This window comes from Helianthus annuus, chromosome 15 (assembly GCF_002127325.2).
Source record: "Helianthus annuus cultivar XRQ/B chromosome 15, HanXRQr2.0-SUNRISE, whole genome shotgun sequence".
Taxonomy (NCBI): Eukaryota; Viridiplantae; Streptophyta; class Magnoliopsida; order Asterales; family Asteraceae; genus Helianthus; species Helianthus annuus.
The window spans coordinates 112,963,805-113,032,265 of record NC_035447.2 but is presented as its reverse complement, the minus strand read 5'-3'; the positions used below and the strand labels follow the sequence as shown (position 1 = coordinate 113,032,265).

At 38.9% G+C, this 68,461-nt stretch overlaps 4 protein-coding genes across 4 annotated transcripts; 1 reads left to right on the top strand and 3 right to left on the bottom strand.

Moving 5' to 3' along the window:
* The first annotated feature begins 7,974 nt into the window (after positions 1–7,974).
* Positions 7,975–10,464, top strand: LOC110912248 (bZIP transcription factor 27). The gene is made up of 3 exons (XM_022156924.2): positions 7,975–8,697; positions 9,991–10,068; positions 10,161–10,464. The coding sequence occupies exons 1-3, from the start codon at positions 8,143–8,145 to the stop codon at positions 10,230–10,232; spliced, it is 705 nt and encodes a 234-aa protein (XP_022012616.1). The 5' UTR covers positions 7,975–8,142; the 3' UTR covers positions 10,233–10,464.
* Positions 10,465–53,317: 42,853 nt separating this feature from the next.
* Positions 53,318–53,839, bottom strand: LOC110914065. The gene has a single exon (XM_022158883.1). The coding sequence runs from the start codon at positions 53,837–53,839 to the stop codon at positions 53,318–53,320; it is 522 nt and encodes a 173-aa protein (XP_022014575.1).
* LOC110910128 lies at positions 53,333–54,455 on the bottom strand. Its single transcript, XM_022154847.2, has 2 exons — positions 54,049–54,455; positions 53,333–53,954 (listed from the first exon to the last, which is right to left on the bottom strand). Exons 1-2 carry the CDS (start codon positions 54,372–54,374, stop codon positions 53,873–53,875), a joined length of 408 nt encoding a protein of 135 aa, XP_022010539.1. The 5' UTR covers positions 54,375–54,455; the 3' UTR covers positions 53,333–53,872.
* A 944-nt stretch (positions 54,456–55,399) lies between these two features.
* On the bottom strand, positions 55,400–58,250 carry LOC110914064 (protein FAR1-RELATED SEQUENCE 5-like). Its single transcript, XM_022158882.1, has 3 exons — positions 58,140–58,250; positions 56,159–56,353; positions 55,400–55,957 (listed from the first exon to the last, which is right to left on the bottom strand). Exons 1-3 carry the CDS (start codon positions 58,248–58,250, stop codon positions 55,400–55,402), a joined length of 864 nt encoding a protein of 287 aa, XP_022014574.1.
* Positions 58,251–68,461: the final 10,211 nt, after the last annotated feature.

Sequence of the window (68,461 nt, the reverse complement as noted above, 5' to 3'; positions counted from 1 at the left end):
ATTGTTCCATACTAAAGGTTTCCTTCATCGGTAAGAAATGAGCTGACTTGGTTAGCCTATCTACAATCACCCAGATTGTATCATTACCTTTTCTTGTTTTGGGTAATTTGGTAACGAAATCCATTGTTATCAATTCCCATTTCCAAACTGGCATTTCTAATTGTTGTAATAAACCTGAGGGTTTCTGATGTTCAGCTTTTACTTGTGAACAAGTTAAACATTTAGAAACATAAGTTGCTATATCCTTTTTCATTCCTATCCACCAAAAATTCTTCCTTAAATCCTGGTACATTTTATCATTTCCTGGATGCATCGTATATTTAGATTTATGAGCTTCTTCTAATATACGGTGACGTAAGTTTCCTAATTTAGGTATCCAAATTCTCTTTTTATGGAATCTCCAAATTCCATCTGTTCCTTGTTCTAACTCCTTAATCATTCCTTTTAATTTTTCAGTATCTTCCTTGATTACTGATTCTTGAATTTTCCTAATCTGATCGTTTAAATCTACTTGAAGATTTAATTTAAGAGAACGTACCCTCTTTGGCTTTTCGTGATACTTTCGACTTAAAGCATCAGCCACCACATTGGCTTTTCCTGCATGATACTGGATATCACAATCATAATCGCTAAGCAATTCCATCCAGCGTCTTTGTATCATATTCAACTCTTTTTGCCCAAAAACATACCTTAAGCTCTTATGATCTGTGAATATGGTAAACTTACTACCATAAAGATAATGTCTCCAAATCTTAAGGGCAAAAATTATGGCTCCTAATTCCAAATCATGGGTTGAATAATTCTCTTCATGACTCTTAAGCTGTCTAGAGGTGTAAGCTATAACCTTTTGTCGTTGCATCAATACACATCCATAACCTAATTTAGAAGCATCACAATAGACTACAAAGTCTTCAGTTCCTTCTGGTAATGCTAATATAGGTGCACGGGTTAATCTTTGCTTAAGGATTCTAAAAGCATCTTCTTGTTTTGGTCCCCATTCAAACTTAACAGATTTACAGGTTAACTTAGTTAAAGGAATGGCTATTATAGAAAAACCTCGAATAAATCTTCTATAATAACCGGCCAATCCTAAGAAACTTCTAACCTCGGTTGGTCACTCAGGGGTTTTCCATTTGATAATTGCCTCTATCTTTGTTGGATCTACATGAATTCCTTCATGATTCACTAAATGTCCAAGAAATTGTACCTGTTCTAACCAAAACTCGCATTTTGAAAATTTAGCATAAAGCTTTTCGTTTCTTAATAAACTTAAAAGTAGGTGCAAGTGCTTTGCATGCTCCTCTTTACTTTTAGAGTAAATTAGAATATCATCTATGAAGACAATTATGAATTTATCCAAATATGGCTTACATATTCGGTTCATCATGTCCATAAATGCGGCTGGGGCATTGGTTAAACCAAATGGCATGACAGTAAATTCATAATGACCATACCTTGTTCTGAATGCGGTTTTAGGAATGTCCTCTTCCTGTACCTTTAATTGATGATATCCTGATCTTAAATCGATTTTAGAGAAAAATCGAGCTCCCTGAAGTTGATCGATCAAATCATCGATCCACGGTAATGGATACCGATTCTTAATCGTGACTTTGTTCAATTCACGGTAATCAATGCACATACGCATTGATCCATCCTTCTTTTTAACAAATAAAATCGGCGCTCCCCATGGCGATGAGCTGGGCTGTATGAATCCCTTTTCTAGCAATTCATCTAATTGTTTCTTCAGTTCCTGCATTTCGGCGGGTGCCAAACGGTAAGGTGCTTTGGCAATCGGTGCTGTTCCTGGTAGCAGATGGATTCTGAATTCGACTTCCCTGTCTAGCGGCAGTCCTGGCAATTCCTCTGGAAAGACATCTGAAAATTGGGACACTACTGGAATGTCTTTTAATTCTTTTCCTTTAGTGTTAGTGATTATAGAAATCAAATACACTATAGATCCTTTTCTTATACAACTTGCAGTTTTCATCACAGAGATGAATTTAGTGGATCTAGATGGCTTATCTCCTTTAATTGTGATCTTTTAACCCCATGGTGAATTTACTTGAATTGACTTTTGATCACATAAAATACTGGCTTTATTGGCTATTAACCAATCCATTCCTAACACAACATCGAATCTAGCCAGATTCATTGGGTAAAGGTTTGCAATAAACTTTTGATTAAAAATTTCTATTCTTGCTCCCTGCAAGATTTCAGAAATCCTAACGGTTTCTCCATTTGCAGTCTCTACTAAACATTCTTGTGGTAGTTTGGTTAATGATTGATTTAGGAGTTTGCAAAATGAAGTATTAATAAAACTTTGGTTTGCACCAGAGTCAAAAAATACTTTAGCAAAAATATCATTAACTAAAAACGTACCAGCAATAACGTCCGGAATCATCCTGGCTTCATCTGCAGTTAGAACGAATGCTCTAGCATTTTTAGTGTTCTTGTTGTTTGCAGCTGGAGCTAACTTTGGACAGTTTGGCTTGATATGACCTTTTTCTCCACAGTTGAAGCACATTCCATTGGTTGGTTTTCTTCTGCAGGTCACTTCCTTATGTCCTGGTGCTTTGCAGAAATTGTAGTAAGTAGAGCATCTTCCAGAATGCTTCTTTCTACAGGCTTTGCAATATGGCGCAGAGGTAGAACCTACATTCCTACGGTTGGAATTCCCAGAACGGAATTCTTGGATAAGCCTTTGGGATAGGTTTCTTCTCTGGTCTTCTTCTCTAGTACGGATTAACTCATCTGTCAAGGTATTAGCTAGTTCTACAGCTTCTTCTATGGTTTAGGGTCTAGCTGCCTTGACTACATGTCTAATTTCTCCAATTAATCCCCAGATGTAACGAGAGATTAATACCGGTTCAGGTGATGCAAGGGTTGGTACTATCCTAGCATATTCGAAGAATGTGGTAGTGTAACCCTTACTGTCTACCCCGGTCATTCTAAGATTCAGAAACTTATTCGCTATCTGTTCCTTTTCATTGGGAGGGCAGAACTTTCTTTCTACCATGTTCTTAAATTCCTCCCATTCCATGTTGTAAATCCTATCACTTCCTCTTGACTGGAGGATAGTGTTCCACCATTCTAGGGCTGCATTCTTAAATAAATTAGAAGCAAACATTATCCTATCTTCTTCGGCACACTTGCTTATTTTCAGAACAACCTCAGTTTTCTCTATCCAGCGTAGAGCTGCAATGGGTCCTTCATTGCCCGAGAATTCTATTGGTTTGCAGGACCAGAATTCTTTGTAAGAACAACCATATGGCATGATTCTTCTTCTTTTGGGAATGGGCGCTTGAAGTACGAGTCCATTGTTCACGCTGTGTTCCGGTTCACTTGGTCGCTTACTGCTATGCTTACTTTGATTACCGTTTGAATAATAAATGGCATTGCATCTATAATTCCTTGTGCCACTATGTGTTGAACGACACTATTATCCATTTGGTTTCCATTGTTATTGTTGTTCGGATTCTCGTTAACCACGTTATTGTTACTCTGGTTATCATTATTCAGATTATCTTGATTTCCTTCGTCGGCCATCTGAATTTTAAACATTTACCAAATATTAATATCACAACTAATATTTGAATATAGCCAATCACATGACAAACACTTTTGGTCAAAAGTGTCGAGGATTGCGACTTTTACTCTATTCGTATAGTATGCATCATTACACACCAGTACTGAAATTAAAATTACAATACCGACTGAAATGCAAAGCTACAATACTAATAGTATGCATTCGTAGTTTTTTTTTCTAACACATACACACACATATTATTATATTATTATTATTACTACTACTACCGTTTCTACCATCACATTTACTGATATGGATTCATCCAAAAATCCATATTGCGCTCGTCGTATTTCCATATGAGACGCTCTCCCACCTGTCTCATTCTTTCACTGCTTTCTAAAATTTCCTCACCGAAAGTCCTAAGTTCTTGTACGTTTTCTGCACTCATTGGGGGTGCAGGTTCTAGGACTGGGTTTGGAATCTGGGGTGCGGGTTCCTGGTACGGAGGGATAGGGGCCTGGTATGGGTAGGGATTCTCTAAGATTTCCCTAATGTATGCATCACTAACGTTATAGGGATCTTGAGGATCTAACCCTGGGTAGGCTCTTAAGTTGGGTATTGGCACATTTTCCTGTATCGGGTTTTGTTGCACATAGTCCCTAACATCGTCCCACCAGGGGTCGTAGTCGTTTGGGTCTAGGGGATTTGGTGCAGGTACCCTAGGTATCTCCTCTGGGTTGTAATCAGGCATTTCTATTTGGGTTTCAGGGTTTTCTAGCTCCATGGGTTGATCAGGATTTGGTAATTGTGGTTGGGGTGCTAGCATTTGTTCCAGGTTTGGTTCAGCAGCAGTGGTAGCTAAAATATGGATATTAGCTATACCCCTACTGAGCATATCCTGGGCATAGGTTTTAGGTGCGGCTAACACTCGCTGTTCCTGCAACTTTTTCATACGTTTCCTACGCTCGTGTGCTCCCCTACTGAACCATCCCCTCTTTTTCTGAGGAAATGGCTCTTCAGAATGAGCCTTAAACACAAAGATTCCTTCTTCCGTATCAGCAGAGTACCCCGAGAGGGCAGGCTGAGAAGAGGAGGTGCCTTCGCTTCTAGGCGAACCAGACAATTGACGATACGCGTCAGATGGTCCTTGGTCGCTCATACTGTAAACTAACAAATAGTCAGATAACACATAACAAGAAAATACAATTATCCACGTATTTCCGTAATTTATTTCCTAACACTTTGATGTCAGCAGAACACTTCTGTGGCTGAATCAGTGGCATAGCTCTGATACCACCTTCTGTCACAACCCCCGATCCCATATCCCTGGTAACGGGCGGTCGCGAGCCAGTTTCGGTGGTATCACGTTTATTTATTCAATTTGGCAGCGGAAATTTTCATCAGGACCGTAGTTAGGAAATATGTTATCAGAGTAAACCACCACAATTTATAACATTAAACACATGGGTAAAACCCAAGTTTTCAGTACATATAAATTTCATAGGAATAAATCCTATTTTATTTAATAAAAACATCTATTTTATTCTTAGGTAACTTTATTGCCACTTTTCCAAGCCTTCAGTGCTGTCCAGCTGGCTTCTATTTGGCTTTCACATTTTGTTACCTGAAACGCGTTTTGAAAACATTTTGTTAGTGGGAAATACTGGTGAGTGAATCCCAGTTTAATCAAGTTTAAGTAAAAAGGTCACAGTGAACAGTATTGAGGGCGCATCCGCAATTACATTTGTTTCCAAGTTATATCAATTACCACCACACGGTAATGTCGTTCCGACTTATGGTCATGTTACTCCTTTACCAGGTGGTAACAAATTTTGTATACAAAACACCAAATTACCGACTGTAATTGTATTCTTACAAATACTCAATAACTGTTATTCGCATGGAAATTTAAGGTTTTGTAAAAACAATTAACAAAAAGATTTACAAAAAGTGGATCAACTCACATTGCTGTCTTAGGGTTTTCAGTAATGATTTCCTGGGAATAATCTATAATTTACACAAATGCACGTGTGTTAGTATAATAACCATTTTAACATTAGTAATACCCTCCCCGAGACGGCATTCCAACGACTACGTCGGACAGAACCACGACAGCCGTTACGGAACCCTAGATCAATCGGGCAGTGTATCTAATACGTCTCCAGGGGTTATAATACTTACATCGTAGCAGAACCTCGCTAATTAGGGGGTATAACGCACGGTTATAATAACGCTACTTCAGAAATTAAGAGAGAAAGAAAGAAAATGAACGAAACAGACTGAAGATCCGATGCGTTCTATTTATAGTTGTAGATTTTGTCTTTCTCGCGGCCCGCGTAACATGAGCACAGGGCCTACGCGGCCCGCGTTGACCTCCGGTCAATGCGTAGCTTAGCTGGGTCACTATGTAGGCTTGCCGGGTGTTGGGCCAGGTGGCGGCCCAGGGCTGCGCCACATTCTAGGTCTCTCGCGGACCGCATAAACTTAAATGGGATCATACGCGGCCCGCATGAACTAAAGAATTCAGCGGAGTCCGGTTACACCCTCACACGGCCCGCGTAAATGGTTGGGGTGGGTCTATGCGGCCCGCCTCAACTTAATATTTATTGTTTTTAAGTTATTTTATATATTATAATCTACTTTGGGCTCGGTTTTCACATACGGGGTGCATATAAAGACATATTGAGACTATATTAGGGGGTCAGAACTATTATGAGGGTGTCGGTTTTACCGAGGGTTATTACAAATTACTTGATTCAACCTTAATTTTATGGACGGAATTAGCATGTTTTCAAGAATATCAGGGATACAAATTTGAATTTTGCCTTGATCTGGCATAATTGAAATAAATCACAGGGACGAAAATGATAGCTAACTTAAAATTCTCTCTAAAATATATAGAGTTATTTTACAAAAGTTCTTTCTAAAACTCTTTTTCTTTCACACTACAACATCTTGACTTGTTAATCGTGGCTAGCACCATTTGCAGGAAGGTTTCAAACACCATATTGATGTTTTATGAAGCTTCTTGTTACTAATTACATATTGATCTTTAGTGGGTTTTGTTCAATAGTTCTAAAACTAAATACATGTTTCTAGCTTTTGTTGCAAATGATAACTGGAAAAAAAAAACATATCAAAATCCCAACAAAATTCAACTCTAGGTCAAAACTAGTCAAAGTACTCAACGATGAACAACAAATAATTATTCTGTTTCGCCTACAACTTCTAAACATCATATGTGATCTTTCTAAGTATTGGATGTTTTGAATATCATATATCCACTTAAAATCCTTTAAAACTGAGAGAAGTTTTAAACAAGCTTAACCCCTTATCCCTCGTTAAATTCACACCAAGAACACACTCTAATTAAAGCGTCAAGAAATCAGGCATTTGACGCTAAAATTAAATAGTTACAACTTTATCTTAAATTTGATATTTATTATCACATATGGTCTAAGTTTTATAATAACTGGATTCAACTCACACCAAGACAGGTTATATACACGTGCTATGAATTTATCCTTATTCTATAAAACGAAATATAATACTCCCAAAGTATAGGACGTTACATATGCATAGTCATGTCATAAACGTACACGAGGATGCCATGATTGTTGTTGTCCCTATATGACTGTATGAGTGTACCCTAAAGCGTGCAACAAACTGTACAAGGCACATCAGTGTTTCCAAATACACAAAAACCGAATGAATATTTATTGGGTTGTGTTGGATATGACAATCATTTCAAGTCATATTTTTTCATGTTCTTATATTAAACCATATGGGATGTTTTAGATTGAAGTGTACTAGATAGTTCAATGAATTTAGATAAGAGTAAGTTTTTCTAGTTTTCTTGTTTTGTTCCTCTTTTGCACTAGCTCAATACTATTACCTTGTCTTCTTACCAGTGGCTTCTTGTGTATAGAGTTTTCATGCACATTCAAAATTTTAAATTATGGAAAATAAGAATGATACAATCAAATGATATGTGTGTGTCATTTTAAATCCACTGTAAACACTTCATTGGTTAGTTGAAGATCGACGATGATGATAAAGGAGAGGCCGAGATATAAAAATCAGACAAACGCATACGAAATCTTTTTTCTCTTTGGCGTTTGTATATCCGTTTCTCTTTTCTAATATAACTAAGTGTGTAGTTTAAGTTAACTAACACAAGAAAAAAAATAGCTTTGATGGGAGTCATGGATTATGTTGTCACTCAGAACACACTCAAACAAAATGACAGACCACAATAAATAATAAACTTTAAATACAATCCTTTCATAGACTAAAAAGACAATGAAATTGGTAAGCATATAAAGAGAAAAAGAGACCATGTAGACTCAAGAAATAGAAACAAGCAAATCTTTGTCACATCCTACTATGATTGTGAGTCAAGGTGTTGTGAATTTAAGTATCTTTTTGTTGTCACCACATCATAGGTTTTAGAGGCACAACACGCCAATTATCCATGACCATTCAACACTCACTGCCACGAGTTCCTCCTTTTAGTACAAAGCTTGATCATAGACCCCTTATGTCATATGACAAATGTCAAATAAGGTTTCACATACCCAAAACACACTCAAGAAACACACACGCTACCCACAAATATGTTATCTCATGGTGATCATGATGCCAACACTCTAAACACAAACAACCATAATATTAATTTTAGGGTTTCATCAAGATCCACCACCCTCTCATCTTCTTCCTCCTCTAACACCTCTTCCAACCTCTCCATTTATTCAAACAACACTAGAACAATGGAGGAAGTTTGGAAAGACATCAACCTCTCCACCACAAACCACCCTACTGCCGCCGTGAAGGGCTACCGTGGGTTCATTCTACAAGATTTTCTTGCAAAACCCTTTTCTAGTAATGACACACCCACGAGTGTTTCTTCACCGCAACCACCGGTGCTGTTGACCCTGAACTCGGGTTTGGTTCAGTTGGATTGTCTCACGGAAGATCAGACTCCAAATATTTGCTCTCTTAATGTGCCGTTTGAACGAGTCTTGGGATCGGCTGACTCGTGTTCGGGGTTATTCGGGCACAACATTGGTGGGATGAGGATCTTACCCGAGGACGGGACTGGTGGCGACCGTCGACACAAGCGGATGATCAAGAACCGCGAGTCGGCCGCTCGGTCAAGGGCTAGAAAGCAGGTTGGTAGAACTTTTTTAGCCAGCACAAGTTAACTCGGTAATTTGATATTTTCTTAATTACCGAGTCAACTCGTGCTTGGTAATTTAAACATTAATATTACAAACAAGCATGAACATTTGATTAAAACGTAAATACAAGTTCAGTGTCATCATCATCTGATTAAAAAAGTAAGTTTAGTGATAACTTATAAGCATCAAGATAAATAAATAAAAACTACTTTTATTGGCATTTATAACTTGAAGTTTTACTTGTTAAAATGATATATAACTAATCATACAATACTTCTTTTATATTGATTTTATGCTATTTTCTTAAACAAATTTAATAATTGAAAAGTATAATTTATGTGGGCCTTGTCGAAGCAGGATTCTTTTTGATATTTTTGTGCGGTAGACATTTTTTGTTCCATATGTGTGTCTTTTACGATATCGTCTCAAATTATTAGTGACATACTTGTAATTAAATATATCTCCAAGTTATTGTTGTTATAATGAAGTTCTATGATAATTTTATACTAGATCTATAAATGAAAGTCGGCAATCTGTATATGTATGCATAATTCTTGTGAGTTGAACATATAAAATATACATGTGAGTGTGTTATATAATGACATTTTGAAATAAATAAAAATAAATTTAACAATTGTGTCATAAAGTCTACATAATGTGATAGATTTGTTTGTGATGTTACATATATGGCCTGTATGAAGGACAAGAGATACTCGAGACCCCACTTGCCATAATGGTTACCAATGACCAATGAATGTAATTTTGGCACTTTGCCATTAATAAGAAAATTATTTTGTCTAAAATATTGGTGTGATAATTATTAATTATTAAATGTATCTGATTATTACTAACCTCAAAATGATGTGGTTGGTTTTAGTATTATTTTTGAAGGCCAATTTTATTGAACTCTATTAAGTTTCTAAAGTTACACTAGATTTTTTTTGAACTTTAGGTCACCAATAAACAAATTGTTATGCCATTAAACAGCTTGTTCTAGACATCTCTTAATTTGCGGAAACGTGTAAGTCCTGACAACTCCAACTACTCTACGAGAAGTAAATCAAGTTTACTCGTTGACATGCGTAGAAAATGGTCTAACCAAACTGACCCATCAACACACTCGCTTGAGATTCAAGTGGTTGTAACATTAGAAAAAGTATCCAAATTTCATACCCCCTTTACACATTTGTGCATAGAGACATGCACTGTATGCAATTTTACTTTTATCTTATATGTTAATGATTCATATATGTGTGTTAATTACCTTTAGTTGGTGTTGCCCAGGCTTACACAAATGAGTTGGAAAATGAAGTCGAACGTTTGAAAGTAGAAAACGCGAAGCTTAAAAGGCAACAAAAACAGGTTAATCATGCAATTATAGTATATAGATATATATTACCAGGCTTTGAATATCATCTATCATTTACATATGTTTTTATTATGTGAATGGACAGTTAGAGTTGGCAACAAAAGCTCAAATGACGAAAAAGAGGGGCCTCCAAAGAACATCAACTGCTCCATTTTAAGAGAAAGAGGAAGGGTATATTATAGGAAAGAGTGAAGCTATGCATGAATGGGATTTTGAAGGGGTGTTTATGTACTTATATATAAGAGGAAGGGGGTGGCGGGTAGATTGTCATGTTGGGTCATTTTGGGCCACTTTTTTCCAACAGTGTTGGTTGTACTTTTGGCCAACGTGTGTAATTTAGTAATTTAACAATCCTAAGTAATGAAAATGACATGAAATTACTTTTTCTGTATGGGCTTCATGTCCATCTCGGCCTTTTTGTGTTTTTAATACTTATTTTTTCATTCAATTTTTACTAAAAATACATTAAAACGTATTAGACATGGTCCGACTAATGTTAGGAATATTGCTCCTGAGAAAAAAATTCAACGAAACTAGAATATTATCTCATGATATAGAGGAAATGTATACTAGTTATCGCAATGTGTGTCCTGTGCAAATCATGATCTTAAAACCAACTATTCTCCAGCACTCCCCCCCCCCCCCCCCTCCATCGCTCTATCTATGATGGTAGACATAGTGAGTCTTTGGTTTCTAGTTCCAGTAGGAAGGTATGCAAGGTTTGTTAAGGATGCCACAAAACTAATATTGGATTTAGAAGTCACTAAACTAATTTCGAAGCTCTTTCTGGATCAATTGTTGCACATATGTTTGGTTCATAATATTTTGTTTAACTACTCATGAGTGGTAATCGGTCTAGCTGTCTAGTCATCAACAGTTAGCAGTTGCGAGTAATTGATTAGTAGAAGTTCATTCTTCTATGGTCCATAATATAGTTTTGAGATATGTTGGATGCAACAGTGAGAGAGATTTCGAAGATGTCTTACATTATTTTAACGTTAAAAAATTGAGGATACCCGAAAAACTAATTAAAAATGGTAGACACATGAAACTGTAGACACTATACATGTTTGTCATACAGTACACAAGTTTGTGTCATACATAAAAATGTGACCTCGCTATCCTGTCACATATCTAAGTACATGCCGTGAGGTCGCTTATCTCATAGCCAAGACATTAAGTTTTATTTCACATAAAGCTAAACTTTCTATCAAAAGAAACTGTGTATTTTATTTTTAAATGTAACAATGACTTACTTGTATTGAACCAGGGAATAAGTCAAAGGCGACTTTAGTGTAGGACTAGTCTCCTGTTGACAGGTGTCATTTTTTGCCAATTGGCAGGCTGTCACTGATCCACTATTATATTATACAAACAACCTTTAGTGCAGGACTAGCACATGTGTGTTGAGGCTAGCTTTTACCATGCCATTTGGTTCATAGTACCCTGCATCCAAGGACAATCACTACAGCATAATAAGCACACAAATGACACAACCTTGTGGTCACAATCACCTGGAAGGAGACACATAATAAGACCAACTTTCGGCCCGAAGAGGACCATGGAAAACTAAAGCACGTACAATGACAAAAAACATGATACCCGAATATACTCTTTATAAACATACGTCCTCCATAAAAAAAATTATATCCAACAAACCAAAAGTATCGTCTAGAAAAGTCATTATTTTCTGTCCTTTTCATGTCTTTTTAATTTTCGGAGTTTTTTTTGGTGTATCTTGGTTTTTCCTTTCCTGTTTTCCTTTGTCGAGCATGCAATTCTCGAAACAACATTTTTCTATAATATCACATCTCGGTACGTTTATTTTTTTTCCTCAGTTATCAAAATCATTGTTCATTGATTCTTAGTTTGGCATCTTTTCTGTATGAAAAGTATTATGTACTTGTATTTCGAGTCTATGTTGCTTATTGACCACCGATGTCCTTATTGGACTATATTATTAGGGTTTATTAGTGTGAGCCCATAGGCCTACTTAGGTATCTAAGGTTAGGCACGTGGGCTCACATAAATCTTGCCCTTGAGCTCCGTGTTTAACCACCGAGATGCAAAGTTGAGAACCAGTCCTATTTTGCAACTAGGATTTCTAATATTAAACTTGATAAGAAATTACATCCAAATAGAAGGTAAAAGATGAACCTTATGTTTTGATCCTCCTGTTTCTTTGTCGAAATTGTTTTGCTTCATATTTGGACATGGCATTATCAAATATCTTAAATCAATTTTCCATAGCATATACTTAACATAAAGTATACTCTATAGATGAATTGCGAGTAACAAGCATGTAGATACATCGCTTGTACTTAACTCTTCAAGTGAGAGGAGCCATACGGAAAAAAACATCAATGAAGCTAAAATATATATCTCATGATTTAGAAGAAATGCATACTAGTTATCGCAATGTGTCTCGTTCCATTCATGTTCTTAGAGTATTCACAACAACTCTACCACACCTCTCCCGATTTTTAAATTTAGGGTAAACGTTTAAAAAATCATCATTTTTTCACTTTACGTCAGAACCACTATATATATACCCCATTTTCTATAATTTGAAAAATCGCTTCAGTAAATTTTTATATATGAAAATCTATCATTCATCCTCGATCAAATTATTATGAGTGGATAAAACGAGAAATATAATAAAATAAATGTTTATGAGCAACTTAAAGATAAAAATATTGGATGGGGTGTGAGTGGTTTTTTTAAAGATAAATTTGAAAAGTATGATTTTTAGTTAAATTATATAGTAGAAAATGATAGAGCTACTATGAATGCTCCTAAAACTAAGGGTCCGTCTGGTTCATTGATTTTTTAGGGATTGGAATTAAAATTTGAATTAATTCCGTCTAAGGGGTTGTTTGTTTACCTCTTAATGAGGCTCTTAATGGTTTAGATCTCTTACTGGTTCAACACTTAATGGTTCAGACTGTTTGTTTCACGAGCAGATGTCTGATTGGTTCAGACATTTGCCTCTGAATGGTTAAGATTTATACAGAGTCTGAATGGTTAAGACCTCCAATCTGAATTGGTCAGACATTTGACTCTGAACGGTTAAGCATTATATATGCTCTTAATGGTTCAAACCTCTTACTGGTTCAGCACTTAATGGTTCAGACCTCTTACTGGTTTAGCACTTTACCATTCAGGTGTTGACAAACAGCCCCTAAACCTTTGTTTGGTTGGTTACAAAAAGAATTGGAATTCTTTCCAATTAGGGCTGTAAACGAACCGAACGTTCAGCGAACTGTTCGGCGGGAAGTTCGTTTGTGTTCGTTCGGTTAGCTTAACGAACGAACACGAACAAAAAATTTCGTTCGGTTAGCTTAGCGAACGAACACGAACAAAGGTCTCCTTCGTTCGATTGCGTTCGTGAACGTTCGATAATATGTTCGGTTACGTTCGTTCATATTCGTTCGTTTACGTTTAGGGTTGTAAACGAACCGAACTTTCAACGAGCAGTTCATGAACAGTTCGGCGGGAAGTTCGTTTATGTTCGTTCGTTTAATTGATGAACGAACACGAACAAGATATTCCGTTCGATTAACTAAATGAACGAACAAGAACAAAGGTCTTGTTCGTTCGACTGTGTTCGTGAACGTTCGATAATATGTTCGTTTATGTTCGTTCGTGTTCGTTTATTTTTGTTAATTTGTTTAATGTTTTAATGTTTTTTTTACCATTTCACTTTCTCTTTAAGTTTTACTATCCCTTTTTTGTTTACTTTTCCTCTAAACATTAGTTAATAATTATAACTAGCAATAACACCCGCGCGCGTTGCGGCGTGGTACATCGCAAACATCAAATGGATTAGTCCAAACGTTATGTGATGCGTTAACCATACGAAAACACGCGTTTCGACGTTATCCGATTGAACTCAACGTAACCTATATAAGCATTGTAATTGGATCAAACATAAAGTAAATCAAATATACCGTACAATCATAACGTATTATATGTGACCTGATTCGTACATAGAAAATGTAGCGGGTATAACGGAAAAGATGACACGTATAACCCAAAGAGATGAATTAGAGCTTTAGTATAAATGGAAAAAGAGAAAACCACAATTTGACTCCACTCGGTTACAAACAAAATTTACAAAACATCACCTAACTCATTTCCCAAAAAAATTACGTCGAAACATACACCAACTCAAATTAAACCGAAACTTACATAAAAATATGCACATAAAAATGTTTTTTTTAAACGAAAACGTATTATATTTGACCTGACTCGTTTCCAAAAAAAAATTATGTCGACACGTAGAGTATATCGAATTTATACCGGCACGTACATAATAATATGCACGTGAAAAAATAGTTTAGTTAAGTAGAAAAGGTATAACGGTAAACTCAAAACAAATTATTAGTACAAAACTTAATAGGTCAATAACGTTTGTAAAATTGTGCCAAGCAGCACTAATGCCAAACCAATGCCAGCGAACACCAACATCAGAAGAGCTTGTAAAAATAAAATAAATAAAAGGGTAAAAAATAACACCGAACAAAAACATACGTAAAATTGTTGAACCACGCACGCCCGTTGCGGCGTGTTAATGCGATGAAATTAGACAGAAACGTAAAACGTATAAAAGAATAACTAAGCTGATCTAAGATTCGTGCGTTGCGACGAACTTGTCAAACGTATTAAAATAGATGCGTTGCGATTGGCCTGTCAAACGGGAAAAACAGACAAAAAACATTGAATCTCACACGCACATTGTTGTGTTGAATCGCAAAATTTAGAACGAAGTGTGAAATGAAAAACTTGTGAAAAATGAAAAGTATTGGGGACCAAAGTTGAAAATTAAAAAGTGTTGAGGTTAAATTAACTAGTTGAAAAGCTTAGGGTTAAAACTAAAAAAAGTCAAAGGGGTTAAAAGTGAAAAATGTAAAATTTTTTTGAAAAACTCCCTATCCATATGTTACAACCATATAAAATAACTAATTGTTGTTAATTTATAGTTTTTAAATTTGTTTAATGTTTTAATGTTTTATTTACCATTTCACTTTCTCTTTAAGTTTTATTATCCCTACTTTTTTTTCTTTCCTCTAAACATTAGTTAATAGTTATATTTAAAAAATAGGAAAATGTAAACCCTTATCTAAACATATAAAGAAGTTAGACGCGAAAGTCATTTTTTGGGATATGTTTAAGTAACTTCGGATAATTATGTCTTAAGTTAGCTAAACTTGATATATCATATTGTGTTTGTGGTAGACTTCATGTGTCTTGAATTCTTGATTCATCATTTAATAATTGTATTTGACTACTTGTGTCAGATGTTTAAGGCTAATGGTGCTTTTTTTTTTAATTTCAAGTTTAATGTGCGTTTGTGTTCATTTGTGTTCGTTTGCATTTGTTTGTGTTTGTGACCGGTGTTCACGAACTGTTCGTGAACAACTGAGTTTCCTTAACAAAGGAACACGAACATAAACTCATGTTCGACATGTGTTTGCGAACAGTTCATGAACATCCACATTTCCTTAATGAACGAACACGAACATGGCCTCGTTCGTGTTCATTCAGTTCATTTACAACCCTATTTGTGTTCGTTCGTTTTCGTTTGATTATATTAAAAAAAATAAACTTTTTATCTAAACATACTGAAAACTTAAAACCCTATTTTTTCTAAGTTAGCTAAAATTTAAACATTCTAAACATTTTTTGGGATAATTACGTGTATTTAGTTAAACTTGATCCATCGTTTGATGGTTGTAGTAGACTTCTTGTGTTTTGATTTATCATTTGATGGTTGTATTTAACTACTTATATCTAATGTTTAAGGTTAACAGTATTTTTATTTTTTATTTTCAAGTTAAATGTTCGTTTACGTTCATTTTTTATTCGTCTGCATTTGTTTATGTTCGAGACCAGTGTTCACGAACTGTTTGTGAACAACTGAATTTCCTTAACGAACGAACGCGAACATAAACTTATGTTCGATATGTGTTCATAAACAGTTCAGGAAAATGTGAATTCCCTTAATGAACTAACACGAACATAACCTTGTTCGTGTTCGTTCGGTTCAATATAGCCTAATTCCAATCAATTCCCTTAATCAATGGATTCTAACATTCCTTTGCTTTTGTGATGGAATGTTTAACTTTCCAAGGAATGTTTACTCAGTACCAAAATTCCCCATGTGCTCCCACTAAAATCAATTTATGGCTGCCAAATTTCAATCGATTGGAACCTGCAAATTAATTCGAACAGGAACAAAAGAAATATAAATGCGTAAATTACACTTTTCGTCCTTTTTGTTTGTACCGAATTGCAACAGATAGCCTTTAACTTCAATAATTACAGTCATAGTCCTTTATTTGCAAAACCCGTTACACTTTACGTCCTTTAGTACTAACCAGGTAAAAAATTTCAATTAAGTTTATTCACTTAAGGGTATTTTGGTCAATTCATGTTTTTATTTGAATGTTTAATAAATAAAACCAAAAAAATTTGCATACACACTTCATCTTCCCCAATTTACTAACCCTAAAACTCTAACCACCACATTTTGTCACCACCATCTCATCCTGCCGCCACCACCACATCCTGGCGCCACCACTCCGGCCACCGTTCACCAGTCGGGCCAACATCACTGTCACACCCCAACCGATGGCGGAATCATCGGGGCATGACACTGAGCGAAACAGATTGTCCAGAAGTTTCCATAACAATTATCATCACTATTCAGTTTAAATTAACACGTCCCATACCGTGTCCCAAATAACAAACAAATTATTACAGATAATAACTAGTCAAATATTCTGTTCCGACAACTTAGATTTAAATAAAATAAATAAACATTGTTCAAATGCTCCTAAAGACCTAGCCTGACAAGATCTACAAACAACTATGCTCTAGTTGCTTTTTCCTGACAGACAACTATTTGTTGGGGGCCTTTAGAGCTTTATTCTAGCCTCGCTTTCCTAGCATGCAAACATCTTAAACACCTGTCACATACGTTAAAATAAAGTCAATACATATAATGTAAAGGTGAACATACAAGTTTGATAATAGCATAATAGAGTTCGAATAGTTTACGCATAACCAACACGTACACAGAGGAAAACGAAGCATGTTAATTATCGACATGGACCTATCGATACCAATGACTGCGGGTTGACCGTCCGAGACGGTTCGCAATACATGATTACCACCGTAATCCATGCAAGTAATTGTCCTTAACAACCCCCGTGTGAACGGGTGCTGAGTCCAAACTATAGTACTACGTCGTTAAGGCAGGTAGACAGCATTCCACGTGTAAACACAATCAACAAGCATTCATTTAGTCACGTAATACATGCATATTGGTTAGCGTTCAAATAACTGAGTAGTGTGTTCGATAGTGATTTTGATAAGTAACGTATGTAACACCCAAAAGTGCTAAAAAGAAAAAGGGATCGAGTATACTGACAGCGATTGATTGATGGATTGAAGGGAGCGCTTGAGAGTAGGTTTAGCCTGAATAGTTCCATAGCATAACGATGAATAACATTCTACGTGTTACAGGTTAACAAGTGATGATGGGACGAACAGCCTGGTCGATCGAACAGTAAGTTCGATCGAATGGGTTGTTCGTTCGGCTAGACAGTCCGTTCAATCGGCCGGTAGGCTCGATCGGCTGGACTGTTCGAGTGGATTGTTTCTTCCTTTGAGTAAGATGTGTTTGTGTATGATGGTTTGAACTTTTGAAGTTTTCGTTGTAGTATTTGAGAACACTGAAGTGTTCTTGCCTTTAAGGTCCGTTCGATCGGTCGGCGTATCCGATCGGTTAGGAACTTCGGTAATAGTCCTCAGCAGGATGTCACTCAATCGAACAGCATATTCGATCGAACAACATGTTCGATCGGGTGGTATTCCTGTACGTCCAACGAATAGGAAATTGGCTCAGTGTTGAAGCATAGTATCTCATGATCCGATGAATAATGTTGACAAACAGCTGTTCGATCGAACATCATCTCGTTCAATACTATACCTCATGAAATTGTTAAAGTGTGGGGCCACATGCTAGCCGATCGGCTGGCCTGGTCGATCGGCTGGTATGTCCGATCGGTAGGGCTGTTCGTTCGAACAGCCTAATCGTTCGGCCAACATCCTGACCTGGTCGGCCTGTTTGTCTAACATTTGGCTGTTCTGCTTATTGACGTTATTTCGAGATTCCTTGACAACGAGTTTGAACAATGGAACCTTCGTCCTTACCCGTTTCTCCTGTTTGGACAGGAATCACCCAAGTCCGGCCGGTGAACGATTCGGAACGGCAGTTTTGATGTTTAACCCGAAATCGGTGATCCTCGTAGATAGAATCCGGATCTTGAACTATACAACTGTTGGAATGAGTAGTGCGTTGGTTCAAGCTCCGTTTCTACCGGTTTGAAGGCATTGAGTGTAAAAGAGTTGAAAGAAAGTTGGAAATCCTTCTTTCAATCCTTCACACCATGAAAATGTTTAGATCTATGATAGATCTTAGCTTGTTTATGTGGAAATCGGTTAGATCCGAGCTATTCATGGTGGATTGAGGCCAAAGCATGATGTTCTTGAAGAACACCATGATGACATCATCCTAGAATGCTTAGATCTTGATGACTTCACGGTTAGAAATCAAGATTTGAAAGATGGAAAGGTGTAGGAGCATGTTTTGATCAAGAAAGTACAAGATTTAGGATGAAAACTTACCAAAATCGGAAGAAATCTGAGGAAGGAAGGGGAGCACGAGCTGGTCGGTCAGAACTTTCCAAAAGTGGTAAAGAGTGACAATAACAGCCCTATTTATAGGCTCCAAAAGAGGAAAGGGCTGGCCGATCGGCCAGGCTTCCCCGATCGGACAGCCTGTTCGATCGGCTGGGCTGTTCGATCGGCTGATAGCCTGATCGATTAACAGCCTGGTTTGAGAGTTCGGTGCGACGATTTTCGATATTTCGATTTCGATTGAAGACGATACGAGTATAATAGAGTTTCCTATTCAAATTACTTTCAGTCCCAACTACTATATCTAACATACAATCATCTATATTTTAGCCTATCCTTACGTTACCATTCGTCGTAATTCGATTTCGATTGCATTCGATTTGAGTTTCGAGTTTCGATTCGAGTTTCGATTGATTCGATTGAATACCACACAAAACATAAAGTAAGCACGCACAGGTAACACATAAGGCACACACACACGTATAGCAACAACCAAGGTTCGTGTAATTCGAGATTTGAGTTCGATGATATTTAGATTGGTTTGATTACTGATTAGTTAACTTTATCGCATTGTTACTTCCTATTATTCACAGTCGTAAATCGGTTCGCGTCGATCAAACATTCGATTACTTCGATTCTTTCTTGATTAATACAAATAAAACATAAAGTCGACTATATACAGTCAAAGAAAGTCAAAGTTGACTTGTACTTTGACTTTGACTTTGACATTTGAAAACACGGGGTGTTACAGCCTCCCCTTGTTTAGGGAATTTCGTCCTGAAATTAGGCTCGAAGCTGCACAGCACCATGGATTACCAATTTGATGCTTCAGATCTTCATTTGAACAACTGCGGGTACTTGGCCTTCATGTCGCTTTCGAGTTCCCAAGTGAACTCCGCGCCTCGTTTGCCTTCCCATCGGACTTTCACGATAGGGATGCGCGAGCGCCTGAGTTGCTTGGTTTGGCGATCCATGATTTCGACAGGCTTTTCCACGAAGTGTAGCGTTTCGTTGACCTGAAGATCGTCGAGTGGTAGAATCAGATCATGGTCAGCTAGGCATTTTCGGAGGTTTGACACATGGAAAGTCGGGTGGACGTTACTGAGTTCCTCCGGTAGTTCGAGTTTTTAGGCGAATTTTCCGATCCTTTCCAGAATCTTAAAAGGTCCAACATATCGCGGCGCTAGTTTCCCTCTTTTGCCGAATCTGACCACACCCTTCCAAGGTGATACCTTTAGGAGTATGTAGTCGCCAACGTCAAATTCAAGGGGCTTGCGTCTTCTATCGGCGTAACTTTTCTGTCTACTTCGAGCTTTTACCAAGTTGTCTCGAATCTGGAGGATTTTGTCAGTCGTTTCTTGTAGAAGCTCGGGACCGGTTAATTGCGAATGACCGATCTCGTGCCATACAATAGGCGATCGACATCTTCTTCCATATAGGGCCTCGAATGGTGCCATTTGAATGCTGGCATGATAGCTGTTATTGTACGAGAATTCGACCAGTGGTAGGTGTTTGCTCCAACTACCACCGAAATCTATGACACACGCACGGAGCATGTCTTCAAGAGTACGGATCGTTCTCTCAGTTTGTCCGTCGGTTTGAGGATGGAATGCGGTACTTAGGTTAAGCAACGTACCAAGAGCTGCTTGAAACGTTTCCCACAATCTCGAAGTAAACCGAGCGTCACGGTCTGAAATGATGTCACGAGGCGTACCATGATTACGAATGATCTCGTCGGTGTAGATTCGGGCTAGTCGTTCTACCTTGTAGTCTTCCCGTATTGGCAGAAAGTGGGCTGATTTGGTCAGACGATCTACTATAACCCAAATGCTGTCGTGACCTGATGGCGTGGGTGGAAGTTTGGTTATGAAATCCATAGCTATACTCTCCCACTTCCATATGGGAATTGGAGGTTGTTCGAGTAAGCCGGAAGGTCATTGATGTTCAGCCTTAACTCTCGCACAAGTCAGGCAACTTCCAACATAGAGGCGATATCCCGTTTCATACCCGGCCACCAGTACTTGTAACGAAGGTCCTGGTACATTTTATCGGCACCGGGATGAATAGAGTATCGGGACTTGTGGGCTTCGTTCATTATAATCTTTCGCAAATCGGTCCGCTTAGGGATCCAAATTCGGTCCAGATAATAGAAAATCCCGTCTGCTTTGCTTGCAAGCTGGGCTCCATCGTGGTAGATTCTCTCCTTCTTCAAGGTGCGTTCATTAAAACAAGCATGCTGAGCTTCGCGGATAAGAGCTTCGAGGTTGTGCTGGGCTTGGGTATTGCGAATACTGAGCAAATAACTCCGTCTGTTGAGTGCGTCGGCTACAACATTTGCCTTGCCCGGGTGATAACGAATCTCACAGTCGTAATCGTTGAGAAGTTCTACCCATCGGTGTTGACGCATGTTAAGTTCTTTCTGATTAAAGATGTGTTGTAAACTCCTGTGATCGGTGAAGATCGTACACTTGGTACCATACAGGTAGTGTCGCCAAATCTTCAATGCAAAAACAACTGCACCTAGCTCGAGATCATGGGTTGTATAGTTCTTCTCGTGGATTTTGAGCTGACGAGATGCGTACGCTATAACCTTGTCCCGTTGCATGAGTACACAGCCAAGACCAAGGTTGGAAGCATCACAGTAGACAATGAAACCGTTGTTTCTGTCCGGCAACGTGAGAACATGAGCATTGCAGAGCTTGCGCTTAAGGTTCTGGAAAGCAGACTCTTGTTGGGTTCCCCAAACAAAAGACCTGTATTTATGGGTGAGAGCGGTAAGCGGCACAGCGATCTTAGAGAATCCTTCGATAAATCGTCGACAATAACCCGCTAATCCAAGAAATGATCGGACTTCAGACGGATTCTTAGGCGTAATCCAGCTTTTGATTGCTTCAATCTTCGTGGGATCGACATGAATACCCTGACTATTCACGATGTGACCCAGAAACTGAACCTCCTCCAACCAGAATTCGCACTTGGAGAACTTGGCGTAGAGTTGGTTCCCCTGGAGTAACTCGAGAACCAAACGTAGATGTTGCGCGTGTTCGGCTTTCGACTTGGAATAAATCAGGACATCGTCGATGAACACGATGACGAAACGGTCTAGATAAGGCTTACACACGTGATTCATCAGATCCATAAAAACCGCGGGTGCGTTGGTTAGACCAAAAGGCATAACAACGAACTCATAGTGGCCATATCGAGTGCGAAAGGCTGTTTTGGGTATATCTTCCTCTTGAATGCGCAACTGATGATAGCCTGAACGTAGATCGATCTTCGAGAAACCCTTGGCACCTTGCAGCTGATCAAATAAGTCATCGATTCGATGCAATGGATAACGGTTCTTGATGGTTAGCTTATTCAATTCCTGATATTCGATGCACATCCTGAACGACCCATCCTTCTTTTTGACGAAAAGGACTGGCGCGCCCCAAGGAGAGGTGCTCGGACGAATAAAGCCTTTTTCAAGTAACTCCTGGAGTTGGTTTGAGAGTTCCCTCATTTCGAATGGTGCGAGTCGATAAGGGGCTTTAGCAACAGGGTTAGCTCCAGGAATAAGGTCGATACGAAAGTCGATATCACGACTTGGCGGTAGTCCAGGAAGATCATCAGGGAACACCTGAGGAAATTCACGAACCACTGGGACGTCTTTGACTTCAACCTTCTTTTTCTTTTCCTTCTCCGCTACTACAATGTTGGCCAAGAAAGCGTTGTATTCCTTGCGGAGATACTTGCTAGCTTGGACGCACGACATGAGTTTAAGACCCGTCGAAGCTGTTTCACCGTACACACACAATAAATCACCATTCGCGAGCGAGAATCGAATCATCTTTTCGAAGCACACAACTTCAGCATGGTTTTCACGAAGAAAGTCCATGCCTACTATGACGTCAAAACTCCCGAGTTGCATCGGAATAAGGTCGATTGGAAAGAGGTGGTTGTTGAGCTCGAGGGTACAATCACGAAGAACAGAGTTAACAGTGACGGTTCTTCCAGTAGCAACTTTGACTTCGAATGACGAGGGGAGATAAGAACGCTTACGACTAAGGAGCTTCTCGAATTCAAACGGCACAATGCAGTTATCGGCTCCAGTATCAAACAAACATGATGCATAAATACCATTCACAAGGAACGTACCATTAACCACGTTGTTGTCAGCCTGGGCTTGACGGGCACTGATGTTAAAGGTTCTGGCACGGGCTGCTTGCTGTTGCTGCTGAGGCTGCTGCTGTTGCTGGGGTTCTTGTTTCACAACCATATTTGGGCACATGTTTGCAAAGTGGTTGGGACCACCACATGCAAAGCAGACTCGAGCATTGACCGCGGGTGCTTGAGCTGCAGGTTGGCCTTGAGGGGCTGGAAGTAGAGCTTGATGAGCGGTGGCTTGAACTGGGGCTTGACGGGGTCCATAGCGACAGTTCGCAGTGAAATGCCCGTAGAGGTTGCAGGGAGCGCAGAAACGACAGGCGATTCCCACCGGGTGATGGTATGAGCATGTCGGGCAGAGCGGGTGGGGACCTGTGTAAGCGCGCTTAGCTGGCGGCGGATTAATCACTGGAGCTTGTCGGTGGTGAGACTGCTGCTGAGCCGGTACGGCTTGCAGAGGGGCATCAATTGTTGTCACAACACAGTTCTTGTTGCTGGAGCTGTTGTTGTTGTGCTTCTTCTTTCTTCTTGATGACTTGGAGGGTTGAGCAGTGGTGGTGTCGACGGTTGACATGGCGGTGGCTTGGTGCAGAGACTTGGTATGCTTATCCCAAAAACCAGACTTTACCCTCTTGTCATTGATCTCGGCGGTAAGCAGATAGGTCTCTTCAATCGATGATGGCTTGGCGGCATGAACGGAATCGGCAACACAATCGGGTAGGGCTCGAATATACTTCTTGATGGCCATGTCTGACGTCTTGACCTGATCGGGACAGATGATGCTGAGCTGTTTAAAGCGTGCAGTTAAAGCAGCATTGTCTCCATCCTTCTGCTTGATGTTCCAAAACTCGTCCTCCAGCTTTTGGCGTTCATGGGGAGGGCAAAATTCGTCCATCATAATTGCCTTTAACTCCTCCCAAGTCAACTCATAAGCTGCATCATTTCCGCGCTTGTTTCGTTCGGCCGTCCACCAGTCTAGAGCTCGGGACTGGAAGACGCCTGTAGCATTGAGGGTGCGGAGATTCTCAGGACAGCCGCTTTGGCGCAGAGTGACTTCAATTGAATCGAACCATTGAAACATGGCGGTAGGGCCATCCTCTCCGGTGAATTCTTTGGGTCCGCATGCTTTAAACTGTTTAAAGTTGAAACCAGTCTTGTTGGCATCCTTAGGAGTGTCGATTCGCGACTCTTCAGACGACTTGCTGGCGTTTTCAAAAACATCGCTCACAGCTTTTGCCACACTCTTGGCGATGATAGTAGCGAGACGCCTGTCTTTCTTCTCTTGGCGAGTGAGTGGGGTTCGGTGTCCAGATGACGACATGGTCTGCAACAGACATCGTCGTATGTCTCAGACACAACAAATCGAATCTCACCTCACACGTCTACTACTTACTAAAGCTTAGAAACACGTCGAATCACGCATCACATAAACACGTAGGCACATAACCACAGATTCACGTAATCACAGAAGCACATAGGCACATAGAGCACAGAGACACATAAACACAGAGCACATACACAGAAGCAGTTAAGCACATAGTTCTCCTATAAGTACCCAGAGTATTTTGACTGCCTCAAGATCCTATCATTCAAAGCTCGCGTGACATTCGTATAACATATCGAGTATAGTATATCGAATAGTATCGCATAATCGTATAGCATATCGAGTATAATATAGCGTATATCGTATTATAGTATCATCTAGAATTGCAACGACTTGCTAGCGTTTTGAGGTAGAATAGCAATACGAGTCGTGTGTGTCGATCGAAGTGACAGCAAAAATCGAGCGAACATCAAAATTAAACATATAAACAGGTAAATACACATAAAACACGTAAAATCGACAAGTCATCAAAGTCTGCGGTTGCAGGCTCGGAATCGAAACACATGAAATCGAGGAATAGATTGTCTGCGGCTACTAGACATTGACTACCCAAAGCGATTCGACTATTCACAATAGACTTGTCGTCACTTTTCGACCTTCGGGATCGCGTTTCTGCTTCGATTCTTGGGCATTCAACGTGTATTCCCTAGGTCATACTCCTGAGTTCAGGTCGTTGGAGTCCGTCGAGACTTTGGTGAGATGAGTAAAAGTTGGAATAAGTTGCCAAGGTTCGGGTTTCACCCCTGGCTTAGCAATTTCTTCCTTGTTTTAGTAAAATTTGAGGAGTTTATTCACCAAAATATGGATTTCACTCCTGATTTGGTATAATTCTCCTCGTTTGTTATCGAAAATAATGAGGAAGTCATTGATAAATTGATAAAATCAGCATTGATCAAACAATTTAGTCGAGAGTTTGCGGCTTTCACACCTAATCTCGGCTAAATCGCTTGACTTTATTTAAGAATTCGAGTGCAGTGAAGAGTAACAGGATATAGCACGTACGCTTGGTCTGTTGGTTCCTAACTATATTCTAGGTCTCTAAGACAGCGACCCGGACTAGGTCGTGTCTAGCCTAATTCCCTAGAGTTATGGCTCTAATACCAATCTGTCACACCCCAACCGATGGCGGAATCATCGGGGCATGGCACTGAGCGAAACAGATTGTCCAGAAGTTTCCATAACAATTATCATCACTATTCAGTTTAAATTAACACGTCCCATACCGTGTCCCAAATAACAAACAAATTATTACAGATAACAACTAGTCAAATATTATGTTCCGACAACTCATATTTAAATAAAATAAATAAACATTGTTCAAATGCTCCTAAAGACCCAGCCTGACAAGATATACAAACAACTATGCTCTAGTTGCTTTTTCCTGACAGACAACTATTTGTTGGGGGCCTCTAGAGCTTTATTCTAGCCTCGCTTTCCTAGCAAGCAAACATCTAAACACCTGTCACATACGTTAAAATAAAGTCAATACATATAATGTAAAGGTGAGCATACACGTTTGATAATAGCATAATAGAGTTCGAATAGTTTACGCATAACCAGCACGTACGCAGAGGAAAACGAAGCATGTTAATTATCGGCATGGACCTATCGATACCAATGACTGCGGGTTGACCGTCCGAGACGGTTCACAATACATGATTACCACCGTAATCCATGCAAGTAATTGTTCTTAACAACCCCCGTGTGAACGAGTGCTGAGTCCAAACTATAGTACTACGTCGTTAAGGCAGGTAGACAGCATTCCACGTGTAAACACAATCAACAAGCATTCATTTAGTCACGTAATACATGCATATTGGTTAGCGTTCAAATAACTGAGTAGTGTGTTCGATAGTGATTTTGATAAGTAACGTATGTAACACCCAAAAGTGCTAAAAAGAAAAAGGGATCGAGTATACTCACAGCGATTAATTGATGGATTGAAGGGAGCGCTTGAGAGTAGGTTTAGCCTGAATAGTTCGATAGCATAACGATGAATAACATTCTACGTGTTACAGGTTAACAAGTGATGATGGGTCGAACAGCCTGGTCGATCGAACAGTAAGTTCGATCGAACGGGTTGTTCGTTCGGCTAGACAGTCCGTTCGATCGGCCGGTAGGCTGGATCGGCTGGACTGTTCGAGTGGATTGTTTCTTCCTTTGAGTAAGATGTGTTTGTGTATAATGGTTTGAACTTTTGAAGTTTTCGTTGTAGTATTTGAGAACACTGAAGTGTTCTTGCCTTTTAGGTCGATCGGTCGAACGGTCCGTTCGATCGGTCGGCGTATCCGATCGGTTAGGAATTTCAGTAATAGTCCTCAGCAGGATGTCACTCAATCGAACAGCATATTCGATCGAACAGCATGTTCGATCGGGTGGTATTCCTGTACGTCCAACGAATAGGAAATTGGCTCAGTGTTGAAGCATAGTATCTCATGATCCGAGGAGTAATGTTGACAAACAGCAGTTCGATCGAACATCATCTCGTTCAATACTATACCTCATGAAATTGTCAAAGTGTGGGGCCACATGCTAGCCGATCGGCTGGCCTGGTCGACCAGCTGGTATGTCCGATCGGTTGGGTTGTTCGTTCGAACAACCTAATCGTTCGGCCAGCATCCTGACCTGGTCGGCCTGTTTGTCTAACACTTGGCTGTTCTGCTTATTGACGTTATTTCGAGATTCCTTGACAACGAGTTTGAATAATGGAACCTTCGTTCTTACCCGTTTCTCCTGTTCGGACAGGAATCACCCAAGTCCAGCAAGTGAACGGTTCGGAACGGCAGTTTTGATGTTTAACCCCAAATCGGTGATCCTCGTAGATAGAATCCGGATCTTGAACTATACAACTGTTGGAATGAGTAGTGCGTAGGTTCAATCTCCGTTTCTACCGGTTTGAAGGCATTGAGTGTAAAAGAGTTGAAAGAAAGTTGGAAATCCTTCTTTCAATCCTTCACACCATGAAAATGTTTAGATCTATGATAGATCTTAGCTTGTTTATGTGGAAATCGGTTAGATCCGAGCTATTCATGGTGGATTGAGGCCAAAGCATGATGTTCTTGAAGAACACCATGATGACATCATCCTAGAATGCTTAGATCTTGATGATTTCACGGTTAGAAATCGAGATTTGAAAGATGGAAAGGTGTAGGAGCATGTTTTGATCAAGAAAGTACAAGATTTAGGATGAAAACTTACCAAAATCGGAAGAAATCTGAGGAAGAAGGGGAGCACGAGCTGGTCGGTCAGAACTTTCCAAAAGTGGTAAAGAGTGACAATGACAGCCCTATTTATAGGCTCCAAAAGAGGAAAGGGCTGGCCGATCGGCCAGGCTTCCCCGATCGGACAGCCTGCTCGATCGAACAGCCTGTTCGATCGGCTGGGCTGTTCGATCGGCTGATAGCCTGATCGATCAACAGCCTGCTTCGAGAGTTTGGTGCGACGATTTTCGATATTTCGATTTCGATTGAAGACGATACGAGTATAATAGAGTTTCCTATTCAAATTACTTTCAGTCCCAACTACTATATCTAACATACAATCATCTATATTTTACCCTATCCTTACGTTACCATTCGTCGTAATTCGATTTCGATTGCATTCGAGTTTCGATTCGAGTTTCGATTGATTCGATTGAATACCACACAAAACATAAAGTAAGTATGCACAGGTAACACATAAGGCACACACACACACGTATAGCAACAACCAAGGTTCGTGTAATTCGAGATTCGAGTTCGATGATATTTAGATTGGTTTGATTACTGATTAGTTAACTTTATCGCATTGTTACTTCCTACTATTCACAGTCGTAAATCGGTTCTCGTCGATCAAACATTCGATTACTTCGATTCTTTCTTGATTACAACACTTACTCCACATAATACAAATAAAACATAAAGTCGACTATATACAGTCAAAGAAAGTCAAAGTTGACTTGTACTTTGAGTTTGACTTTGACATTCGAAAACACGGGGTGTTACAATCACGTCACACTCACCGCCCCTAACCCTTTGCAGATCTGAAACAAAGCTGACATCAACACTCAAAAGCAGCATTATAGTTACAGAAACCACCACAATTCAGTCATAAACTAACATATACACAAATATTGAGAGAGAAAGAGAAGTATGTAATATACGATAGAGGAGATTAGAGAGGATAAGGAGTAGGTTGTAACGGAACCGTCGCTAGAGGCAGCGATGATAAAATTAGGGTTTTGATGGGTAGAAGGAGGCATCGATGATAAAATTAGGGTTTTGGTGGGTAGAAGAAGGGGAGAAGACAGTACGGAAGATGGTGAGGGAAGTGGATTCCCTGTCTTCTAAGATGTTGTCTCTGTAGGCGTCTTCATCCCACTGCCTGCACTCTCCTCCCTCTACCACCGCCATTTTTATTTTGCAGCGCCAACAAGGAACACCTTTGATCGTTGTTGATGGTGATTTTGTTGCTTCAAATCTTCATCCCACTGCATGCAGTCTAAGTCAATTAAACTAAACCAAACGTCATTAATAATTCATAAGAAATAACTAAATACCCGTTAACTAGAATGCTAGATGTAGCTGGGTTGCAAATCTTCAAAGGGTTAGGGGCGGTGGGTGTGACGTGGTGGTGGCCCGACTGGTGAACGGTGGCCGGAGTGGTTGCGTCAGTATGTGGTGGTGGTGGCGGCAGGATTAGGTGGTGGTGGCAAGATGTGGTGGTTAGGGTTTTAGGGTTAGGAAATTGGGGAAGATGAAGTGTATATGCAATTTTTTGGTTTTGTTTATTAAACATTTAAATAAAAACATGAATTGACTAAAATACCCTTAAGTGGATAAACTTAACTGACATTTTTAACCTGGTTAGTACTAAAGGACGTAGAGTGTAACGGATTTTGCAAATAAAGGACTGTGACTGTAGTTATTGAAATTAAAGGCTATCTGTTGCAATTAGATACAAACATAAAAGAAGAAAAATGTAATTTACCCAATATAAAAAAAAATCAATGAATTACTGGAAGCATTTTGAGTATCAAAAAGTTTTCCTCATTGGAGTCAACTGTTTTCTTTTTCAATATCCAGTATCCAAATGGACCAAATCAATTGAAATTATTTTGATCTATTCTACCATCGTAAAATATTGTGATCAATTTTACATCAATTTCAATTCGTGTTTTCAATTCACGTGAAACATAGACGATATAATGGTAGGTAGACGGGCAACAAGTTGCGCCGCTACCCCCTTCTGAATAGCAAACCCTTTCCTAGTAAACACAAAATTCTGCCCCTTAACATACGCGGTGTTACTACTTACCACCTGCTAAACCCGCTTGAGGAACCGCACCGCGTCAGGGCGAGAGCGCCAAAGGTATCGAAACCCTACCCTACAGTTTTCAATTAAGTTAATTGATTCAACGGTTCGACTTTGGTAGACTTACTTCTCTATTGGTTTGGACCTACAACAGTCCATCGAATGGCCTAAACTGTCTGCTCATAGTTGTTAATGGCCAACTTTTAGCGGTTGCGAGTAATTTATTCGTAAAAGTTCGTTGTTATATGGACCATAATATAGTTTTGAGAGATGTTGGATGCAACAGTGAAAGAGATTTAGATGTCTTACATTACTTACTTTAATGTTAATAATCATTATCTTTCTTGCTGAACAATATTGTAGATAGTATACAAGTTTGTGTCATACCTAAAATGTTACCTCATTATCCTGTCACATATCACACGCATTTATATATGCATTAGTGAGATTAAAGTTTGATACTCAACAAAACTAAATGCACACCATGGGGTCACTTATCTCATAGCTAATACATAAGTTTTCTTTAACGTTACTAGAAATTTGACTTTATTATACCTTAGAAATCTAAACTTTCTGTCACAAGAAACTATATATTTTATAAAAATATAATAATTACTTGAATTACCATCGAGCCTTCTGGTTAAGTGGTAGCCCTATGACTTTCAAAATGGAAGATCATGGGTTGGAGTCTCACATGTGAAAAATTTTGTTCCGGATTGAACCTGCCGGTTTTCCCAATTGTGGGTTTTCTTCTTGGAGGGTGGGCCACTAGGCCGAACAATTTGTCAGGGTGATTCTAGATGTTCAGGCCTTTTCTGTTAAAAAAATACTTGTGTTGAACTAGGGAATTCGTTGAAGACTTTTTAGTGCAGGTGTCATCTTTGCCAATTGACAGGCTCTAATATAGTAAGATCCACTAGTTTTATATTAAAATTTACACAAACACTCTTTATTTTCTTTATACTCCCTGGAAAACACCTTCCAAACAACATGTGCGTTTGAATGCCATTTGGTTCATACTTCATAGTACCTTGTATCTAAGGAAAATCACTACAGCATAATAAGCACACAAAACCTTGTGGTCACAATCACCTGGAAGGAGACACATATTAAGACCAACCTTCTGGCTCACGAGGACCACTGAAAACTAAAGCACAATTGACAAGAAATGTGATACCAGAATATACTCTTTATTAACATATGTCCTCGAAAAAAAGTTATATCTGACAAACGGAGCCTATCGTCTAGAAAAGTCATAAAATATCTGTCCGTTTCATGTCTTTCAATTTTTTGGAGTTTTTTTATTTGTGTATCTTGGTTTTTCCTTTCTTGATTACCTTTGTCGAGCATGCACTTCTTGAAACATCATTTCTCTATCATATCACATCTCGGTTCCTCTAACTTTATTCTCTGTTATCAAAACCATTGATTCTTAGTTTGGCATCTTTTTAGTATGCAAAGTATTATGTACTTGTATTTCAAGTCAATGTTGCTTGTTGACCACTGGTGTCCTTATTGGACAATATTATTAAGGTTTATTAGTGTGAGCTCACAACCATCGGCTCACTTTAGGCATCTAAGGTTGGGCCCATGGGCTTACAAAAATCTTGCCCTTGAGCTCTATGCCACTATGTAAAACCACCAAGATACAAAGTTGAGAACCAGTCCTATTTTGCAACTAGGATTAAAGATAAGTAAAAGATGAACCTTATATTTATCCGTGTTTTGTTCGTCCTGTTTCTTTGTCAAAATTGTTTTGTTTCATATTTGGACATAGCATTATCAATAGCTTAAAATCGCTTTTACATACCATATACTTAACTTAAAGTATACTCTATAGATGAATTGTGCATAAAATCAAGTAGATATATTATATTACCTCTAAAAAAGTTTAGAGTAAACCTGAGCTCCCTAGTGTTTGGTATTGTCCCATGCATGTTATTTGATAAAGTGACTAAATATACCTTAGGATCCTTAAGTATGTCTCCATTCTGCAAAACTTGAGATTCCCAGGAACTTTCTTTGCTTGGAAAATATCCTAAGCACAAAATATGGTAATCACTTGGAACAAGCCAAACCTTGGTTAGCATGAAAATGCTAAATACTTAAGCCACACTTAGGTTAGCATGAAAAAGCTACATACTTGGGACAAGCCAAACTTAGGTTAGCATGAAAATGCTAAATACTTGGGACAGCCCGGTGTGTAACATGCCCGTGTTACTCCTTTGATTATATACATAAGGTCCAGTATATAGCTAATAGTAACGAAACTGTAAGCCACTATTACATGAACTAGTCCCGCCACCCTAAACTATATCTGGATATCTGCGTCCCGAGCGGGGTGTCTTAACCCAATCTCTTTAGGAAGGCCGAAAGACCTTCAAACCTTTGAAGGGATTTTGTAATGCTTCTGCTGGGCAAATTGGTTCGAGATCTGGAATACCCAGTACTGCATCTCTAGTTCTTGTTTCCAATGATGAAATCCATACCTTGTTCACATCAGTAAAACAATAAATGAAGTAATAGTAGGATACTAACCAGATGTTAATATGGGAGATGAGTCAGTCGCTGAAGTCCAATTCGAAGAAGCCAGACGAGGATATTTTCACTCCCTTGTAGCCTAGAGCTCTAAACTTTGTCTCTACAGGATCCACGGAGAATCACCAAGGGGATTTCATCCCTGTGCAGCCTCAAAATATTGCTATTGGTCCCACTTTGACAATCGGAATCTCCACTATTACGGATTTAGGATCAGCTCCAGGATATACTTCGGGATTCACTTCGGGATTCGCTTCGGGACCCTTACCGCAAAACCTGCAATTTGGTAACATTTCAAATTCCAATTTTTCTAACCTAAATAATGTTGAGCCTATGCAGGATGTAGGAATTAGCCTAGTCATGGCTAAGGAATTGTAGAAATTGAAGGACATGATATCGAGTGTGCCTAGTGTAGTTCAGCCTATACTAGAAGTATTCTCGACCAATCATACGATACCGAGATTTGCTCCACCAATCTGTGATGCTGAAGTCCCAAAGAGATTTTAGACTCCAAATGTGAAGTTGTATAACATATCTATGGATCCTGAGGAACATGTAGCACAATATCGGGAGAGAATGAAGATCAACCCCATTCCTCTGAACTTGAAAGAAGCCTATCTATGCAAAGGATTTGGGTCTACTTTAAAAGGATCTACTTTGAAAAGGCTCCTAAGTGTCCCTACTTACTCAATTACATCTTTTGCACATTAACTTAGCATGTTTAGCAATCAATTTTCTTGTAGTAGGACTTTTGAAAGGTTAACTAGCGATTTATATAGGGTTACACAAGGTGCTGATGAATCCTTAAGGGATTATGTTAGCATATTTGGTCGGGAATCACTAGATATCCGGAACCTAGATGTTGCTATGACAGTACAAGCATTCAAAATGGGCCTACAGAAGGATTCCATGTTTTACCAGGATCTGGTCATGAATCCTCGCAAGAATCTTGATGAGGTTAGAAATAAGGCTTAAGGTTCATCAGACTAGAGGATGATTAAAAGATACAGCAAAGGATAGATGCATCAACTACCTAGCTACCTATAAAAGCCCAAATAGGAAGTCGGAATCCTCATTGAAATCCTACAGAGTAAAACCCTATACTAAATTTGTCAACAAAAAGGTCAATGTTGTAGAGGATGAGGATGATGAAGAGTATCCTAAACTAACTGACTATTGCTTTAGTATTGATATTGATATTGATATTGAAGGTTTGATGTATGCCATGAAGGACCTTGGAGACAAAGCTAGGTGGCCAAGGAAGAATGACAAAAATTCTGCCTGGAAGGATAAGTCTAAGTAGTGTGCATACCACAAGGATTTTGGCCACAATATTGAAGATTGCATTGCACTCGTAAAGGAAATTAGTTACCTTATAAGCACATGCCACTTGAAGGAATCGGAAAGAAGAAGGATAGGGCTCTGGATTCTGATAGGAATCCCATAAGAGCAACATCCCCATTGTCGGATGCTAAGGTAATCAATTTCATTTCTAGTGAGCCTGATATTTGTGGTACATCCTATTCTGCAGCGAAAAGACACGCAAAGGAATTAAAGGTAAGGAAGGGAGAAATGACAAACTAGGACCATCAATTTGTCTAACAACAAAGTGATCACTTTTGAGGAAGAACACTAGGATAATGTACAGGATCCCCACCATGATAGGTTGGTGATTACATTGTATATTGCAAACCATTTTGTGCGCAGGATTCTGGTGGATGGTGGAAGCTTGGTTAACATTATCCAACTCGAAGCTCTAAAGAGGATGAACATCCCAGAGTCATAAATCGTTTTGAAATCCTCAGTCTTGGTCAGATTAAATGGTGAAGCCAAGAATACTATTAGGGAAATTAAGCTACCAATATACATCGAAGGGGTAAAATCTATACAAAGATTTAGTGTTATTGATGCGTGTCGAGTGTGATAGGTTTTTATGTATATTTTAAGCCCTTTTTAACACTTTAGTTAAGTTTTAAATTTATAAAACACGATATTTTACTAACACTAAACACACATATGGGCAAGTGCACCCATCGTGAGTGTAGTATAGCGTTGGTAAGATACCGAGCTCGTCCATGGACACAAGAGCTTTTAGTACCGGTTTATCCTCAACGTCTAATCAAATCAAAATTTTAGAAAAAGGTTTAAACATGAAAATAAAAACTAAAAATGCTGAAAATAAAAAAAATAAAAATAAAATAGATAGACAAGATGAATCACTTGGATCCGACTCGCCTTTAGTGTAACCTTTGATTATTTCCGCACTTTTGCACTTTTTAAGAGATTATCTTAGTTATAGTAGTAGGCCCCTCTTTTGAAGGTGACGTTACCCTCAACCCAGTAGTTTGAGTCAGCAAGGATACAATCCTAAAGGGTTGGATTATTGAAAGATAATTAATTAAGTTATTAATGCGTAATGTGGTAGGCCCCTCTTTTGAAGGTGACGTTACCCTCGAATAAGTAGTTTGAGTCAGCAGGGATACAATCCTAAGTAGCCTGGTTAATGTATTAATAATAGTTTACATATGAGGTGATCAAGCCATTCGCACCCCCGCCATCCAATACTAGTGGGTATTGAAGGAGGTCCTTGCATGATCTATACACTGAACAAGGCAAGAACCTTACCAAACCATTCCCTTAACCCCCGACCAGGTAGCCAATATATCTCTATATAGACCGTAGAGATATGAATGGTGTAAATCTTTTATTTTATATAGACAGTAAAATAACGCCAAGACACCACGGACAAATGATAAGGAAGTTTCACCTTCAACATAAGAAACTAGTTATTAAAGTCATTAATACAAAACCAAATAAAAAGTGCGAAAAGATTAAAAATTAAAAGTATTACACTAAATGCTTGTGTTCACCAAGTGATGTAAGAGACTTAGGCAAACATGGCCTTTGATTGTCAAGAACTCTTACTATCAATCTTGGATCCCGAGACTACTACACACACTCTATGATGGATGATGGATGATGGTGGTGGATGTGGGTTGTGATGGTGGTGGTGGGTGGGTGAAGTGTGAGAGAGGTGGTTTGCCAAGGGATGCCTTTGAAGTGAACCAAGCACCTCTATTTATAGCATGCACAGAAGCCCGGACACGGCCCCGTGTCCATTGGGCACGACCCCGTGTCCATCCACTTTCTCTTTCTTCATTAATTGCAGTTTGTCTGTATTAGTTGATCACGCCCCCGTGTCCGCTGGGCACGGCCCCGTGTGCAGAAGCGTATCTGTACTATCAAGATTTGCTTGGATTCTACGAATCTTAGCGTTGACCATGGCCCCGTGTCCGCTGGGCACGCCCCCGTGTTGGGAAATAGAAGCTTCTACAACTTTGTCTTTTCTGCAGACACTAGGGCACGCCCCCGTGTCCGATGAGCACGGGGCGTGTTAAGCCTTCTGATGTCTTGTTTTTGCTTGGGAAGATGCTGTCGAGGGGTCGGACATGCCACGTTTATTCCTTTTCTTGTATTCTTGTTAGATTTGGCTGCATTTTTGCTTCTTTTGTTCATTTAAGCTCATTTAACCCTGAAAATACAAAAGGAAGAAAAAAAGCACACTTTTTCCAACATTAGTACTTAAAAAGGGTTAGTTTTATGCCTCATTTGATGTAATTTATATGTTGCATTTTACACACATCAAATACCCCCACACTTGAATCTTTGCTTGTCCTCAAGCAAAACTCTTTATAATTTGTCTTACACACCCAAATGGAATGGGTAGAAGAGAAGTTTTAGGCTTTTCTTGAGTGTCGGGATTCCAAGATTTTTATTAGGCTTTATTTTTATTTTATTTACAATCCTATTCGTTATCATTTATTTAGAACATTACATAAGAGAAATTACTTATTTGGGCATAACATGCCTTTTTAAAATTCCATTTATATAGAAGTTCACATACCTCATGGGAGATCACTCAACACTCGGCCGAAGATGTATTTTTGTGAAACACTCGAGACCGGCATGGAACTTACTTCTACCATATGCTTGCCAAGCAATCAATCCTCCTCCTTTTTAACTATACACCTTTGTAAATATCAAGAGGACTTTGGGGAAGGGTTAGGCTTGGGTTAAAGGTATGTGGTTTTGGGTTAGTGGTTAGTAGAAAAGGGCGAATGGCGTAAAAAGCCTCGGTTTTCGTAAAATTTTTAATTTTCTGTGACTTTTTATTCTAATGAAGCATTTTTCAAACAAAGTTCCTTTGGATGAACTTGTTTGTTTGTTGCTTGACTTCATCATTATTTTTTATTTATTTATTTTTTTTTTTGATAAGGAATGTCACATGAAAACCGAGCTTTTTACTAAAACAAAGGGTTTAAAATAAAAAGGGGTTTTGGTGGATAAAGGGTGTTTATTTTGTGGGATTAGAAATGAAAAGGTTTAGGCTCAAAGTTTTTTTTTTTTTGAAAGGTATATTTCATTCAAAAACACCCACGGACGGCCCTCAAAACAAGGACCCCCGGGCAAACAAGCGAAATTACATCACGTCTAAAGGATATTTACACCACACATTCCATTCTAAACCTTTCATTCTAGTTCTATTTCGAAACCAAAAATACGACGTCATTTTTATGCTTTTCATAACTTCAATAGGTCGACGCCGTATGCCTTTGAAAATTCTCGCTTTACGTTCGTTCCAAATTGCTCACAAAGTAGTAAAAACAATACCACGCAAGATGTATCTCGACTTCTTTGACGTCGCTTGTAAATTCGCTATCTCTAAAAAATCATACATGACAAAAGCAAAAATGGGAGGAAGACGGCACAACGATTCGACACGAGCCCATATTTCAGCAGCAAAAGGGCAGCCGATAAACAAGTGATTTGTCGTTTCCGCTTCCGAGTCACACAAGTTGCATAAATCATTCTGTAATGTAACACCACGTTTACTAAGATCCACCTTCGTAGGCATACTGTGACAACCGTCACTTTTCCGTACATTCCGTACACTAAATGAACAGTGATCTGTGCTTTAATGAACGTACATAATCTAGTTTACAAGACAAATAAGTTTTTGAATTCCATGCAAGTGAATTCATGTACGATTTATACTACAAAATATTGCTTATTGCATAAGCGAGAGCGTTGCGTCATAAATTAGTAAACTCACCGGTAAGACACACTGTGTCAACAAAACAGGAGAAAGCAGTCACACATTAGAATTAGGGCCTAGGTGTAGGTCCAACATCAAAAATACATTAAAACCCAAGAATACATACAAGGGTTTACATGTATACCGTCCGGAAGCTAAAATACGCACTAAAAAGCACCCGAAACGCACTTTAAGTGTATAATTTATTTAAATTCAGCTATAATCAGCATTATGACAATGAAATATTATGCAGAAATGATGATTTATCATTCAGAATACTTCCCTAGGTGTCGGGAATTAAATAGGTTACAAAAGGGTACTTAAAAGGGGCTAACCGGTGCAATTTAGCACTTTAACGGATCAGTATCCAACCGAACAACCGGACTTTACCCGGAACATAAAAATATTGACAATAACATTGTTATCCTTTTTTGAGCTAGTTAGGGTCCCCGAACACCCTAACACCCGTCACAAAACACTACACACTAGTAATTAGTTTAAACTCCTAACCAAACCAACTACCACTTAACCAATTGGTTGAAATCCAACTAGATAACCCCCCTCCCCCCAACAATCGCCCCCCAAGAGGAGACACACTCTTACAAATTTGAATATTTTAATCCCATTTGTCTAATATCTTGTTGACATATTGCTTAGTGGGTAATACATATACATGGTCAATAAATAAGACCATAAGAACATCCATCACATTCATTCACTTCACAACATTTCACACACTCTCTCCCCTTCTCCTTCTTTGAAATCGGCAGCCACCACCACACCACCAAACAACCTCCTTCAAGTCACCTTCTTGCCATTTTCCATCCATACAAAGGTGCAAGAAGGTGAACAACGAAGCTCGGTGCGTTCGGAAGTTGAAGGACCGCTCTCATTTTCTTTTATCCACCACTTTTCTACACTCGAACTTCCCTAGCCTTGTGCTAGTAGTAAGTGCTTGTAATCCTCATCTTGATCTTGTTTTTGATGGTTAATAGGTGATTTAATGGCTAAAAATTAAGAACCCACAAGAACATAATGTAAAGTCTTGAATATAAGATGAATATGTTGGATAAAGAGAACATATATGTGTAAAACATGATAAATCTGAGTAATACAAACACTAATCTGCTGTAAATAATATATGTTACGATATAAATCGTTATTAGGACAAATGGTAATCGTATGCGTGCGTTTTAGTAACCTTTAAACTAAAAACAGCATGCTGAGTTGTATTTCAGCCGAATTTAACTGGCTGTAACAGGACCATAACTCAACGAAAAATGTATTTTCTGAAGCCTAGATTTATGTATTATGAAATACGGTTCTAATGGCACCGGAATCATAATTTTTGGACTCCGTTTACTATTTTTAAAGTGCCTTTTTGTAACAGCAACTAGAGCTGCATTTTTGCTGCTGAAAATAGACGATCTGTTTTCTGTCATAACTTGAGTTCTGTATAGAGTTAGATCATGAAACTGGTACTGTAGATGGATACTAATGTCATAGTAATTGTCCCACTGGAATTTCGTCAATCCGACTTACAATGAATTTTTAGTGAATTATTCCGTGGGCTGCAGTCAGAAAATAATGAATCTGATTGCAGTCCGGAAAATGATTTTTTATAAAATATTGGCAATGAACTGGACCCCGATATTTTTACACAATAAATTGGATCGTTTGAGATATTCTGTAAAAATTTGGAAATTTTTGGAATAAGTTAACTATTTTATTAAAATGCTCGAAAACAGTCCAGTTTTGGATATTTAAGTTGAAATGACATAAGTTGTAATTTGCGTGTCTAAATGTCGAGTATGTTGTCTGAGGAAAAGTATATATATTTGTTGATTACTAAACTTTGTGCTAGACGTATGAGGTATGTATAATGCGTGCTAGTATATTAAGACTCGCAAATAAACATACAACATATTTAGACAAAATACATAATTCGGGTGCAAAGTGCAAAATATAAAATACTTATATTTATTTTCGGGAAAACAATATAAGTAAGACACTTAGTTAAAAATATAACTTATTTTAACACAAGAATACGTACACAAAAGATAGTGACTTGTACTTGTGCGACACAAGTCTAGTGACTAACGTTAATAAAATACGTTTAGGTCACGACGCTAGCTAAGCAAATCCGGTGAAGTTTACGACGCAGGAACACAAAGTTGTGAGTTCATGCTCCCCCTTTTCTTTAACTGTTTTTGGTTTTATAACTCTCGGGGGTGAAATACATGTTACAAATATTATAATTTTTACAAGTGGTAAAAAATACAAGAAGCACTCTTGGTGAGAACGAGTACCGAGTGCAATACGATTTGAGAATACAAAAATACGAGAAGCACACTTGGTGAGAATGAGAACCGAGTATGATGTGCTTTAAGAAATGCCTATAGAATACTAGATCATGTGAGCATAGACTAGATATTGAGATTCCATTAAAACTTAATTAGGGACGAGGGTTAGATCTAACGGGTACGGCCGAACCCCACTCATGGTCAAAACTAGTACCTAGTAGTGCTTCGGAGTCCCAGTCGAGGGTAATCGACACAGTCGAGGGTAATCGACACAGTCGAGGGAAATCGACACAGTCGAGGTTAATCGACAGAGTCGAGGGTAATCGACACGGTAAAGGAGCCAACGCTAATGCTCCATATGTTCTCACATGCCTTAAAGGAGCCAACACTAATGCTCCATAAGTCCTCACATGCCTTAAAGGAGCCAACACTAATGCTCCATATGTCCTCACATGCCTTAATGTCTTTGTACAAACATTCAATTCGTACGTGGTGTACACAAGAAAACTTGATTTATACACGAATACTTTATTTAAACAAGAATACATACCATGTTTTCATACATGGTATGCAAAACGCATGAACTCGCTCAACTTTATGTTGATGTTTTCCAAAATTACATGTATTTCTGTTGGTGCACTACATCTGTTGATTTCATCTTAGATCGAGTCTTTCATTGTAATGTATAGATTAGGGCGCGTTTTACGAGAAAACTGGAGAGTTTATGTGTTTTAGAGAGGAGGTCCGCTTATACGGACATAGGAGATCCTCTTTTGTGTCAGGTCCGCTTATACGGACATGGGAGGTCCACTTATACGCCAGGTCCGCTTATACGGACATGTCCGTATAAGGGAACCTACCTGGACTATATATACCACAAAAGAGGACCTCATTTGTAACCTTCTGATTTCCATACCGAGGTGCTGCCGGTGTGAGAATTGAATGTAAAAGCTGTCAAATTAATCAGAAAAGAGATTTAAGAAGATATCTAGCTGTTTCTACGTCAGGTACTTGTTTTCCGCACCTGTATCTGATCAAACGCCTCTGATTGACTCGTTCGGGTCAGAATCCGATCCTACAAGTGGTATCAGAGCTTCAGGAGGAGGAGTTCTATTGAAATTTGCTGGATTTCATCACATATTCTTACTTCTACACCTTCTTTCTTCGTCAGAGCGAGATTTTACGGTCGGAATTTGCTAAAAATTTCACAGATTGTGCGTAACAGTATATTGTCAAATCCTTGAAAGTTTGAGGCTGAAATTCAAAATAAAAACGGGTCAAAACGTGTTCCGAAGTAGGTCCGCTTTTACGGCATCGTCATAGGTTCGCTCCAAAATTTGGATCAGGTTCGCTTTTAGGACATATTATTGTTAGATCCGCTTCAAAATGTGTTTGGTTCGCTCCAAATCCTTCATAGGTCCGCTTCAAAAATAGATCCGCTTCAAATGACTTTAGGTTCGCTCATAAATACCATCAGGTTCGCTTTTATGTCAATTCAACACCAAGGTCCGCTCATAAGGCAACAGTTAGGTTCGCTTTTCTGACATCATAATTTGGTCCGCTCCAAAGTGCTTATCTGGTCAACCTGGTTCGTTTATTTGGTCATCAGTTGATTCGTTTATCAGTCATCGACTGAATACAAACATATCGGTCACATTTATAAAAAGATATCAATCAATTATATAAAAATAAAAAAGGTCCAGTCATATTGTTTGGATTATAAGAAGTTGTCAGCCCATATCTTGAAATAAGCATTTACATGTGAATATGCTGAATTTTAACGTAGTGGAGTTAAAGGCCCAATAATCTTTCGTCTTAATGGAAGGGTGGTCAAATGAGTATGTAAAGGTTTTAAGAAGTTGTCGGCTCATGTTATTTGTCTTTATAATCGGTAAACAATCAGCAGTTTGGCGGCCCACTTATTAAATATTCATAACTTTGGCCCTGAAGCCCATGTGATTGATTGTGTTAAATGGTCCAATCAGCAGTTTGGCAACCCACTTGTAATAGGTCCTATCAAAGTTTTTTTTAAAAAGAGATAATCATTGTCGGCCATATTACTGTACAAATTGTCAGTCAACAAGTATTGGAGTCATATTAAACCACAATTGTTATCACGTGATTTTGGGTAGTCCATGTGAATCTCTGTTGTAAACAAAGCTCTCAGCCCAACAGTTTCTATTATATCATTAGCCCACTACAGTTTTTTTGACTCAATCACAATTATCAGTTAATTGTTGTGATCTGTGTCAAAGCAGTTCTCACAGTTTGCCAAGTTAAACTTCAGTCTGCACAGAATATTCATCAGTTCGAGTGTTTCAGTTCGCACGAAGTATCAGGTTGATTCAGTTGGTTGATAAGTACTTTTAGAACTAATTGTGTTTTGTTTGTTTGTCTACGTCAGGTGATATAGGTGTGAAACATGGATACCGAGTTTTACAACGCGTTTGCAACATCGTCGTCACCAGCTGCGATTGCTCAAGCCATGAATCTAGAAAACGAGACGGGAACCACCCAGAAACCCCCGAAATTGATGAGTATCGAAGAATACTACGGGTGGAAGGATAGATTTGAAAACTGGGTTCAAGCAAATCATCTTAGATCATGGGAATGTATCTTGAAGAAGTATGTGTTACCGAGAACGGAGGTGAATGTTATCAAACAGATATCCGAATTCACAGATCAAGAACGTGCAATGTACAGAGCGGAGAAAATGATGATCAGTTTATTGCAACAAGCGATTAAAGAAGATATATTCATTCTGTTAGAACACGACAAAACTGCTAAGTCGATATGCGATGCTCTTAAAGTCAAATTCGAGGGAAGTAAGAGTATGATTAAAAGCAAAAAGGCATTGCTTAAGAAAGAGTTTGATCTTTTTAGCAGCTTACCAGGAGAGGATACTAAGAAGCTGATTGAAAGATACTGTCACTTAGTGCGATCATTGACAATGATTGGTGTTGATAAAAGTCGTGAAGAGTATGTGGATAAGTTGGCTGATGCGTTACCTCAGAAGGAGTGGGGAACGTATTTGATGATATTGAAAAACACGGGTGTTTATGACGGACTGACAATTGGACAGTTTATCGAAAAATTAGAGGCTCAGAATCTGGAACAGCAAAAGATCACCAGGATGAATAGTCCGAGTGGTCAACAAGATGTGAAAATGTACTACAGGGGTAGCATTTCAGCCCCTGAGTCTGAGAGAAGTCCGAAAATACAAACTGCATTCAGTGCTGGGGATTCATTAGACAAAGCTGATCAGGGTTCAAACAATAGTAGCAGCGGGTTTTCATCATTTCCAAGTGTAAATCCTAAAGAGACAAACACAAGTTTTCAATCTCAGAGTACAAAAACAGGAAATGGATATGTGATTCAATGCAACATAGCTCTCAATCTTCCAGAAGGTCAAAGCTTCTCTGAAGACACTGCGAAAGACCACATGGCACTTCTGGGTTCTGTGTTGTTATCCTATGAAGGGCTTGTTGCTGGTCGGATCGGAAATCCTATGCTTACAAAGGAGGATTATGATCAGATAGACGCCGAAGAAATGGAACTCATGGATATTAAATGGTGTCTTGCAAGTGTTCTTCGACGTGCTGAGAAGTTCAAAACAATTACCGGGAGAAATGACTTTCTTGATGCTCATGTATCTACTTTAGGTTTTGATAAATCTAAAGTTACTTGTTTTCGATGCAGGGAGAAAGGCCATTTCAAACGGGAGTGCAAGGGAAGAGAAGCTAGCGGAGCACAGAATCCATTTGGGAAAGATGATTATTACCGCAAAACTATCTATCAACAAGTTGGTCAATATCAAGAACCACAGACGGCTCATGGGAGGAAGATTGAAGATCCCAAAAGAGCATGTTTGGTAGATTTCAGCAGGAGTGATTACATATCATCTGAAGGCAAAGCAGCACGCATAATCGATCAAGATGATGAGAAACTACCAGAAGGTTTTAGTTGGGATATGTTTGTGGATGAGAAGGGAGAGTTTAAAGCTTTCATTGCCAAGATTATGAAGGAGCCAGACATGTTTGCCACCTGGATGAAGTCTATCGCTGAAACTGTCAAATCGGTTGCTTCTGATGAAAGTTCTTATAGTTCTGATGAAAATACAGAAAGTGTTGATGAACTTTCAGAAAGATCTGGGGAGGTTTCAGAGAGTTCAGATGAGAGTATACAGAATGATGTTACTTCAGAAAAGGAAGTTGTATTTGATCAAACACCATCTGATTCTGGTGTATCAGATGCTGATTCTGAAAAATTTGTAGAGTTTGATCAATCACCGGTTGACAAAAGCAGTGATGATGAAGAAGAAAAATATATAAATGTTGTTGAAACTCATCTTTCTCCTAAAAGTTTTCATGTTTATTTTGCAGATCGCATGGAGAAACTAAAGGAGAAAAGAGCTGCTAGAGAACAACAGAAAGAATCTGAAGATGATGTTCAGAATGTTGAAAGTGTTGCTGAAAAAATTACCGAGGTTGAGAAAGAAGAAGAAAAGGTGATCGGAGTAGAAAAGGTGATTGAAGTTGTGAAAACAATCGAGGTTGAGAAGATTGTTGAAGTCGTCAAGCCTTGTAAGAAGTGTTTGGAAGTCTGCAAGGAATGTGCAACAAAAGACGACATTATAGCTGAGTACGAGAAGAAGAAGGAGCAGTTACTGTTCAACCTTAATTATGTGAAAGAATCGTACGATGTCTTGAACAAAACAGTAACTGGTCTCCAAACGACAAACTCAGAAAGAGAACAGGCACTGACAATGATGAATGCAACTTTGATGTCAAAACAAAAAGCGATCAATTTCTACATTGAAGAGAGTGCCAAATGGAAGCAAGAGTTAGAAACTGAAAAGATCGAAAATGAGAGAATTAGGCGGTTATTGTTAAGCTATTCTACTTCTGATTATCTCATTGATCGTGTTTACCCAACTGTTGCAGGATTGGAAGCTTTTCAAGACGAGAAGCCAAAGAAGAAGAAAGACTGTGGTAAGAAACCGACTGTTAGCTATAACAAGTGTCCGCCTCCAATTTGGGATGGGTATTCTCCTAGGAAACCAAACGAGGAGCAACTTGAGAAAGCAGTCAATATAAAGTTAAAAACCGACACAACTGATGTTTTACCAGATAACATTGATATCACGTTTACCTCGTCCGATACCGATCATGAGTCTGAGTTAATTAAAAAGGTGGTCGATTAGGTGTTGGATACTGATGAGGAGTCCGAGTCGAAATCTGAGTCTGGAGGGTTAAATTCGTCAGTCAACAGTCCAAATTCGTCGGTCAAACGGTCTTATAGTTTAGAATTTTTGTTATCAAAGTCAAATTTGAATGATGAAACAATCGAAGTTGTTTATACTTTGAATGGTTCTGACAAATTATATTACAACAAAGAGTTTCCAATAATGAGTATTAAAACAGAATCGATTAACAAAGCTTTCAAACTAATAGAGTTTAACATTCCTGAATTGAAAGTTTTAAAAAATTTTAAAAACCCAAAAAGTATACTTCTAGAGTTCAACAACGTCTAAACAAGAAAAAGGGTTACAATTCTGGTTCGGGTTTTCAAAAGAAACCTAACCAAAATCGTAGCTACAAAAAGAAAGGTTTAGGCTTTGTTCCACCAGAAAATTATAAAAATGATAAAAATTCTAAAACAAAAACAGAATTTGTGTCAGGTGGAAGCTCAGATGAAGAACAGAAGAAACCATTCTGGAGACAGTCAAACCAAGAGTTTCTTGCTGAGCGAAAGAAGAATGGAACTGAAGTGTTTTATCAAAGGGAGACTCGTACCTGTTACAGATGCAATGAAACTGGTCACATTGCATGGAACTGTTCTGCAAATGCAAAAACAAAACAGGGAGTTTCACAGAAACTAAAAGAAAAAGTTGTTGATGTTGAACCACCAACCGATAGACTTAAATGTTTTGAAAATTCTAAATATGAGGTTGGTGAGTGTTCGGAAAAGAATTTTTACAAAAAGAAATAAAAAGACAACCAGGTGTGGGTTGTTAAAAAGGTTGATGTGAATGTCGGCGATGAATCTGGTTCCACAAAGCCAGAAGAGCCACAAGTTGAGAAGGAAATTTTAGTGAATGATGAAGAATTTCCGTCACTAAAATTTGAGGAAGTTAAGAAGAAAATTGGAAACACTGAGATTTCAAATCAGTTTTACATTGAGAAAAAAGATTTTGATGTCGAGAAAACATTCAACGGGAATGTTAAAAAGATTTTTGGGAAAATGCTGAGTGGGAGAGCAAAGGGGGTTAAAGATTTTTATGCCACGAAAAAGGCAACATACAACCCTACTGCTCAAGAGTTGAAATCCATCAAGTCTGAGAAGACTTGGATGGATGTATGCTTTCCATGATAGTCTTAGGACTATGCCGGAGATCCCAAGTTTATTTCGTGGATCAGGAATCGGCATCATTCTAGTGTTTGAAAAGTTTGGTTGAAAGATTTTGATAGTGTTTGAATTTTTACAGGTTGAATGACTACGCCGGAGCTTCCAGGTTGGTAATTGAGAAGCAGGAATTGGCATCTTTATGAATAATTTGACAAGTTGTAAAGAGGTTTCTGTAGATGTTTTATTCCTACCGTAAAATCTACAAGTGGTATTTTTGATCTACAAGTGGTATTTGTGGTTATACCTTGAAGAATTTACATTTACAAGTGGTACAGTGATTCTGAACTGCAAATGATAAATTAGGGACATTAAGTTGTACTTGATTTATTATTCATATGAGATTGATAAACAAAATGATGAACCATATCCCCATGCTTCATAAGTGGTAAACTTAAAAGTGGTAAACACAAACTCATTTTCCGGAAAAATCATTTCGATTAAAACAAACTTGAGTGTTTTGAGATCTAAATGAGAAAATGGTTTGTTGAAAGGGGGAGTTCAGATTGTTTATGCCTAGTGAATGGCGATTTGATGTGATTCGATGTCAGTTGTCAAGTTTCTGTACAGTTTGTTTTACTTTTCATGTTTCTAGTGGGTCAAGAGTCTAGAAGTTTTCAATTTTCTTTGAAATGCGTTTGCATTTTAGGGGGAGTAGGGTAATTTCTGAAAATCCAAAAACATTTGAAAATTTGAAAAAGACAAAAACATGATAAAATTCAAAAATGAGTTTCGTTGTGAAAAGAGGAAATGATAGTACATCAGTAGGCTGTCACAACATGCTAAAGAATTGGATAGATAATATGTGATAAACAATCTCTCTGCGGATGTGTCAGTAGGTTTTTACACATTCAGTAAATTGTGACGAGATATAAACTAAATTTCAAACTTGCTTGTTCTGTGGGTTAACACAAACTTGGATATATAGGTAACCCCTGAAATCTTGTTTGAAAGGTCCCTTATTCTGAGATACTAGGTCTTTATGCTCAGTGATATATGGGGTATTATCCCGGGACTTCTGCTGTATGGAAGTACTGACCTAGACCCCGGATAATGCTTTCTGCAAACGCTTTGTAACATAAGCGCAGCCCTCAGCAAGCTGATGAAACAATAAAATTGATAGTCGCTGCTGTTAAAATCAAAAGATCCTCTAAAAGGGACACACCAAAAGTCGAGCCGTCATCTCTCTGCTGAACGGAAGTTCTGACCTGAGCTCTCACGGTTTCGCACCTAACCCCTAAACAGATATCATCTGTGGTATACTCACCTGTAAGACTGAATATTGGGATCTGGATACGGGAGTATATTCAAGTAGTGAGACACACGAATAAGTCAGTATCTAAGACATTAATATCGTATCTCGGATCAATTGAACTTTGTGTGAAAATTTCAGTGGACCGATATATTGACAATCTAGGTGAATTGTTTTGAACTGAAAATGCAATCAAGCTTAACGGTGTTAGTGACATGTCTCATAAACTGATATGATCCTCTTACACGAACTCACAAAAATATTGTCCGTAAATATTTTCTTTACTGCATTTCATGTTTCTTTATTTCAAAATCCAAAAAGATTTTGTGTGTGTTTTAGCATAAACTTTTGAAAAAGTCAAAAAGATTTTCGACAACTGATGTTGAATAGCTGATTTTCAAAATTCCGAGTGCTAAACATGTTGAGCAATATTTGAGGGGGAGTGTTTGTGTGAAATTAAATGTTTTCATAATCTAACCTTTCAAGTGGTTCATCAAAATCTGTGTTTGTTTTGAAGGAGAGTCTGAATTGGTGCAAGTTTATATGTTTGAAATATGTATGTGTAAGAAATTTACTTTGAGGTAGAGCTTTTGCAGGATAAGATGAGAAGCTGTTAGATGGACAGCCAGACAACGATCCTGAAGATGTTACTGAAGAACAAAGGAATACCAGTAAATCGAGAGGGGGAGTCTGAAGATAGAGAGAAAGAAAAGCCCAGAGACTGATCAAGACTGTAGATGTGAAGACACACCATTGTTGTGACTCGATAGTCGACTCCATCAACATCTGAGGGGGAGTCTGTTGGTGCACTACATCTGTTGATTTCGTCTTAGATCGAGTCTTTCATTGTAATGTATAGATTAGGGCGCGTTTTACGAGAAAACTGGAGAGTTTATGTGTTTTAGAGAGGAGGTCCTCTTATACGGACATAGGAGATCCTCTTTTGTGTCAGGTCCGCTTATACGGACATGGGAGGTCCACTTATACGTCAGGTCCGCTTATACAGACATGTCCGTATAAGGGAACCTACCTGGACTATATATACCACAAAAGAGGACCTCATTTGTAACCTTCTGATTTCCATACCGAGGTGCTGCCGGTGTGAGAATTGAATGTAAAAGCTGTCAAATTAATCAGAAAAGAGATTTAAGAAGATATCTAGCTGTTTCTACGTCAGGTACTTGTTTTCCGCACCTGTATCTGATCAAACTCCTCTGATTGACTCGTTCGGGTCAGAATCCGATCCTACAATTTCAGGTGACGGGATGGATCTTGGGCGCAAGTGTCGTAACTAGAAGTAGACTACAAGCTTAGATGTCATCCACTTTTGTTGAATTGTAACCTAGACGAAGGTTGTGTTTAAAAACTTAAATAACAAGTGTTTTAATATTCAAAATTTTCTAAATGGATGAACATCATTTTAACCATGTAGTTGTTTATTATGATCGAATGCAATGATAACAAGATAGTCACACATCATACGCTTCCGCAAAAGACAGGGTGTGACACATACGATTAAGCATCGCTCGCAATACGATAATCTTACATTTTAGGGGAACCCACCCTTTCCATTTCATACGATTGTTCGAACTCGGCTGCTGACACTGATGCATCAAGGTCTTCGCTTTACTCACTGAGAAATCTCCATTCGAATCTGCAGTCCATATCCATTTATCACTGCCACCCTTCCACTCGTAATCGTAAATATCAGACATCAATCCAAACAATTCATTAATGTCTTCGGGACTTGAAGGGACAGTTCGCCAATCCCACTGGAGCGAAAAAAGAAAAAAAAGGGTTAGTCCTAATGCCTCCATCATTTACTTACTTGGGTTTAAGTTGGTAAGGACCGGGAATGTATTGTCATTGCAAGTTCTAGAGTCGTAAGAAACCAAGCGGCTATTCACACAAGAAACGAAAAATGAGCATTTAGTTTAAAGATGTGTATTTGTATGCTCAATAAAGGCTCAAAACTCACTTTTTGTGGGAAGGGTTTTTAATGTGATCAAGTATATATAATCAAATTTTAACTAGATTGGCCATGCCGTTTCATAATTTTCTTATATTGGTTCTTTTTATCACTACGCTATCGGTTTTTAAATTCGTAAAAATATAACCTTTTTAGAACTTGTTATTCCCAAATTAAACCAAGACAAGGAAAAAAAATAAAAGTTTTTGAAAAAATTTGGGGTGTTTAGCGGTTCCAATAGAGTTTTGTGTAAGGCTTGTAATTAGGACTTGCAAAATTCAAGGTTTTAGCATCCCCCCACACTTAAATTACACATTGTCCTCAATGTGTCCCAAAAATAAGTTTTTAGGTTGATTGAATGTGTAAAAGGTGTGTTAAAAACAAGATTTTATGTTACTGGGCATCTGGACACGGCCCCGTGGTGTCCGGGCACGGCCCCGTGTTCAGATTGCAAGTAACAAAACTAACAGAAGGCTGGGCACGGGGTCGTGTTCAGTGAACACGCCCCGTGTCCAGTTACCTAAACTGGGCGTTTTTCTACAGATCCTTGAGCATGGGGCCGTGTTGGCTCGGCGCGGCCCGTGCTGAACTTGCTGTAATGAAGAAAAATTGTCGGGAGGCTTTGTTTTCGTGCATGGGATATTGGTTCAAGTTTCCCTTAGTATCCTTCACCATCCCGAGTGTGTTTTACCCATTACAACATCATCCAAACACCAAACAATTTTAAAACCATCATTCATTAAAGAGAAGATTACAAAAGTCCGGAAATAGCTTAGGTCAAGTGATACATGAAATCATTCTAGCGAGTTCTATCCTTATTATAGGAATCAAAAGTCCGGAAATAGCTTCCCGGTTTTTCATAGGATTTGTAGAACTCGGAGCCGAGAGGTTTCCTCTAAATGTCGTTGAGCCACTGCTCTATCTCTTTTGGGAGGAAGAAGGCGGGCTCATTTTCCTCAACATCTTGTGGGGGAGGAGCGGCGACAACCGGGACTCCATGTAGTACGTCTTGAGGGGGCCCGCATGCATGGCGTACCACTCGGCCGGTATGATAACTTCCGGTACCACATTCCATGCCCTTTGGGTAATGACTGGTACCAAAGGAGGAGAAGCGAGAATATTCAACCTTTGGTGCAAAAGGTTGACCTCTCTAAGACATCCTTCTAGCCCCACCGATAAATGATTGATACGGTCAACCAGAGCTTCCTCAACCCCCGTCATTTCGTCTATGGCCTCTCTCAAGGCATAGACATAGTTAACGAGGAAGTCTTCTACCGATGACCTTCTCCCTTGACGGTTGTTCCTGGAGTGTGACGAAGATGTTCCGCTGTTTCTGCTTGCCATTCTAAGAAAACAGACCGAAAAGAGTTCATTTTAATGCAACAGTACCTCGGACACGGCCATGTGCTCATCGAGCACGGCCCCGTGTTCACCAGTCTGCAGATTTTTGGAACAAGGAATCTTGGAGCTTTAAATGATTTATCTGACTTTTGAAGCATTTATAAGCAGAAATAACTTAAAACAGTGTTGTAAAACTTATTTTTAACAAGATTCCTTGAATAAAAATCTAGCAAACATCACAATAAAGCTTGAAATCATGGTAACTTAAAGCTCTAATGGAGGTGTTGAGGGAAAAATGAAGAAGAAGGCAATGGACAAAAGGAGAAAAGACAAGATGGTTGTTGAGAACCTTCTTTAGAATATACCTAGTATGGTATATGTGAAGATCCCACCAGATCTTTGTCTTTGGAATGGTCCAAATGTGCAGGAATCTTGCTGCCTTTATACAAAACGACAGCACGCTGGACACGGCCCCGTGTCGGATGGACACGACCCCGTGTCGGATGGACACGACCCCGTGTCGGATGGACACGACCCCGTGTGCAGACAAGATTCTGACACTTTTTGTTTGTATTCTGACCAAAAGTCAGACGAGAATCTTTTGGTAGACACGGGGGCGTGCTGACCTGGACACGGCCCCGTGTCTAGAAGCTGTTTATGAAGTTTTGTCTATTTTCAAGGAATTTATCCGGATCGGGTGGTTCCTTACTGGACGGAACAACACCGAAGTGCCTAAGATACCTTAGTTGCTCTAGATTTAGACGAGAACGCAAGAGGTTATCGGAAAGGGTGATTCCTATACTAAATGTAGGTGGACAAGTCCAACCCTTATCTGGGCTCTCGTTAAAGAAGGTGTATGTCGAATCGCTCAGGTCTATGTATGCATCGACAGAAGTCGATGGGGAGTCCTTCACGGCACAATCGACACAGGGACGACTATCGCTCAAGTCTTCGTAAGAGTTAGAGGTGATTTCGGGAGTGACGATGTTGTTTCTATCCGAATGCGATCTCAATAATTCTTCTTGGGTGTTGTCTTGAGATGATTTAGTTATGTCCATCTCAAGCTCTTTTATCCAATTAAGAATTAGATCTTCCATTTGAAATAATTCATCAAGAAGCATTTCATCTAGAAGGGACGATTAAGAGCATTCGAGGGAGAGATAGGAATTATTTTTTCTTTCGCCCCTCTTAAGGCTACAGGCAAACAATGGGTCTATATAGTGGGGTTTGTAATTTAAAAAATAACATTTTAAATCTTCATGAGTTCCGCCACATATTTGACACCACGTACCATAAGAGGGCCGGAAGTAAAAAAAATCAGTATCGCTCATGTTTGTGTCAGAAATTACTAACCGTCGAGATCTTACGGTTCTGTTTTCAGTATCTGATTCTTGGGCACGGGGAGTGTGAATTGGGCATGGCCCCGTGCTCAGCTACTATCTGACTTAAAACAGAATTGTCAGTACCAAAGATTGGGCACGGGGCGTGTTCAGTGGGCAAGGCCCGTGCTGAGCTCTGTAGAAGCTGAAAATTTAAGAAAAATCCTAAAAAAACAGAAAAATAAGAAAAACGATTTGGCCGTTGATTCCTAACTTTCTTAAAATCCATGTGTCCCCGGCAACGGCGCCAAAAACTTGATGCGTGTCGAGTGTGATAGGTTTTTATGTATATTTTAAGTCATTTTTAACACTTTAGTCAAGTTTTAAATTTATAAAACACGATATTTTACTAACACTAAACACATATATGGGCAAGTGCACCCATCGTGAGCGTAGTATAGTGTTGGTAAGATACCGAGGTCGTCCAAGGACACAAGAGCTTTTAGTACCGGTTTATTCTCAACGTCTAATCAAATCAAAAGTTTAGAAAAAAGTTTAAACATGAAAATAAAAACTAAAAATGCTGAAAATAAAAAAATAAAAATAAAACAGATAGACAAGACGAATCACTTGGATCTGACTCGCCTTTTGGATCCCCCACCGCCGTCAATCCCCCACCGCCGTCAATCACCACCGCCGTCAATCCCCCACCACCGTCAAACCCAACACCACCATCAAACCCAACACCACCGTCAAACCCAAAACCACCACAAACGGCGGAAATAAAACCAAAAAATAAAATAAAGGTTGAAGATTAAGCAGTAAAATTTGGACTACAAACTAACCTTCATCGTGTGGTCCAGAGTTTGTCTTGTGAAAATCGTGTAGTCCAGAGCGTTTGTGTGTGTGTTCTTGGTGTTTTAGTGTGTGAGTTTTCAAATTTTAGATCTAGTTTACCCCTTTATTGAAGTTGCGAAAGTGTTTGTATTCAATGAGAGCCGTACGGTTCAATGAGCGGCGTATAGGAGTTGTTGGGAGAAGTTAAAGCGTATGAAGTGTATAAAGGATATACTATAACCAATTTATCAGCTCCTGTACATGAGGATAAACTGGTTAAGGCTTGTGTGTTCTATGCGAAGTGTGCGAGTTCGAAACCCGGGGGAGGCCGGTCCGATACAGAAGGACCCCTCCCTTTTTTATTTGTGTAATTCTAATTTTTTTTATTATTAATTTATTTATATTAAAATTAATTCCTTTTATTAAAAAAAACAGATTTCATTTTTAGTTTGAGTCAACAATTTTAAATCCCTTTAAAACAATAGTTTTCTTTTATTTTGTACTCCTTTTTTTATATGAAGCACTTTAATTAAAAAAATTTATAAAAAAATTGTTACGTACACTATATTTGACGGATGTTACAATATATTTAAATTATAATAAAGAGAAACATTAATAAGTTTGTTGCGTACACTATGTTTCACGGATGCTACACCTAACACAAGTCAATAACTTCTTTTTGTCGAGTTCTATTACTACGTAGTAACGCCATACCATGTGCAATACGAGACATGTACATTGTCTCCCATTCCATAGCTTCCATACTTCGGTATATATTCCAAAGTCCATTTGGTACTGGCATCGGGCTATCATCCGCTAACTTAACCATGATGAAATGGCTATCTTCGACATAAGCAATCGTTAAAATGGAATGGTTCGGGTAAACCTGCGGTCCATCGAACATCGGGATGTAAGTTTGACAAACACCGTTGCTTAAATGTTGAACAATCACCCCAAATTTTTGAGCCACCAACAACCCTGTGTAGGGCAACCACATCCAGCATGCCATAGGTGCAGGTTCAACATTTAACCAATTTATCAATCGATACACATTTTTGTAACATCCCTTGTCCAATGATTCGAGTATATGCCCCCAACGCTTTTTGTTAATGAACATATCGTCGAGTAGCTCTTGGCGGACCCACTTCCACTGTTTCTGGTCATACCCCAAACCCATAGCTATGGACCGAAACCCACAGTTACCGTCCGGCTAGGCATCTTCGATATGTGTTATGTATCTCCGATAGCTAGATGGAAGCCAATCCTTAAAACGCTCGATCATGTTTTTGTACCTATAATTGGCAAAAAAATAAAAAAACTAAAAAATATTAAAAAATAAAAAATTGAAAAAGAATTCTAAATATATGTATGTATATACGTATGTACCTGTGCCCGGCCAACAGTGGAAAGTCTTTATCTATAATCGGAAGTGTATTTTTTTCTTCCTTGCTTTTCTTTGAACGACTACGTCGCACATTTGGCTTTTGAGTGTAGTCGTTCCTCTGTGATTCGGGTTGTTTATCTTTACGTCTCGCAAGGTCTTCATTCTTTTGTTGTTTTGCTTTCGTAGTTGGGAGGCCCCGGGTATCTTGTTGTACCTCAGGCGGTTGATGGTCAGTCATACTTGGATTTAACACCGCTTTCATCTTCGCCAACATCCTTTTTAACACTAGAGGTGGCTGCGTATGTAGTTGTTGTGTGAGTTTATCCATTTCCGCCTGAGTATTACACTCGTCTTGATTAAGTATTTCTGTTGAAAAATCAAGTTTTGTCCAGAATTTATCTATCGCGGCAAGTGGAATTTTGCAACCTGTTTTTCAAGAATCATTGTTAAAACATGAAGTATAATGATGATTATATTCTATGGATCGAAGCATATGTTATAGTTGTTATGTTACCTGTATTTTCCCACCACTCCATCTGACAAGCACATGGCAACCCACAACCCGTAGAACGCTGGTGGCCACAAGTCCCCCCTCCTACCCTCAACGCATGTAGCTTCTTCCTCTCGACAACCAATAACTCTAAGGCTTTTTGGGAAACATTACCGCGTAGGTTGTCAAAAAATGGAAATCTGTGGTCCCCCATTTGCACGGACCTGCTCTCCTGAAAACTAAGTTTTATTTGTATCTTTTGTGACTCTACAACTTTGTCAACAAGACACACAAGTCTATGGAGCGAGTTGTTTGGCCCTTTAATGTATCTCTTAAACTTAGAATGCTGGCTTTCAACTCTGTTGGTTGTATGTTGACCAAAATTGGGGACTGTGTTAGTCCAAGCTGAAACGAACTTTTCTTTATAATCTTTCAGCCACACATCATACAAATAATCCTGAACATCTGAAAAAAAAATTGAATACAATGATTTGTAATGTTTGTATGTATATATGTATGGATGAATGTATGTAAACTAATATAATATGTACCTGATCGTTCGTCGTTAACCAGTCGCGTGAAAAGCCGCTGAAAGTTATAATTGTATAGCCTCGGACTGGGAGAACTACAGTACACAGTCGAGACCAAGAAAGCTTGAATATTTTCTGTCTTCATCCGTAAATTTTGCCCGAAAGTGTTTTAGAATAATCTGTGAGATGTGCCACCTACATAGCAATTTGGAAGCTTTTGGGAATACTTTATCGCAAGCATTCATCAAAGCTTGATCCCTATCTGTTACAATTACATGTGGCTCCATGCAATCTACCAACAATTCTTTGAGCTTCTCCAGGACCCATAAGAAGTTATCTTTTTTTTTCTTTAGAGACAAATGCATGAGCCACACAAAAATACTTGTGTGTCGATGTCACACCCACAACTTGAATAAACGGAAGCTTATACTCATTCTTCTTGTAGGTAGCATCAATCATCAACACATGTGGGAATGCACGCCACATGTTGTACGAGTCCGGATGAACGAAAAAAACCTCCTCGACCGCGTTTGTGGAGGGATTCACTCTGGTGAAATAAACGTACCTTTCTTCTTGCAACATGCTCTCCAATATCTGCATTGGAGTTCGATCGCCGTACATTTTTCGTTTAATCTTTTTAATCATGTTTTGTACGTCTTGTAGAATGCGCACGCTATGTGGGTACTGATTTCTTATGGTTAAATGTATATTTGTAGGCTCCATGTTTTGCAGATAAAGTCTCTCCACCAGTGATTCTTCGTCCGGGGTCAGCCTTCTAGCAAACGCGTGGCCCTCGAGAAGTTCAGCAGGCTCATGGTTGTGAATGTTTTTCTTCTCCACAAGGCTCCAACTACCACTACTTGAGTCTAGTTTCCCTATCAGACTAAGGGGCTGTTTGGCTAAGCTTATTGGAATTACTTATTTACTTATTTGCTTATTTGAAAAGCAAATAAGTCATAATGGAATGACTTATTTACTTATTCCTCTCACATAATAAGCTAACCCAAACACCTTTTAACTTTTCAAAAAGTAAATAAGTAAATAAGTCACTAAAATAAGCTTAGCCAAACAGCCCCTAAAAGGACAACCAACCTTTTTGCTACCGGAACACTGAACGGATGCTTTACTTTTGGGTTCGCCGCCACAATCGCATTGCAACCATATCTTCACTGTCCTTGCTGACGCACCTTCGCCTTTTTTCCTCGTTTGTTGGGTGACAATGACGTAACCTTTCACAACATCTCTTTTGTATACCCAATTCTTCAATTCTTCAAGTGACCCAAATACCTCAAAAAAAGGTTCAATAGAAATCCACATAAATGAAATTAATATATTAATTTGTCGGAAAAACAATAAAAAACTCGGGTTCAACATCGGGTTCGGGTTAATATGTATGACACATTTTTGGGTTTGTATGAAATTTCGTATCATACATTTTCTATTTTTAATCAGTATACATGCCTCGTTCGTGTTCGTTCGGTTCATTTACAAGCCTAAGTAATCTATTTTTAAGAAAATATTTCACCAGAACATATATAATATTTCACCAAAATGATAACGAAATCGGGTTAATATGTATGACACAATTTCGGGTCGGGTTCGGGTTAAGGTCGGGACGGGTCAAACATTTTCTAGATTTCTCCAACCTAATAAAAATTAGAGTAAATTACAAGTTTTGTCCTTTACGTTTACATCAAATTTCAGGCGCTGTCCTTTAAGCCAAAACTTAGACAGGCGGTGTCCTTTACGTTTCAAAATCTTGCACGTTTTGTCCTTTAAGCCAAACCCAGTTAGATTTTTTGGTTAAATCTGGTCACCCAAGGGCATTTTAGTCTTTCTAACCCATTTATTTAATATTATTTAAAAATAAAACAAAATAATTTAAAAAAATATTATTATTATTATTATTATTATTATTATTTTAACTATATATATAGAGTAAATTACTAACCACCATCACCACCACCCTTCATCACCATCACCACCACCCTCCACCGCCGCCACCGCCACCACCAACACCACCGCCACCGCCACCATCAACCACACCTTAAACCGCCCAACATAACAATCATGACACCCAAAAGATGAAGAACCAAATCGGAACTATTAAGTATCATCAAAAGATCAAAAGATGAAGAACCAAATCATATAACGGAAAAGAGAGCAAACACGAACCTGAATTGCAAACAGAAATAAACAGGCTAACCCGAGCCACCACCATCAACCACACCTTCACCCACCGTCGCACCTAACCCAACACCACAACCACCCCTATACATTTTCGGCGCCACCTCTGCCGTAACTAACCACGGCATTCTCAACAAACCCAAATACCAAATCAAAAACCCCCAAAAATCCCCAAAAACAAAAATATCAAAAACCCTAAAAAACAATTCCGGCATCGAGTCTCCGACCACCACCACCTGCAATCGCCTATAACATCACCACCACCGCCGGCCGAACCTACCCCACCACCACAAACCACCCCTTCACCCACCGTCGCACCTAACCCACCAACAAAACCACCCCTTCACCCACCACACCTAACCTGCCATCACAACTACCCCTAACCCACCACCACCTGCAATAGAACCACAACAACCATCAAGCACTCCACCACTGTTGTTAGAGAGAGGGAAGAGAGTGAGAAGAGATAGAAGTTTGAGATCTGAATTGAATGAGAAAAGAGGGAGTTTATATATTTTTTATTTTTAAGTTTTGTACAATTTAGTCCATGAATAAAAGTTTTTTACAAAATAGCCCCTTGAAATGTGAAAGGACAAAAATGCCCTCATGTGCAATGCACATGACCAGATTTAACCAAAAAATCTAACTGGTTTTGGCCTAAAGGACAAAACGTGCAAGATTTTGAAACGTAAAGGACACCGCCTGTCAAGTTTTAGCCTAAAGGACAGGGCTTGAAATTTGATGTAAACATAAAGGACAAAACTTGTAATTTACTCTAAAAATTATATACATACGAATAACACCTATACAAAATCATTTTATCCACTCTTAAATTATATCAACATTATGTCACACGAATAACACGTAATTGACGGTTATGTCATACCTTTTTTGTTTTTTTCTCGTCATTAGCACCTTCCTCGTTAGCACGCTTGTCGTCGTGAACACCTTCCTCGTTAGCAGGTTCGTCGTCGTCAACACCCTCCTCAAAGTGCATTACATCTTCCTCGATTTCGTTATCATTTTCCTCAAAGTCCTTAGCACATTCTTCGACTTCGTTATCATTTTACTCAAAGTCGTTAGCACCTTCTTCGACTTCGTTATCATTTTTCTCATACTCCTTAGCACCTTCCTCATACTCTAACTTGTGTTTGTTTTCCATATACGAATAGTAAGTCCCGTATTCGTGTCGCGGATAACTTTGGGCAATGTAAGATGGTTCCTCCTCATCTACAAACACCTGGTTCAAGTCAGGTAACGTGGGTCGCACACCCCCGTCATCACAACGAGGCACGGACAGAACCTCCTCCTCACCTCGATCAACGCCGGATAACCAAACGCTTTCGGAGACGTACGACTGGTTCGAATCTTCGCCAAAAATATTACCAATGCCCCAAAACGACATCTTTATGCTTCACGATCTCAATCAAATTTTTTAGTTAAGAATCTTCAGGAGTTCAGACGGAATTTTGTGAGTTTGAAAAATTTTGGAAGCCATAAATCCCGTATGCTTGGGTAAACAAACATTTTTGCTCGATAAGGGTCGTATAGGTCGATAAGGGTCATATGGGTCACTTTCACGCTTTTTCAGACTGAACTCCTTTCATGTCAGTAATTATACCTTAAATTTATCAAAAGTCGTGCCGATAAGCCTCTCATTGCTCAATGAGAGGCGTATAAGGTTTAATGCTCCAACTACCACAACCTTATATGCCTCTTATAGAGCAATGAGAGGCTTATCAAAACCCTTTTTCTAGCACATTAATTGCTTTCACACTATATACTCCCCTTATTGCCCTATATGCCACCTCTGAGGGGGGGGGTGCACTCAAAAAGTATGGGTGTTTCAATACCCTCACCCTTTACATATAAGCGGAATGGGTGGAAGGTAGAATTTCATGTTGGTTATTTTAGGCCAGTTTTTCTTCAAAATTGTTAGTTTTACTTTTGGCCAACGTGTGTAATTTAGTAATTTAACAATCCTAAGTATTGAAAATGACATGAAGCTATTTTTTCTTTATGAGCCTCGGATCAATCTCAGCCCTTTTTTTGTGTTTTTATACTGATCTTTCCATTAATATTTTTACTGTAAATACAGTAAACAGTCTTAACTGAAAAAAAAAATGGTAGCAGGTTCTATCTTAATTTTTAAGTTTGATTATCAGGTTGAAAATGAAAAAAAAAAATTAGAACCGTGTTTGTCAGAACTTCAAAGATTAAACCCCACAAAATATAATGCAACTTTATTGATGAACTTCTCAGAATCACAATACAAGAACACTAGCCAGTCATCACAGATTGACAGGCTTTCTAAATGAATCAAATGATTAAAAACAAGAACAAAGGATTCCTCACGAATGTACGTGTGAGGAATCAAAAAGATGATTTAGGGTTTGAGAAGGAGAAGACAAAAGAGAGTCGGTGTACATCATCCGGAGACAGCCCCCTCTTTTATATATGAGAAAGACATGAAACCCTTAGCCCAATATAAGGAGCAGCCCAGCATCAAACACGAACACAGGCCCAGCACATGTGACCAACGCTAACAAGCAGCCCACCATCAAGAGATCACACCTCAAAAGGAAACAAGATAAAATATTAGAAAAACGTTAAAACTGAATATATAGAATATTTTTAACACCCCCCCCCCCCCTCAGTTTTAATGTTTAAAAAGATTTGTGAGACCAAGAACCTTACACATTTCTTCATGATGTCTTGGTAATAACCCTTTTGTGAACACATCCGCAAGCAGGAATTCAGACTTTATACCAGATGTTTTGATGATACCTGCTGCTATTTTTTCCCGAAGGAAAAATAAGTCGACCTCAAAGTGTTTTGTTTTGTCATGAAACACAGGGTTTGCAGCTATGGAAATGGCTGCACTGTTGTCACAATTCAGCGTCACTGGTAAGGCAACATTGATCCTTAGTTCCCTTAGAACATTTATCAGCCACAAGATTTCGCAAGAGGCACTGCACATGGATCTATATTCTGCTTCAGCAGATGTACGAGAGACAACGCTTTGTTTCTTGCTTTTCCAAGAAACTAGAGAGTTTCCGAGAAAGATACAGTACCCAGTGACAGACCTTCTGCTGTCAACACACTTGGCCCAATCTGAGTCAGCATAGGCTGATAACTGGAAGGAATCGCTCTGTTTAAACATAATGCCATAGCCAGGAGCATTTTTTAAATACCTCAGTAGCCTAAAGGCTATCTGGGAATGAGCTTCTGTTGGTTTATGCATATATTGGGACAAATAGTGAACGACATAGGCAATATCAGGGCGAGTGTGAGAGAGATAAATAAGTTTGCCCACAAGTTTTTGATATCCAGTGAGTGATACTGACATCATTTAATTTCTCATTTTTACTCATTTTTGTCAAAATGTGGTTTTGCTCTACGGGACAGTTAACTGGCTTACACCCGCTCATCCCATATTCATTTAAAAGATCCATACAATATTTTCTTTGGGTAAGGCAAGTACCCTCACTGCTTTTGATGACTTCAATACCAAGAAAGTATTTTAAGAAACCAAGGTCTTTAATTTGAAACTCCTTTTTTAAACAGGATTCCACTTTATTAATTTCATCAACATTGTTTCCTGTTAGTATAATGTCATCAACATAGACTAACAAGGCAATAAACACAGAATTATCAGATTTAACAAACATAGAATGGTCACACTTAGACTGAACAAAACCAATTTTAACAAGAACTTGGACAAGTTTTTCATTCCACATACGAGGTGCCTGCTTTAAGCGATAGAGGGAACTTTTTAACTTGCAAACTTTGTTTTTGTTATTTACATTTAGACCATCAGGAGGGATCATATAGACTTCCTCCCTTAGATTTCCATAAAGGAAGGCATTATTTACGTCAAGTTGATATATGGGCCAGTTATTTTGAACGGACAGACTGATGATGCATCTGACCGTGACCATCTTGACAACGGGAGAAAAGGTCTCCTCAAAATCGATACCCTCAACCTGACTAAAGCCTTTGGCAACAAGTCTGGCCTTAAATCTATCTATTTCACCATTAGATTTGTATTTGACTTTGTAAACCCATTTACTCCCAATGGGTTTCTTCCCATGTGGAAGATCAACTATATCCCAAGTGTCATTACTATATAAGGCAGAAAGTTCATCATTCATGGCATATATCCACCTTTTATCTTTGCATGCTTCTTTATAGTTAACAGGTTCAACAGTTTTGTTTAAGTTAGCAGCAAAGCACATATTTTCACTGGATAGATTAGCATAGTTAACAACTTTATCATAACTATATTTAGCATTTCCAACAATGAAGTCACTAAATCTCTTAGGGGCAGACACATGTCTAGTGGACTTTCTAAGACAAGGTTGGTTACCCTCAGGAAGGACTGATTCATCATTTGTAACACTTGAGTCAACCCTCACAGACTCACTTTGAGACTCATCATGATGCTGAGCATTAGCCATGTCACCTGAAGCAAATGACTGCTGAGTGTCAGCAACATCAACTGGCTCATTTGAGCTACTGTGTTGCTGTGTCTCAGGTACAGAATCAGGAGACTCCTTCTCTTCATCATTGGGATTTGTATCACTTGAAGGTTCATAGATATCAAAAAAATTGGAATGATTTAAAGTATTTGTTTTGTCAAGATTGGGCACGGGGCGTGTTCAGTGGGCAAGGCCCGTGCTGAGCTCTGCAGAAGCTGAAAATTTAAGAAAAATCCTAAAAAAACAGAAAAATAAGAAAAACGATTTGGCCGTTGATTCCTAACTTTCTTAAAATCCATGTGTCCCCGGCAACGGCGCCAAAAACTTGATGCGTGTCGAGTGTGATAGGTTTTTATGTATATTTTAAGCCATTTTTAACACTTTAATCAAGTTTTAAATTTATAAAACACGATATTTTACTAACACTAAACACATATATGGGCAAGTGCACCCATCGTGAGCGTAGTATAGCGTTGGTAAGATACCGAGGTCGTCCAAGGACACAAGAGCTTTTAGTACCGGTTTATTCTCAACGTCTAATCAAATCAAAATTTTAGAAAAAGGTTTAAACATGAAAATAAAAACTAAAAATGCTGAAAATAAAAAAATAAAAATAAAACAGATAGACAAGACGAATCACTTGGATCTGACTCGCCTTTAGTGTAACCTTTGATTATTTCCGCACTTTTGCACTTTTTAAGAGATTATCTTAGTTATAGTAGTAGGCCCCTCTTTTGAAGGTGACGTTACCCTCAACCCAGTAGTTTGAGTCAGCAAGGATACAATCCTAAAGGGTTGGATTATTGAAAAATAATTAATTAAGTTATTAATGCGTAATGTGGTAGGCGGCCCCTCTTTTGAAGGTGACGTTACCCTCGGCTAAGTAGTTTGAGTCAGCATGGATACAATCCTAAGTAGCCGGGTTAATGTATTAATAGTAGTTTACATATGAGGGGATCAAGCCATTCGCACCCCCGCCATCCAATACCAGTGGGTATTGAAGGAGGTCCTACTAAGCTTGACCTAGATCCTTGTAGGATCTATACACTGAACAAGGCAAGAACCTTACCAAACCATTCCCTTAACCCCTGACCAGGTAGCCAACATATCTCTATATAGACCGTAGAGATATGAATGGTGTAAATCTTTTATTTTATATAGACAGTAAAATAACGCTAAGATACCACGGACAAATGATAAGGAAGTTTCACCTTCAACATAAGAAACTAGTTATTAAAGTCATTAATAAAAAACCAAATAAAAAGTGCGAAAAGATTAAAAATAAAAAGTATTACTATCAATCTTGGATCCCGAGACTACTACACACACTCTATAATGGATGATGGATGATGGTGGTGGATGTGGGTTGTGATGGTGGTGGTGGGTGGGTGAAGTGTGAGAGAGGTGGTTTGCCAAGGGATGCCTTTGAAGTGAACCAAACACCTCTATTAATATCCTGCACAGAAGCCCAGACACGGCCCCGTGTCCATTGGGCACGGCCCCGTGTCCATCCACTTTCTCTTTCTCCATTAATTGCAGTTTGTCTGTATTAGTTGACCACGCCCCCGTGTCCGCTGGGCATGGCCCCGTGTGCAGAAGCGCATCTGTACTATCAAGATTTTCTTGGATTCTGCGAATCTTAGCATTGACCACGGCCCCGTGTCCACTGAGCACGCCCCCGTGTTGGGAAATAGTAGCTTCTACAACTTTGTCTTTTCTGCAGACACTTGGGCACGCCCCCCGTGTCCGATGAGCACGGGGCGTGTTCAGCCTTCTGATGTCTTGTTTTTGCTTGGGAAGATGTTGTCGAGGGGTCGGGCATGCCACGTTTATTCCTTTTCTTGTATTCTTGTTAGATTTGGCTGCATTTTTGCTTCTTTTGTTCATTTAAGCTCATTTAACCCTGAAAATACAAAAGGAAGACAAAAGCACACTTTTTCCAACATTAGTACTTAAAAAGGGTTAGTTTTATGCCTCATTTGATGTAATTTATATGTTGCATTTTACACACATCAGTTATTGATACTTTATCGTGCTATAATATTATACTAGGTAGCCATGGATACATGATATGAAGGTCGTGCCTTCGACTTACCATCAATGTGTAAAGTTTCCAACTCATTGGGGAGTGGTAAAGATATACAACGATTAGTATGAGGCAAAGGAGTGCTACACATCCTCAATGAAATCTTCAGCAAAATCCCGACAGGGATAGCAAGTAAAGAACCAAGCATGTGATATACTGGAAGCAAGGGAGCAAGCTAGACAGATAACCCAGATATCCCGGTGCATGTAGGAACCAATATCCCTAAGGATATAGAGCAAGAATTGACAGGATTCCTGAAGACAAGAAAATCCACATTCGCGTGGAAGCACGAGGATATGACATATATTTCTAAGGATATCATTACACAAAAACTTGGTATTGACAACTCTTTCAGGACTATTCATCAAAAGAGAAGGAAGTTTGCACTGGGGAGAAACTTAATCATCAAGAAGAGATAGAAAGAGTTTTAAAGGTAAAGATGATTTGGGAATTCCGGTCCCCAAGATGGTTAGCTAATGGGGTGGTGGTTCAAAAGAAGAATGGCAAGTGAAGAGTTTGTGTTAACTTTACAGACCTCAACAAGGCTTGTCCCAAAGATCCTTTCCCTACTCTACCATAAGTAATTAATCAAATTGGCCAGTCAACACACTCACTTGAGATTCAAGTAGTTAATGCTAAGTTGCAACATTTGAAAGTATCCAAATTTCATACCCCTTTATGTCACACCCCAACCGATGGCGGAATCATCGGGGCGTGGCACTAGGCGAATCAGATTGCTCAAGAGAATCCATAACAACTAATTTAGCGACAATATTTAACAAGTTCATTATCCATACTAATAAACAAATATTTCACATAAAGTTGTACAGATTTTAGTTCTCTCGAAAAACACAAATCCGACAACCTAGATTTTAGGTGAGTTTCTAAAGTAGCCCTATCTTGATTGAGATAACCTGCAACATACGTTAAAATAATGTCAATACAAAAATGTATTGGCGAGTATACATGTTTGATATAGCATAAAGTAGATAAAAGCGTTGCGAATTTCCACATACATAAACATGATGCACAACATATACGTTACCTGACTAAAACTACCAGCTAAGTCCCGAGATGACTGTGATATGCGTTTGCGAAGTGCGCATTTATCTTAACTAGACCCCGCCGGGCATGAGTCGAACTATAGTACTATTCTAGTTAAGTTGGAATGTCACGAGTAAGAGTCCTAGCACATATGTATCAAGCATCACGTGTAAATATGTACGTTAGTCATTCGCATGTGATAATAGTTTAGATTGTGTACTACGTTTTGATAAGTTTGTTTTCGATATAAACGTATGTTACACCCCAAAAGTGTGTTTAAAGCGTAAAAAGGGGGTCAAGTATACTCATAGTGTGTGTTTAGCAAGTAAACACAAGCTGGATTGGATTTAAGGGAGCATGTTGAGTTAGCCTGTGCACGTAATCAGTAGCATAAGTCGTTGAACAGTGCATAAACAGAGTGTCGGATGATTAAGTGTTCGACAGGTGATCCGAACGGATGGGATCCATCCGAGCGGATGGTCATCCGGACGGATGGTCATCCGAGCGGATGGCCATTCAAACGGATGGCCATTCGAATGAGATGTGATAGTTTGCGAAATCGTTAAAATTCGAAGTTTAGTAAAATCGTTCAAACATAGGAAATTATAACGGGACAGGTCATTCGGTCGGATGGTCATCCGCACGGATGGCCATTCGAACGAGATGATCTGTTGTCGAAGTTTTTGGTAAAAATTTCCTAAGTAAAAAGTTTTGAGTTAACGGAGACGGCGTGACGACGTGTCAAACTACGGAAACACACCAGGTCTAGCTCATTCGGTCGAATGGCCTCAGCCCATTCGATCAAACGCACTGTTCTTGATGAAAATTCACGTTTAACCCGTTAATCGGTCATCTCTCCGGTGGAAATCCGTTTTCAAGCCGGCTTTCGACTAAGGAACGAGCCGAGAGCCTAATTGAGTCCAGATTCCATCTAAATTTGTGTATAAACAGATGAAAAAGTGTGGAAATCTTTCATAACTTAGTTGAAAAGTGTGAAAATCCTTTAGATCTGGAACCAATCTTGGTTAAATGGTGTTCCACGACAGTTTGCATAAGAAAACGAGTGGGAACCACCTTCAAGAGGTCCAAATCAGATGATTTTCGAGAAAAAGTTTGTGTTGGTGTGTGATTGATGAAGAAGATGATGTAGAAGTGATTAGAGATGAAGATTAACGAAGATTTGAGTGAAAAAGCTTACAAAATGGCCTTAACAGTGATCTGGAACCTTGAGAGCGTTTGAGAGCGAATGAGAGAACCAAAGTGTTGAATTGGAAACACAAGGGTCCTATTTATAGATGAGGGTGGGAGTTAAGGCGGTGCGATCGAATGGGTTGTGATCGGATGGTCATCCGAGCGGATGTCCATTCGAACGGCCGAGCTTGTGCGAGTAAATTTCCAACTTTGGTTCGTTTAGTGCGTTTCCTTGTGTTTTACATTGTGGATACTTTAAGCGTTTTAGCGAGATAAGTAGTATCGTGTTTCGTTGTGTTTCAGTGTGATAAGTTGAATTGCGCGTGCCCGCGAGTGCGCGTTTCAACCAAGTTTTAACACTTTGAGATTTATATATATAAAATAGGTCATAGCATAAGTAACCGCGTTTGGAGTTTGTGTTTGCGTTTGCGCTGAGCGATAGCGAATAGCGTAATAGTGTATGCGATAGCGTTATAAGCGTACACGTTGTGATATAGCGTGTGCGAAATATGCGAAAATAGCGTTGTAAGCGTTATAGTTCACATTATGATCCGAATCTCGGGTGCTAGGCGTAACGAGAGCGAAAAGCGGGTTGTTACACTTTACACATTTGTGCATAGAGACATGCACAAAATGCACTTTTACTTTTGATCTTATACATCAATGTCTCACATATGCGTGTTAACCTTTAGCCGGTGTTGCCTAGGCTTACACAAATGAGTTGGAAACTGAAGTCGAACGGTTGAAAGTAGAAAACGCAAAGCTAAAAAGGCAGCAATAACAGGTTGATCACTCATCACGCCATCATTTATTTATAGATACTACTGGACTCAGAATATCATCTATTATTTACATATGTTTATATAAATGGGCAGTTAAAGTTGGCAACAACAGCTCAAATGAGGAGAAAGAGGAGCCTCCAGAGAACATCACTGCTCCATTTTAAGAGAAGGATGGAAGGTATATTATAGGAAAGAGTGAAAATTTGTAACAATGGAATTTTTGTGGGGGTGTTTATACATTTACATACGGTGGAGGTATCCACAACCCCCCCCCCCACCCACCAAGTATTTACACACCCCCTAACCCATTAAAATTTTTTTATAAAATGTTGTTATAAAAAGTTGTGTTAGTATTATAAAAACTTCATATTTTTATGAAATGAATTGTGTATATTATAAAATGCCAATTTTTATAAGTATTATTAAATGCCAATTTTTTTTATAAAACGAATTGTATATATTATAAAATAGCAATTTTTTATAAGTATTATTAAACATTTTATTAAATGTCAACTTTTTTATTTATCAATTATTATTATGTGTTTAATTTTATTAAATGGGTATACTATAATGTTTTATTAAATGTCAACTTTTTTATTTTTCAGTTATTATTATTTGTTTAATTGTTTCCATAACGCAATGTGTATGTTAAAAAAATATCAACTTCAGAAAGTCTTTAATTGTTTTTCAATTGTCGTTTATTAACCATAACGCAACAAGAAACATAAGTCAAAATGTAATTAAACATCGTTTTATATTAATACACAAAACATGTAACTTTGATACAGAATGTAACGACTAAACCCTAAACCCTAAACCCTAGATCGCTAATTGTTACATATTTTTGAATTCCTGTACAGGAAAACGATGGGTGCAACATACACAATATAAAGACAGCCCCGGCTGTCTTGAAATTGCGTACCGAACCCTACCTTCCAACGGGATTCTACTTCACATCTACCACACTGAGATGGCATAAGGGATCAGGAGGTTGGAGTAGTGGAGTCGGCATTTCGTTTATCAACCACCGTCCAGTCTTCCGCGTCTTCTCGGGATGGTGAGCGAAGTGGCATTCCCGTTGGTGGAAGGCTCGTGAGAACACTAATGAACTCCTCTCTTGGAAGGACATGTCACGGGGCAAACTGCGTTGGCTAGCGTCACTGGGAGCTGACGAGGCAACAGGCTACTCCGATAACATGTAATCCTAGATCGGCGCTCTAGTGCATGAATCTGAAATACGAACGTAGTTTCTTCATAAGAATTACGCTACCACCACCGTTAAAACACCGACTTTCGATATCCTGTTAATAAAAAATACAATTTAGCATTAGACTCGTCATTCGAAAATATATTGTAAAAATAAAAAAAAAAAAAACAAAACACCACCACAGCCGACACACCACCACCACCACCCCAGCCGACCCACCACCACAAACACAGCCGACCCACCACCACCACCACCACCCCATCCGACCCACCACCACCACCACCACCCCAGGCGACCCACCACCACCACTACCCCAACCGACCCACCACCACCACCCCAGCCGACCCACCCCCACCACCCCAGCCGACCCACCCCCACCACCCCAGCCGACCCACCCCCACCACCCCAGCCGACCCA

What these genes read in the sequence shown, in the direction of transcription:
- LOC110910128 (XM_022154847.2), bottom strand. Translation starts at nt 54,374, where the DNA reads ATGGATAAACTCACACAACAACTACATACGCAGCCACCTCTAGTGTTA. An exon ending in CCACTGTTGGCCGGGCACAG is followed by an intron (nt 53,955 to 54,048) that starts GTACATACGTAT and finishes TGCCAATTATAG; the next exon opens with GTACAAAAACATGATCGAGC.
- LOC110914064 (XM_022158882.1), bottom strand. Translation starts at nt 58,250, where the DNA reads ATGCACTTTGAGGAGGGTGTTGACGACGACGAACCTGCTAACGAGGAA. An exon ending in ACGAGAAAAAAACAAAAAAG is followed by an intron (nt 56,354 to 58,139) that starts GTATGACATAAC and finishes CCTTTTTTTGAG; the next exon opens with GTATTTGGGTCACTTGAAGA. An exon ending in AGTGTTCCGGTAGCAAAAAG is followed by an intron (nt 55,958 to 56,158) that starts GTTGGTTGTCCT and finishes TTAGCCAAACAG; the next exon opens with CCCCTTAGTCTGATAGGGAA.
- LOC110912248 (XM_022156924.2), top strand. Translation starts at nt 8,143, where the DNA reads ATGTTATCTCATGGTGATCATGATGCCAACACTCTAAACACAAACAAC. An exon ending in GGTCAAGGGCTAGAAAGCAG is followed by an intron (nt 8,698 to 9,990) that starts GTTGGTAGAACT and finishes GGTGTTGCCCAG; the next exon opens with GCTTACACAAATGAGTTGGA. An exon ending in TTAAAAGGCAACAAAAACAG is followed by an intron (nt 10,069 to 10,160) that starts GTTAATCATGCA and finishes GTGAATGGACAG; the next exon opens with TTAGAGTTGGCAACAAAAGC.
- LOC110914065 (XM_022158883.1), bottom strand. Translation starts at nt 53,839, where the DNA reads ATGGGTTTGGGGTATGACCAGAAACAGTGGAAGTGGGTCCGCCAAGAG.